Source organism: Nymphaea colorata, chromosome 3, assembly GCF_008831285.2.
Source record: "Nymphaea colorata isolate Beijing-Zhang1983 chromosome 3, ASM883128v2, whole genome shotgun sequence".
NCBI lineage: Eukaryota > Viridiplantae > Streptophyta > Magnoliopsida > Nymphaeales > Nymphaeaceae > Nymphaea > Nymphaea colorata.
In genome coordinates this window covers 13,725,712-13,797,800 of record NC_045140.1, presented here as the reverse complement: position 1 = coordinate 13,797,800, position 72,089 = coordinate 13,725,712, and the positions used below count along the sequence as shown (strand labels likewise).

General features: G+C 38.0%; 1 long non-coding RNA gene and 1 pseudogene across 3 annotated transcripts; one reads left to right on the top strand and one right to left on the bottom strand.

Annotated features, from left to right (window-relative positions):
* The first annotated feature begins 14,190 nt into the window (after positions 1 to 14,190).
* LOC126409880 (uncharacterized) lies at positions 14,191 to 28,162 on the top strand. Of its 3 annotated transcripts, none has more exons than XR_007572763.1 (6): positions 14,191 to 14,892; positions 26,667 to 26,731; positions 26,956 to 27,026; positions 27,748 to 27,782; positions 27,861 to 27,920; positions 28,008 to 28,162. It is a non-coding gene; the product is annotated as an uncharacterized LOC126409880 (long non-coding RNA). The 3 variants fall into 3 exon arrangements; XR_007572762.1 differs by adding an exon at positions 16,310 to 16,362 and having other exon boundaries at positions 26,956 to 27,782; XR_007572761.1 differs by having other exon boundaries at positions 26,956 to 27,782.
* Positions 28,163 to 48,097: 19,935 nt separating this feature from the next.
* Positions 48,098 to 71,041, bottom strand: LOC116250326 (phospholipase D zeta 1-like; annotated as a pseudogene).
* Positions 71,042 to 72,089: the final 1,048 nt, after the last annotated feature.

Sequence of the window (72,089 nt, the reverse complement as noted above, 5' to 3'; positions counted from 1 at the left end):
AAGTTCATACTTACATTCAATGCAAGAGTCAATGTAAGTAGAACCTCAAACTATTCATTTCATTGAGTGTAAATGTTATGCTTTTATGCATCTGCCCCTTCAAACATGACCCTCTTCTTGACTTAGAGTTGCATTTTAGATCCAGATCTGGATCTATGGGTTGGCTTATGGATCAAGAGTTGGGATATGTGACTAGGTCAAGATATGGACTTGAAATTCTGTTTTGGATATAGAGCTGGGGATTTGGATCTAGGGATCTATCTTAGATATAAAGTTGGGATTTGGATTTGGATCTAGACCTATGGTTCTATTTTAGGTCTCTGTATGAATTTTGGGCCGAATCCACATTTGAATTGGGATTCAAAGTCTAAATAAGCTTAAATTGGGGTTGAGCTTGTGTACAAGGCCAAAATTATATGCAAATAATCAATCTTCAAAATGGATGAGAAATTGATCAAAATTAAGGGAAATTGAAGTGTTTGATGAGACCAAAAATTGTTGAAATTTGTCAAAGTGTATTGAGTATACTCTTTTGAAAAAGTTGAGGTGATAACACTAAGGATGCATTCAACTGTCAAAATCCAGCAAATGCTCAAAGCTTACATAATTTAATGCACAAGCAATGAACAACATAACTTTTCCTATCAATATTTTTGAAAGAAGAAACCAACAAATTTACTAAGAGATACATGTACAATATAATCATTGACACCAAAAGCATCCTTGATCTCATCTTGTGGATGTTTTCATTCCCTAGTGCAAAGAAATTTCATGTCTAGTTATGAATACATTTTTTGCAAGTACAAAGGCTCATCTATGACATACAGTCGGAGCACATCCATTGTAGCAACATCTATTTTAACAAGCTCTAGTGATGGTCTACCCTTTAGAAAATATTTATCCAACTTCATTATCGATCGTGTCCCGTTTAAGGATTCCATGCGCATCCTATAAAGGTTTTGAATCGCACAAACAAAAAATTCATATACAACATTCTAAATTAATGGTTATAGACTTTTCATTGCCAAGGGCTGGCTTATAAATCACTACTTTTCATTGCAGAAAGTCTACAGTATGAAAGCTAACATAAAAAAGAATTTTTACTATGATGGATCTCTTAAATGAAACTGTATTAGATACTGTTCATCACACTATTGTACTCTCTCTTTCTCTTGCTGCAACATTGCAATGTTGAACTACATGAACTATTCTATTTATAAGCTCAATAAGCATATTTCTCCTTTTACGATTTATGAGCTGACCACAAAAATGTTATGCAAGCGAAGACAGCGAATGATAATAAAACATCTTGATAGAAAAAAAGCCTTGTTTGTGCAAAAGCAACGGTGTATGGAAAATTTCCCAAAAAATCTAAAAAAGGAAATCAATAATATCCTCATAACACTTAAGATCAGACAAGTATGTGTGGAGGAAAATCAATAAAGTTTTTTTTTTTTTTTCTAACTAAGGCCACAAAAGCCTTGGTTCGTATTTGTAACAAGTGGGTCGACATGGATTTATGGGGATCTACCTAACATACAGTTGGGAGATATCATATATTTTCCAGGTTTAGATGTATGTTTCAGATTAATCTTGTCATTTAGTAAAAGGATGAATAAAAAAAGTGAGCAAATTAGTGCTGGAAAGAGGGGTTTCTCACATCATCAGAACCATTCAAGCAACAATGTGGAGCAATCGATTGTGGTAAGCAAATCAAGCAGTTGAAAAGAAAACACATGAAACAAATCAAAAGAAAAAAATGTGGCACGAGAGAAAGAGGGAACAAGCAAGAGAGAGAGGATCACCTATCAACAACAAAAGGCGGGAGCTTGTGACTATAGATAGCTAGGGTTGCAGACAGAAAAGGGACTAAAAGAATGAAAGAGATGGATTATAAAACTGAAACTCTAGCTTTGTTTCAGAAGAGGGAAAGATGCGTCGGCTAAGGCAGAGATGCAAAGTTTGAGAAGAAAGCTTATTAGGTACCATTACCAAAAGCAGGCGGCCTAAGCATATGGTGAGAAGCAGGCAATTTCTGCTCCCCCAATTTATCATCGATTTTTCCTGATGGACAGACGTAGTGGACACTAGACAACATTAACCAGATATGAAGAGGGAGAGATGTAGACCCACACCTTCATGTTTCACGAAATACTTTTTTTGTTCTTAAGTTCACAGGAAAGGAAGTTTGATGGTGCTAGGAAACAACATTGGGCCCCTTGTAGTGGTGTTGCCTTTGCTAGGGTTGCCACTAGGAAATTTATGGCTTTAGATATTGAAGAAAAAAGCCTTCCACTAACTTTTTGATGCATGGTCAGCCCAATTCTAGAGAGTTCTGTGCACCATCTCGTGTAGGCAACGAGCATACACCAGGGGTGGACCCTACTACATATATGTAAAGTTTCAATATTGAACTTAGTAAATGAAAATGTATATGTCCATATTTAATTGAATGTCCTTAGACGGTAGACCCTATTACCTATATGTAAAATTTCAATAATGACCCTTTTTGCAAAAAAGATACAAGTGCATATTTACTTGAATGTTGTTGCATTGCACGGATGCAGCATATGTACTTAACCCAAAGGAAGACAATTAGGAAGGAAAAAAAAGAGAGAAAGAGGTTGTCGCCGAATGAAGGAAGGAGAGTGGAGGTCGCCAATGAAGAAAGTTTGGCCATGAAGTAGAAATGGTGAGAATTGCAATAAAAGGAAAGGGTAGTGAGTTTACAACAATGTCGTTGGGCTTTTTTTGTTCGTAGACGTTAAATGACAAAGGCAATGACTTTTGCAAGGTATTTTTTCAACGTTTGGACAATCGAAGAAATCAAAGGAGCACTTCTTGAGGATCTGAAGGTGAAGGTGATAGAGCTGAAAAAGGAAGAAAAAAAAATGTTGAAACATGTATGGTGTTATATCAATCTAGACTAAATAACAAGTGCATCCCAGTTCATGTGGTAGATAATGTTATGATGTAACATGTTTGAGATAGTTTGAGTGAGATAACAAATTTGTGGCATAACAAATGTGAGAGACAATGAATTCAGGAGATAAGTTTATGCATCCCAGTTTCTCTCATTATTTCATAACCATTCTTCTCGTTATCAATCGATGGAATGAGAGAAGACACATGTACAAAGTAAGCGATAAGTAAATGAGGACAAAATAATGCAATCAAGTAACAAAAAGAATGATTGCGAAATAATGAGATAACAATGAGTCTACCAAGAAGACCATGAATAGTAACAAGAGAAAGAGATAACAATGCTTCTACAGGGGATAGCGATAACTAAACAACGTGATATAAAGTTTGTTATTAATTGATGGACTTTGTGGTGAGATAATGTTGAATGTTATTTGATGGAAAGAATTTATGCGTGAAATAAATAATTAGTGAGATAATATTAAAATGTTATCTGATCGACAGACTTTATGCAGTGTAGATGACACAATATATGAAATATCTACATCATCGAATGACGACAAACATAAGATTGAGTTCCTCTGTGAGAAAATGAAGAATCTCGAAGAATGTGCTTTTTTTTGGAAGAATAAAGTTTGAGACAAATGATCTCGAACGACATGCTTCTGCTGTGGAAATGAAATTTCTTGCTGTAGAAATAGAGTTCGAGATGGAGGATCTCGAAGAACATGTTCTTGCTGTAAGAATGGAGTTTGAGACAGATGACACAACCTAGCAATATTTTCTAGAGTGATCGTCATCTCGAATTCATCAATCACAAATGTGTTTATCCAAGAATCCACTTTTGTGCCATGGCAAACAAGGTCCCCATTGGAGTTCTATTGTGCTACAAGACAACAACACTAAGAATTGCATTCTCCCCAACCTATGCTTTTGAAAGTCCATCAGAACTTCATACCAATCAATGACTAAACGCCTTTGGTAGCACCCACATTTCTACAATAGAAATGCCACTGTCAAAGACATTATCAAGCACAAAAACTTTAATTACAAATACTTGAATAAACATCATAGATTACTTACATCGACATCACACAATTGCCTCTTTTTCTTCCTAACTATCTCTACTACCTCCAAATTAAAATTAGGTTTCCTTTGTCGCCTAGCACCTCTAATTTTTAGTATAGTTACAGTCTACATACCTAACACTAGTCCTTCCAGTTCATTCAACAATGGATTCTCCAACTCATTATCCTCCTCTCCATCATTCTTTGCCTCCAGAAATTTCTCCCCTTCCGCAACCTCCTCCTTCTCAAATTTTATCTCCCCCTCCACTCTCTGCCTCAACGGCCTAGCCCTACATTTTTGCCACTTCTTCCTTCTCCCTTGCATTCTCTGTCTCTGTGGCTTGTCCCTTCATTTCCACCACCTCTTCTTGCTCAAATTCATTCTCCCCTACATTCTCTATCTCTATGGCCTGTCCATTCGGTTTTGCCACCTCCTCCTGCTCAAACTCCTTCACCCCTTCATTCTCTGTCTTTGCAGCCTGTCCCTCATTTCTGCCACATCCTCCTTCTCAAATTCCTTCTCAACTGCATGCTGTGACACTGCGGCCTATCCATTCATTTCCGCTACCTCCTCCTCCTCATTTTCTTTCATGCCTTTATTCTCTTTCTCCACGACCTGCATTTCAGGTGACATACGATATGTTCCAACAAGAGTTTTATCTTCAAATGCCCCATTCTCTTTCTGTTCTACCAAAACCTCGTACTCACCTATCATTCTATCTCTTTCCAAGTTCTTCAGATTTTGTCTATTGTATAGGACAACTTCACCCCATTTGGGATCACACAATGGACATTCGGTGGTGCTATTCTTTCAAGTAGACATCGTTGATATATAAGAAGCAAAAACAAATATAAGATAGTGAAGTAAGATTGCTATATAGAGCCAAAGATAAACGAATAGATATAAGACATTGAAATAACAACACATGTATATACTACATATGAGAAACAGAAGGATATGAGATAATATTGTCATTTCATTATCTCACTTCATTATGTTTCTCCTCTACAATATGTACAGGAGTTGTTATTTCACTATCTTACCTCCTTATATTTATCTTCTACAATGTATGAACTAATGAATGCGCGAGATCAACCCTCAAAATAATAGATTATATCTGTCACCGATGATGAAAATCGATGTACAACAGTTATCCTTACGCTTGCTTTGACTGACTCTCGTCAGCCCCTGATGATAACTTCTACCGACGAGGACGATAACTACACCCTACGAACGAAAACTCATTCTGAAAGAAGTGAACCTATTAGAAGCTTATGCTTGTTCCAATGGACGTCCTTAAGGTTTCTCTTACCAACGTTCTCGACCTTCGATGAGTACGGCTCCGACAAGGATGATAATTGCTGTCTGTGCAATCGACGACTCCCTCTACTGCTGTGAACATGTGGCTTTATGGAGAAATCGCTCCTCAGCGACTGATAAACTTTCTTTTACCTTTTTCATGTACGGGCTTCTCGCTTCATTCCTGCCATCTACCACAAGACATGCGCTTTTTGAAAATCTATTTTGTCGCATTGAGGGATATTTTGGGTCAACAACACCTTCACGTATAGGCTTCTCGCATTATTCCTGCTATCCATATCAAGGAATTAGTGTCAACTGAGTGCACCAGCCGATTCACCTTTGACCCATGTTGGCGCCAATTGAACTTCCAAGTTAATGTCCGAGACAAGTAACTGATGAGATAGTAAAATACTTATGAGATAATGAGTTAACACTATGAGTAGGACAAAAACCAAAGACGGTATTTACCACTGATATGGGTATATTGGTCAAACGATATGCATATATGGGACTGACAAATTTCACCTTTATCGACTCCACAAATCTTCTTTTCGCAGTTCACCTTTTGTCCATACATAAAGTTTCTTTTTCTATTAACCATGGGCAATTTATGTCATTATTAAGATGACACACGAAAATCCATACATTGCAGAAACCATCACCAAATAGCTTAGTGGCATGCCATCCATGAATGACATACTTCTTTATAGTACAATTATGCTCCATAATTCAGCACTACAACTCATGTAAAAATAGCGCCAAAATTTACCCGTTCACTTCCTGCTGGGGTTTTACTCTGTGATGGGCTCAAGTGCACGATCATGCTGCCATTGCGAACTCTTCGTCGTCTGTGATGGCACCTTTGTTGGGATTTTGACACAGGTTGTGTTGTCAAAAGGGATCGATACATAAAATTCAGATTTGAACTTCAGACTAAGGGAAACCTCAAGTGCATATTTGGACCTTTGCCACCTTTTGTTGCCTGCGGTGAAGTCATTTGAGTCTGCCTAGCCAACATGAATTGAGGTTAGTCACCACTGCTTGGGTCGCCCAACAACATGAATCACATATCTGTTGGTCCTACTAAAAGTCATGTGCTTATGACATAACATTGACAAACAGATGAAGAGCCCTTGTAGCAAAGGTGGCCTTGTAAGGCAAAACAGGTAGCTAGTTGATATTTTTTCCAACAGCACACACAAATGCACATTTATGTGGTTGAAATGCCAAATGAATGCATTACCATCTTATCCCAACCATGAGCAGCCTTGTGCTTCTACTTTAGCTGCATTCATCTGCAACTCTGTCCATCCATGAGTTTCTGTTTTGATTCCATTAATAGATCATGTAAATGTTCCATATCAAAAACATGAATAAATGAGAAACATGTTGTTGATCACTTTCTCGTGAGTCCGTGACAGTGGTGATCAGGTTGGAAGGTGAACTGGGTTGGGCAGGTTTCTGGAAAGAGAGTGACGGTGCAACCTGGGCCCGTTAGTTGTGTGTTGGGTTTGCACTGGAACTCTGGCCCTTAGTGTCAGGTTGTTGTTGCTTAGTGAGCACCAACGTGTGTTTATGGGGGCGAGACCCACCTCTCTCACAGTAATTTGGCCTGTGAACTTTGACCATCCAACTAAGGCTGGGCCAGGCCCATTTTTAAACAGGTCGGGCTGATGGAATATCGGGCCTCGGGGCTTGAGTTTCTGCCCCAGGCCCGGCCCGGCCCGGAAAAGAAGAGGGAGAAGAAAAAGGGGGAAAAGATGAGGAAGAAGAAAAAGGGTGAAATAACCATCATTCAGCGAAGCAAAAGAAAAAACTAAGGAAGAGAAGCAAAAGAAAAAACTAAGGAAGAAGAGGAAAAACGGTGAGTTCTCCCTCTCGTGCTCTCTCCCACCTATCTCTCCTTTTTGCCAGACTCCCTCTCTCTTAATCTCTCTTTCTCTCCCCGCTACAACTTTCGTCTCCCTCCATCCCAATCGCTTCTTCCTGAATCTTCTCTCCTCTCCCTATCGAACGCAGGCCCTTTGCCTCTCTCGGTTTCCCTCTAATTCTTTCCCAACTGCACCTCCTCCTTCCTTTCTTTCTGCAGTACAAGACCGCCACCAACAGGCCGATTGCCACTGTTTTTGGGTCGTTGGCATCGGCGACCCACCAGCCTTCCATTTTGTTCCTGCTACAAAGGGCTCACCATTGAGTGCAGCGTGACCCAAGACTGACTTGGGGGCGCCTCTAGTCTCTATAGCTTTCCCCATTGCTAAAAGGCAGGAATATGCGAAACAGGAATCCTATCCTAACATGAGTTAATTAAAAAAAAAAAAAGTGGAGTCGGGCTTTTCGGGCCCCCGACAGTCACGGTTTGAAGCCCGGGCCGGGCCCGATAATTTAGTATTTTTTGAGAGCTCGGGCTCAAAGTAGGGCTGGGTACCCGGTGGCCGCTGCCCAGGCTTACATCCAACTATCCAGCGTTGGGTCAGATTTTACGTTGAGACCCAACAAGCATTAATAGTGGTAATATGGGGCTCAAGCACTAATCAATCAGGCTCCAGGTGGAGATGGAGGATGACCCGAGTGGACCTGGCCATCCTCCAGCTCTACCAAGGACCTAAACAGTTCCAGGTTCTGGCCATAGGGAGATAACCGACCATCTTAAGTCCAAGTAGCTAGCTAGTTCATCATGTGGTGGACTTTGAGTTTGATTTAGTAATGTCATATTCATTGAATCGTTTAATCCTCTTCTGTCTGTTATCTTCTTTTTGCTTTTTATTGACCAGAAGTCCCATGGGACATGCACGGTTCATTTTTTTCTTTTATTTTTTTATATTTTTACTTTTATTTATTTATATTTTCACTTTTATTATTATTTTTTAAATATTTTGCTGTTTCATAACTGATTCAGCTGGATCGATGAATCGGCATCCTGGCCGATTTCATTCAGTTTCCAAATTTAATCCCGGATGAAAGTTTTTGAGGATTGGAATTTTCACTCGAGGGAACTGTGTCGAGAAGGAAAATACTTGCTTTGTCACAGGGTTAGGCTAAGTCTGTCAAATCCAAACTCACAAACATTACAAGACATGTTTTTCACTATTTCATGTCAAGGGACAACTTTTGGTAAACGCCAAATTCAGACCAGCTACTTCACTAAATTACAAAATAATCACCGGGGATTGACATTGACTTGTAGAATCATAGAAGGTATTACAATTCAAAAGTTGATTTTGTCCACTAAACTATCATATTTTCCTTCAAGAGTGAACATATAAACTCAGATCTCTTTGCCTTTAAAATTTTTTAAGACGTCAATATCCACATGTTAGGATTCTCTTACATGTTGGAATGCTGTAAAATTTCAACCGAGGTTAGCATTGCAAGTTTGTCATGATGGCAAGCTCTTGCAAATGTGTTCTGATCTCCTCCATTGTTTGTGATGTGGTCATTCATTGTTGGAAGAAAGTTTGGGAACTTTTAAAATTAGGTGGAAAACAAGAATTCGGAACTCTTATCTCTCGCATAATTTGGTAAGCAGCTGCATAATGCTAGTAATATAATGGAGGCGCCGGAAAAGAAGAACTTCAGCCTGCAATGTAGACCATTAAACCTTTGGAAAGGAAAAGACTATTCGGCTAGTAATGAAAATGAAAGCATTGGAAAATGCAAGTAACCATAATTGGGGAATCGTTATCCATGTGGCTTTTTCCTGGTTTGTTTCTTCTTCTTCTTGGCTTTTTATTTTTATTTTTTAACCCATGTGCATCACAAGATGAAAATCGCCAATAGGCTTACTCAGATCCCTTTTGACTTCTTTTATAGGCCAAACTAGGGGTGGGTGATCTTTTCGTGTAGGACAAAATTGGTTGAGAATAAAAAGTTTTAACAAAGAAGCTGTTGAACAAATGTAGTTGTCTTTCGCCTTCCCATTTTGACAGTGTTTCGGCAGGTTTTGGATCGCAGTGCAAGGCCCTAGTTTTACAATCTAAAGTATTTTTCAATTACTTGGATTGATGCCAAAAATCCTTAGTTCCTACTAGCAGAGCACTAATTCAACAACTTTAATGTTTTTAGGGGCATCTATATATATATTAACAATACAATATATCAACTTATCAAGTTTCTCTTCATGTACTTACAATGAGATCTAATCCATGGCCTCAATTGGTGTGTTTGGAGTTGAAACCTTCATGCTGATTACAGATGGCTTAGTTAGTTCAAAACTTACACAACTGCTTGGTTGAATGGATTGAAATTGCATGCAGTTCACTTTGCACCAAAAAAACTACGAGGACCACTGTTTAGCATGATACATGGTATATAAAAAAGTTCGAGCAAGGTTTCAGCCATTAAATTGCATGCCTCCAGTTTCTGCTGAGTTGTAACCGCCAATGGAGTTCCTGCAACAGCTGGAATTGGTGCCCCGTTGGTCTTGATTGTCTTTTTTCCAAACAAAACTTTTCTTTCACATTGTTGGTAGGATTCAACACGTTTCAGCAACGTTTTCTTCTTATGCCGTCTGTGCCACGGTTCCCACTTGGTGTGTATAGCAGAGGGTTCAAGCACAGGCACGAGCGCGCACACACGATAGTTCATTATGTTTCTCACTACATAGTTTTCATGGCAGACAAACTTACGGATAGTAATAGAAATTCATAGTTGGGAACACGTGATGCGCATGTAAGGCACTTTCAACCTCATAATGCACAATCTTAGGCTTCTCACGAGGCTGTACAAAGAGCTACATTAACATATCTGTAAAGTTTGATTGGAAAGACAAAACGCAAAACACGACTTCTAATTGGTACCTCTCTCTGCCTCTCTCTTTTGAACAGATGAGAGATGCAATAGATAAATGCATTCATTTCTAGTTTTTTTTTGTTTTTTCAAAGCAAAGTAGTGAAGGAGATTAAACTGTCAATGCTTTAGCAATTCAAGCTCTTTGATGCAACATCAGCATGCTTTTTCTTCTTCTTTTTCTTTGACTTCCATCCACGGGGACTTGACACGTGATTGTATACGACAAAGCCCACTTTTGCTTAGTGGTCGTGTTTACCTCATCCAATTTGTACAAATCCTAACCAAACCTGACCAACCCACTGGGCCCCTGAGGCTTGCAGTGGCGCCGCTCTTGCGGCCGACCTCTTTAGCTGCACGTGAAATTAATACCTGATATCGTCGAATTGGCGCCTAATTTCATTGGGTGCTTGTCAGGGTCCACGGTCGCTTGGCGGAAATCGTTTCTAAAACTTTAATATCGATGCCATTTATATGACTGGTGATATTTGTGCTTGTTATGCAATTGATTAGCATGGAGTCCATCATTTTATAGACAATTGAGTCAGATTCTTAACCGATCTTACTCGGATACTAGAATGGCATACTTGAATTCAAATTCAATTGATAAATGAAACTTGGCTGTTGTTATAGTCATTATTTCTTTTCATGAACGTAACTGCATGGATGAACTTGAAATGTTGATAAATAAAAACTGAAAAAAGATCATGATTTTTTTCATATGAGAATCAGATTTTATGAGTTTATGTTGCAAGACTGTCTGCTTTGAAATCCCTATAAAAGCTGATCTAAATTCTAGTTTTTCACTTTTTAGTCATTCAGAGATGTAAAATGCGTTCATGGAGGTGAATTTTCAAAAGAATGAGTTGAAAATGCTAGCTGACTATTATAGTGGGCCACCTAGGAGCTGATTGAATTAGGCTTTTCTCCGGAATTGCTGTCGACATCTCTTTCTTTAAGAATAGTTGCAGCTATATGTGGGCTAGCCCACGCCAATCAACACCACTACTTGAAAATTTGTATTAAGAAAGTGGACAAAATTTGTATTAAGAAAGTGGTGCCCACGGCAAATTCAAATTAATGCCCCATAGGAACCAAACCCACTAAAATAAGTGCTCATTTAATAATTTTTTTTGGCTTCACCACTGAATGATTAAAATACAGGTCGGCCACGGTGCAGTCACTGAATGATTAAAATACAGGTCGGCCACGGTGCAGCAGCAGCGTGTACCGTAGATGTGATGGAGAAATCTGAGGAAAACAAGAAAGCCACGTTATAGACGTTTGAATATAAAAGAGAAAGAGGAAAGCGAAAACGGTGGGTACGTCGGCACAGTCTCTCTACCGACCACCCACAAAAGCAGCCCTTTTTTTTTTGTTTTCGTCGTGTTCAATTTCAAACCCTCTGCTGTGACTCGGTCAACATCAACATCTCCCCCTCCTTTAAAATTGACCATGGTAATGTTTCAATGCTTTTGCTTGCAGTAACGTGCTTCTACGGATTTGAAGAAGAGGGTAGGAGCAGAGTTGCCCATTGGCGTGGCCTTATCGGGAGGTCGGCCAAGCGCAGTGGCCCAATTGTTTGCATAGGCAGTACAGCAAGAAATCCTATGGATGCATATCCAGCAGATCGGGTTAAGTGCACATTCAAATATGTACTAAAGGAGGTGGAGATTGTTTTTGAAATTTTTTATAAAATAATAGAAGTTTGGATTTTTTTAATGTTTTCACAATCATTGTTTACTCTTTTAAAAGTTTTATATATATATATATATATATATATATATATATATATATATATATATATATATATATATATATATATATATATATATATATATATATATATATATATATAGCCCTTTGCACAAATTTTGACAGATGGCGCACACATAACCAGCATCAGAGGTCCAGAGGTTGGGGTTTCAGCAGTGGTGTAGCCAAGGATTTTGAGCTACGCAAGGCACTCATTAAAAAACTCTCATAGTTTTAGTGGTTGCATTATATATATAAATGATTAAATCATTTAAAGCATCATTGAAAAGAAACAATCATTGTGGAGCTAGTGCTGCCTATATGTGTCTCTTCTGCTAGGTTAAAATAGCAGATGTATAAAGTCTCTCAGATTATATGCGACAAATGGACATGCTGACAACAATGAAGTTTGACCACCAAAGCCGTATGTGAACAATACCATTTTCATCTGACCACCAATCCTTATGAGAACTATACCATGAAACTCAAGCTAATATTGGAAATATTAGCCTTCGTTTTGGACTTTGCATGAAACCTGGTCGATAAACCCTTGTTGTATATACATGTTCATAACATGTTATTTTGAGAAAGTTTAATCCTGTATTTAAAATTCTTAGATTTTTTTAGGGTCTATAAAAAGGATTAATTAAAAGATTAATTGTCATGATTCTAAGTTTCCTTGGAGCATAAACTAGAACTGTTAGCAGTTTGCCCGAATTCAAATGTGGAAGTAAGGCAGGTTATTACAAAATCGGTGTGTTGATAGCCAAATATGCTATTTTTTATATTGGCTCATGACATTTAAGAGGCACATATGATGCCATATCACCGTGATACAATTTACAGTCTTTAAGTTCTATAAATGGGTCAAATTTGCCACAATATTTACATATGGGATCTATCTTTCCGTTTTTTCCTCCTTAGAGTTGATTATATGATCGTGATAATGGTAAAGCAATATCATTGTCGTAAGTTGTTATGTTGTTATTATTGTTAATAACAAGGAACTTTGAGAAGCCCAGATTCCCAGACTCCTTATTAGTTAGCTCTGCACTTCGAAAACAAACGCCATGTGAGAATAACCATCACGGACTCGGCTTGGAAGAACACAATGCAAATGCGTATAATATTTTAATCATGCACAAAGTCCATACCTAGAATGCTAAGGAGCCCACGTTGGAGCAAATAATTATGCAATATGAAGTCTTTGTTCCCATTAATTTTGTCCACATAGAAGCAGCTCGTGGCAAATATTCAATTCATATGCTATTTAACATAACTTCTCTATGAAAAAGAAAATTTCTGAAGTCTTAATTAATAAATTTAGTTCATTATAATGTTTTAACTACGAGAAATTAACTTTGGCAAACAAAGTACTTGCTGTTGTGCCTTTTTTACTTGAATATACAAATATGTAAGCAAATATTCGATTCGTACAATAGTTTAAAACTTTTAGTTCCCTATAATATTTTAACCTTGCACGGACAATTAACTTTGCCAAATAAAGTGCTTGCTGTAATGAATTTTGATTAGAATATACTACAAAGATCGCTTTTGCATGGCATACGATCTCTCTCTTATATATATACCAGCTGAGCAAGGGTAGGGCGGTGGGAGGTCACCGCCAAAAAGAGGAGGCCATGGCCTCCTCTATCTCAACTTGAAAAGAAAAGGGGAGGTCATCGTGTCCCCCAATGCTGCCGCCTCGGCCTCCCCTCACCGGCGGATGTCTGCTCCTCATTGTTTTTGGTCTGATCCTCATTGTTTTTAGAAACATCATACATGCATGGCAATATAATTAAATTTTATGCAAGTTAGGAAGGTCACAGACCTGATTTGCTGAAAATCTTGAGGCTAAGTTGAGCTTAGATTGCTGTCCAAAATAGGGCAGAGCAGAGGTGCCAAATCGAATTTAGTATTGTGGCTGGAATTGGCCCAAACTAGGGGCGGCTGTTGAGTTGAATAGCGCACCTTGGTGGAGTCCAATTTGAAGATGCTTTGAACATGTGGTTGACTAGGCTAAAACACCTAGGATGGGAGAGCAAGTAGGCTGAGTACCTTTGAGTAGAAACACCTAGGCTGGACCGGACTGAGCTGCGATGCCTTGAATGGCGAAGTCGGCTAGAGCAGACGGTGCTTAGACGACTTAGATTTTGAGCTGAGTTGAGGGCACATACCCTAGGCATAGGTCAGCTGGAGTAGGAATTTCCTAGAGAAGCTTGGCTAATGGTGCCTTGGCTGAATTCAAGTTAGCGTCGATCATGCTTGACGTCCAAGGCTTTGGCGTCTTCCTCTTGATGGCTATTGCAGCTAGGAAACCAAGAGTCTCTTGGCTGGAGCAGAAGATTTGGAATGGAATTGAGAGGATGGCGTTTAAGCTTGAGAGAGCTCTTGAGGGAACGCCCAAGGATGCCAAGGGATTGCTCACGGTTTTTTGCTGCTTGCAAGGGGTAGTTTATGTAGGCACCAAGTCATCATGACTTGGTGCTATGACTTGACGCTAGACAGAGTTTTTTGGAAAACCAAGGAATTATGCAGCAATCTCCATGATTTTGGCATGGAAGGGAAGCAAGGGCCGCATGAAAGGGGCATCTTCTTCTTTGCCAATGAGCTCTCTTACTTTGGCTTCTGTGTCTATCTTGTCTAGCTTGAGAATCATGTCTTCCCTGTAGACTTAGACATTGGGCACTTCAATAGGAAATGTTGCTACGGGTATCATGGGATAAGGATATCATTTTTGACAGTTCTCTACATATACTACTGTCACCTGCATTCTTTTGGCCCATTGGACACATTGTTGCCGGGTGGATGGTACTGCGTTGGCTGAATGAATCCATGGTCAATCAAATTACAAGTTAAAAAATGGTTCTATATCCACTATGTGGAATAGAGCCTCAAATAGGGTCTCTGCAATCTCCACTTTTATACATACACACCCATGTAGGGCTGCCAATGTCCATCATATCCTTGGCTTGTGACTATTCTAGCCCCCCGATCCCCAGGGCCTGTGTCGTCTGAAATGGGGAAAATGTTGAAACTTGCCCCACCATCAGCCAATGCGTAAGTGACCATGGAGCCACAAGTTGTGATTGTAATATAGAGGGAATCATTGTGCATATCACCTCTATTGGGGAGGTCTTTATCTGTGAAGTATAATGAGTCATTTTGGTATAACCCGTAGGCGCATTAGTCCCTTCTGTTTAGACTGAATTTTTCAGTATTGATGGGGGTTGGAGACTCTTGCCAGTTTTACAGTGTTTCAAGAGGCTCCGGATCTAATTTTTCTTCCATAGGAGCGGGGAACTAGCGGAGGGTGTTATTTCATCTTTCCTTGCCAGTAGTTTGAAGAAGTTAATTGGAGCTCCTTTTTCACGAGTCACCATGACTTGTTGTTTGGATGAAATGGAAGTGTGTCTAAGACTCTAATCATTGAGTTTGTTTCCTTTCCATGCTTTGAGAAAGGACTGGTGATTATTTTTGGCTGCCCAAGAGTCACATTAATCATTTCTTTGTCCATTGCATCTTGAATTATGTTTTTGAGTACCATGCAATCTTTTATGACATGCATCGGTACTCGATAGAATTTGAAAAATTAGGTGTTGTCCTTTCTCATGATAGGAGGAGGATTGAAACTTTGGGTAATGATAGTGTGCCCCTTTTTAATAGTTCATCCATGATTTCCTCATATGATCGTTTAAAGGCTGTGAATTTTCTATGATAACTCTAGCCTAGGTGTGCTCTTGTTATTGTTGGGTCCAGCTTTGGAGTCCAAGTTTTCTTTCTTCATTGTATTTGCGACAACATTGATTGGAGCATATTGGGCCTTGTTCTTTTTGGCCTCTTTTTTATGTTTTGCCAGGATTAATGCATCAAATGCTCCATTCTCTATTCGGCTCATCCTACCAAGTCAACGAATGACTTTATGAGAGCATTGAAAAATAGAATTCTTAGTGGCTGAGAAGGATTATTGGTAACCCCAGTGTATGAGATTGGGATGTTGGATCCCTCATTTTGTTGCTGCTCGATCTCTATCTCTAGATGAAGTCTCTAACCTTTTCTCCTAGCCTTTGTCTAAGGTTGCAGAGGGCACTAATAGTTGGAGCGGTTTCTACATTCTGAATGAACCACTCAATGAACAAGTTGATTAGTTTTTCAAAATTTTTGAGTTCTGCCGGGTTAACATGTTCCTAGTATCATTGTGCTGCTATGCCTTCTACAGTGAGCATGTTAATTGTTTCTAAATTTGTAATATTCGGCAAAGAACATCACCAAATGAGCTTTAGGATCACCTTGGCCATCAAACTTCATAAATTTCTTTGATAAATTCTTGACGTATTTACCATTCTCGAAGCTTTCATAAAAGTCTTCGCAGGTGAAGTTTCATTTGCATTTTTCCTTAAGTTGGATGGCATTGAGTTTCTTCTCTCTTCTTGGAGTTTGATTTTGATAGATTCTCCTTTCTTCTTTTTCTCTTTAGGGGTTGTCTTGTTGTCTTCCCCACTGCTTGTTTTAGTACTGGCGTTGTTGCAGGTATCACTGTCATTGGATGATGATTCCTTCTTCTTCTTTTTCTTCTTGTTCACCTTTGCTTGCTTTTGTTGAATTTGAGCATGAATTGGCAGAACTTCTTATATTCTTTCTGATTGGATTGAGGGCCCTTGAGGCAGTGCTAGAGCTGGAAGATGAATTCTCAAGTAGGTTAAGAAGATGTGGTTGTCTGACTCCATTTTTATTATTCCCATTCTCTAACTTTGGGTTTTCACCATATATTGGATGCTTACCTAACTGAAAATGAAGAAAATAATGATAGAGATTAGAATTCAAGAAAATGACTTGATAAAAGACATGAAAAGATGTTTCACTGCAATATCAACATGAGACAATGTTGTTTTGCAGACTTGATTGATTATAATGCATTTAGATTAGATTTTGACCATTAACTAAAGGTGACCAAGGGGTGGGTATCTTCCCACCATTTGGCATAATTAGGACCTATGACTGCAAGGTATAAATGTGCAAATTCCCCCGTTGTTGTTAGGCTAAGGCATATGTTCTGAACCACTCTGGAGTCATAGCTCATGCTCTCTGATGGATCCTTTAAATTTGATGTTATGAACATTATTTTGTTGCTGCGAGAATTGACAGAGATAATGCTCTGGATGGCACTCCACTGTGAAGTGAGGTCCCAAGAGTAGGCAACTTCTGTTTGAATTGTGTGTGTATCTTGATTTGATGTCTCATTCGAAGAAATCCCATACAATGGTTTCTTCATCAACTTGTTTCATTTTTTTCCGATAGTGTTCCATAATGAACAATCTCCCCGTCAAGATTCAGAAATGACTAGAATGTGGTCCTGTATGCTTGTAGAACCATGACCTTAGAGCGAAGATGCATCCTTCTATGTGGTCTACATCTCCAATAGAAAAATTGAACAGCCCTTTGTACAGAAAGGTGAGAGTTGCCATGACTATTGATCGATGGCGGGCTTTGATGAGCAACCCTGAGATCCATAGTCTCCTCTTTGTTATGGAAGAAGATTAGTACTATGGTGCATGCCATCACTGAGTTTTTGTACTTATCAGAAGCATTGTCGGATAGGGTGGTTGGATCGACATCGGGAGAGCTCTTTACTGTGATTATCTAGTTGAACGGACTGATATCCGTCTTGTTCTAGAGGTGGCCAACTCCTTTCTAATGTGAGTCTGCATATTACCTCTGAAAATTCAACTTCTTCTTGGTTGACGAGAAACTGACTTTTAATCAGCCCTCTAGGATCACCCTCTAGTACCATCATGTTGGAAAACTCGTATAGGGTGATGGTCATTTCAATGCATAATGCATAATGCAATTTGGATCTCATGTTGACCCACCTTAGAGGTGGAAATGTAGGATGTCCTCCAAGTTTGTTCCTAATATAAAGAAAATCTTTTTGAAGATAATGTCCATGGGCATAGGTTTAGAAAATTTGGTTTTGTAGTTGGGGTTTCAAAATGAATTGGGTGAAGATGCGCTTCAATTATCCAAATTTATTGTTTTAGAATTTTGAGAGAAACTTCTCTTTGAATGAGAAAAATTTGTGATTTTCTTTAGGGTAGGGCATTAGCTGTTGGCTTGGAAATGGAATTGGTTTGGACAAGTTGATTTCAACTTGTTTTTGGGCATACAATATAGGTAAAATCAGGTTTTTTATGACAAACAACATAATGTTTGAGAATTCTAGGAATTGGGTCTAGGGAAATTTTAAGAATTTCTCCAAATTTCTCTAGGATGATATTTTTTAGAAGATTGAGCTAGAGTTGGAAATAGCTTGGTTTTTTGTAAAATTGACTTGAAAATGGTGGGACCTTGGGAAATTCTTTTTTTTTTAATGATTCTCGATGAGAACCAGATTTCTCTAGTGGTTTTGGATTTCGCCAAAACACTTGTTTTGGATCTAGGTGCTTCTTTTGAAACCAACTAGATGACTTTGTTAATAATTGATTTTTAAAATCATTGATATTTCTGAAAATTTCAGAAATGAGATAAGTTTGAAATGAGCCTGTTTTGTTTGATTTATTTCTTTTAAGGTGGATCATACTCATGGATTAAGTATATTCAATCCTTGATGGAATCGTTTTGGAAAAATTGTGAGGTCCAATCCATTCAATAAAACATCCATGCTTCATTCTTCTCTCTCTCTCTCTCTCTCTCTCTCTTTGCATTAATTCATATGATTACATAAATGAAAGGATGAAATTTTTGCCCAAATCATGGTAGTATTCCTCCAATATTGCACGAATGTGATCTTTTTAAATCAGATTTTGAAAACATCACTTTCGGATTTTTGAAAAAAATAGAATTTGGCTCAAAAGGTTTGGATGATCAAGGGAATGCATGAATATATGGATTAACATGTACATTATTTTTGTATTGACCCAGCTGGACATCATTCCAAGCTTTTAAAATAGTGGAAACCTCAGCCCAAACCCATGTTTCATTTGCCACTTTCATTCGTCATTCGTATGAAGAAGCGTCCATAGAATGTCCTTAATTTCCAGCAAGATAATGCTGAGGAAAATATCATAAATTATGGAGATTAAAATGATCAAATTATTCACGTGGTTTTCTATTTTGGAACAGCAAAAGAGAGGTGCCATTTTTTAGTTAGATGGTTTGGTGAATACTTCAAACCATAGTACTAGTTAGGATCTCACCTTGGTGGTGAATCGCCAACATTTGGTAAGTTGAAATCAAGTTGCTAGTTTTAATTGAACAACAGAAATAGAACCCATTGATCTGGGTGTTTAGGATGTTAAAAACCAAGGGTATTCAAACTCGGGTTTTTAAACTTTGATCAGAGGATGCATCGACCATCACCAAGGATGCTGAAAAGCAGGCCATGGTGGAGTCTTTCTGCCGCTGTTAGCAGCCAGCCACTTTATGGCTGCTAAATGAAGTCTGATCCTTGTTGCTTTTAGGAAAAATTATACATGCGTGAAAATATGACTAAAATTTCATGTAAGTGAGAGAGGTTACTAACCTGATTTGCTGAAAATCTTAAGGAGAAGTTGAGCTTGGATTGTGTTCCAAAACAGGGCAGAAAAGGGGTGCCGAATCGGATTTAGTAGTATGGCTGGAATTGATTCGAACAAGGGGCAGCTGGTGAGTTGAATAACCTGCCTTGGTGGAGTCCAATTTGAAGATGCTTTGAGCAGGTGGTTGACTTAGGCTGGAACCCTAGGATGGGAGAGCGAATAGGCTGAGTCACTTTGAGTAGAAACGCCTAGGCTGGACCCGGCTGGTTGTGACACCTTGAATGGGGAAGTCAGCTAGAGCAAGGGGTGCCTAGACACCTTAAATTTTGAGCTGAGTTGAGAACATCTACCTCAAATACAGCTTGGAGGTAGAGGTCAGCTGGAGTAAGAGCTGCCTAGAGAAGGTTGGCTGATGGCACCTTGGCTGAATTGAAGTTGGCGTCTAGCAAACTTGATGTCCATGGCTTTGACGTCTTCATCATGATGGCTGTTGCAGCTAGGGAGCCAAGAGGGGTTCTTAGCGGCTTGCAAAGGGTGGTTTATATAGGCACTATATCATGATGGCTTGGTGCTAGACAGACTTTTTGGAAAGCCAAGGAGTCATGGAACAGTCACCATGATTTTGGCACAGGAAGGAAGCAAGAGCTGCATGCAAAGGGCACCTTCTCGTTTGGATTCCTTCTCTATCATGTCTAGCTTGAGAATCAAGCAAGCATGGAGGGGTTGTCTCTTTATGTCAGCCATGAAATCTGATCTTTGACCAGCTAGTTAGGATTCAAATGACAAAGAAAAGGAAGGTGGAACATCTTTAATGGTTGGTTCCTGTTCACATCCCCAAAAATTTTTGTTTTTGGGGTGCTAAAAAACATGAGATTTTATTTTGAAAATGAAAGAGAAAGGCACTCGCCCATTGGTACGAGGATTGACTGTTCCCGGTGCCTTTACCGGGGGTAATCGATCCCAAGGCTACTGATGCATTTCATTTTGACTTAAACATATTTTTCATTCTATATGCGGTGTAAAAAAATATTAAAAGTTTGATGTTTCAAACTCTACATCCTTGTGACATAAATATGTGTATATATTTATGATCAGATCATTTACTCATTTAAAACTGCATAGATGTCCAAATATGGGCCTATTTTTGTTTCTAAATATGTACTTGAGAAGTTTATGGACAGAGGCAGTCGTGATCAACTATGACTGATCAGTTTTTTCTTCTTCTTTTCAGTACATATAATTAACCATATGCATCCAGATTACGATATAGCCTTTGCACATAACTATATCTATACGTCCATGATTGCCAACCCAAACTAAGTAGAGCACTTATCTAAACAGCAATTACTTGAACCCAAATCAGCAGTCCCCTAGCTTCTTTCTCTAACTCTTCGTGGCTGAGATGATAGGAGAACAAGTCATTATCACTAACTTAACTTCAACCAAGGATGCAATAAGAAAATAGAAGGTATCCCCTTCTCACTTCAATCTTTTTGCGGCAAAAACCTTTTCCACTATGATAGTAGCAAGTATAAGGCTAAAATGTTGTCTACTCAAGCTTAATGAGCTCTTTTTGATAGCCCCGAAACTTCCATCCGAATTTGTTGTTATCCAAAAGAAAAGGAGTGACTCTTTGGCTTCTCCCACCCCCCTTTTATATCTCATTTAATCTTTTCAGTAGTCCTAACATTCTACTCAACCACCCCTCTAATTTTAATTACAAATTTAATACTTAGTTTGATTGGTCACAATACTTCATAAAATAAACAGATAATATATGTATATTTATATATTTGCATGCTTATATTTAATTGTATTTGTTTGAAATTATATGGCTTTATATCCTTTCACCCATAAAGAAAATTTCATCTTAATTTGCATGTCTCATTCAAATAACTAAGGTAACTCTTCTTCACGTCATGTTCCCACTCCCAAGTGCATTCTTTGATTTCATGATGTTGCCAATTTATCTTCACTAACAGAATCTTCTTTGTTCACAGCACACGTTCCTTTCGTTCTATGATTTGAAGTAGCCATTCATCTATTGTCATATTTTCTTGCAAATCTACCTCTTTATAGTCTATTACCTGTGAAGGATCTGAAATATACTTTCATAGCATTGACACATGGAACACTGGATGAGCATGACGGTATTGTGGTGGAAGTGCAATTGTATATGCCACATTTTCAATCCTCTCCAAAATTTTAAATGATGTAATGTACCTTGGACTAAGTTTTTCTTTCTGAAACAGAACACACTTTTGGTTGGTGAAATTTTGATGAACACATTATCTCTATCTTCAAAAGCTAACTCTCTTTGTCGTTGATTGGCATAACTCTTCTAATGACTATGGGCAGACAAAAGCTTCTTTCTGATTGTGTTAACTTGATCGGTATAATGTTGAATGACTAATGGATCTTCATTCTTGTTATCACTAATCTCAGTCCAACTAGTTGATGATTGACATGGTCGACCATAGAGAGCTTCACATGTTTGTCCCATTCACCTTTCCATTCCAGCTCCCAAGCCCTCAACATGTCCTTTAATGTTTGGATGTTTCATTCTGAGTATCTATTGGTTTGGGATGAAATGTTATGCTCAATTTCATCTTTGTCCATAATGCTTCCTATAGCCTTCCCCAAAATCTAAATTTTGAATCGTGGATCCTTATCTGAAATGATTGATTTAAGAATGCCATGAAATCTAACAATTTCTTCAATATATAAGTCAGTCATGCTTTCAAGTGATTGTGAAATCTTGATGGATAGGAAGTGTGCAGATTTAACTAGACTTAGAGGTGAATATGAGCCGAGTCGAACCTGAGTTCAGTTAGCTCGACTAATAAAACCTCGAGCTCGATCTCGGCTCGACTAATGAAACCTCTGTCTCGACTTGGCTCGAGCTCAAGAATAACTCGACAGTGCAGCTCGAACTCGACTCGGCAATTACGTGTTGGGCTCGAGCTCGACTCGATTAAGGCTCATTGGCTTAATTAAGGCTTGACAAACTAATTTGAACATAACGACTTGATTAAGGCTTGACAAACTCGACAAATTCAAACTAATGATAAAAAATGACTTGTTTTAATGTCATTCCCAAATTCCGTCGGCTTTGTCTCATGATAAAAAATGACTTGTTTTACATGATTGATTTACCTACTAGGAACAGTTTGTGGTTAAGAATGGACTAGTGAATGAGGAACTAGAATCATCATCTACCTGTGTCATTGGCAGCTACTGGATACAAAAATTCCAATAACGAATGTTTCTTGGTTGCCAAGCATAACTTGTTTGCAGGATGGGCCAATATATTCAAATGCAAATTGTGATCATTTGATTATATTCAATATATCAAACATGTGCACACACTTGAAAGACTCATGATGGGGATACTTTAGAGTGTGAAAGTAAGCTTGACGATAACTTCAAAGACGGTGTTGTACTTGCATTGTCAACCAATAGTTAATCTTACCAAAGATTTTTACAGAGAGGAACAAGCATTGAAACTAGTCTTAACTTATTGAAGCTTGAAATTTCAAAGATTTTGGTCCAATACAAAAAAAATTATATGCACCTCCTTTGAAAGAAAAAGATAATAGTAAAGAAGAAGCATATAGCAGTATGACCATAAACAAAAACAGCAAGAAGCACATTTTGTCAATTTCAGTGGCTAAAATTTAACAAACATGTCTCTTTCTCAAGGACTTGCAGAAGAATTGAAAGTACCACTGTACCAAAACATGGTAATAACAAAATAAAACAGTTTACTAGGCCTCACCATATCAAGATCTGGCTCCAGAATTTTTTTTATCAATGCAATTGCTTCAGAGGAAAACCATGAAAGACAAGAAATCTCTGCTGCATTGATATGTAGAAGAGCCAAAAAAGAAAACTATTAGCTTCTAACTTAAAACCCTTAATGGTATGATATAACAGATTCTTCCCAACTTAAAAACACAAGATCCATATTGCCATGAAACTTCTGATGGGACATGGCCATTTATCAGAATTGTTGCAAATAAAAGGACTCTGAAATATATGATACTAGTATTGGCATCAACTTAAGATTTATAGATTTATGAAGTCATAGCCTTACACCAGTGGGCCCAACAAAAAAAAAAAGAAAAGCAGAAAAAGAGAAAAAAAAACTTTGCATTAAGTGTGCAAAAAAAAAAAAAGAAAACACATTCAATTATGGGAAACTCCATAGTCCATTCCATGAAACATGATAATAGAAAACAATAAGGACCAAGAACAGTGCAAAGAATTCGTCCACATGTAAAACATTGCCAAAACATAGGAATTAAAGTTGAACATAGCAAGCCTTCCAACACATTTTATTTGAAGAAAGAACAACAAAGCACTTGAAGTCAGTGATACATGACCAAAAATACAGGGAGACATATTCAGGCATAAGAAGAGCAGAATCCATTATAGAAGAACGAGCTTCATAACAAACAAGGACATTTTTATCTACCTTTACTGAAAGTAACTCCTAATGACATTGAACGCTAAATTGCTTACCTAGTCAAGAAGGGAAAACGAAAGACTCCCTTAAAAAATGCTTAAAACCAATTGTAAACCTAAAAAAATAGAATGGATGATCATGCTAAGAAGATCAATGTCAAAGAAGAAAAAAAAAGGCTCAGTTCAGTACCATATAAACATGAACAGCTTGTGTCTTTATCTGAGCATCATTCTCTGCAGACATGGTAATCAATGCAATAAAGACTGGGATTTCAGGTTACAAATCAACAAACAGAATACTTCCAAAAGCACATACAAAAAATCATTCCAACTAAAAAATATGGAACCAACCAATGTTTTTAATAGAAAACATTGAACCCGGCAAGTGCAAATGTCAAAGATTGAAACCAAAGCATAGCAAACTAAATAAAAATGTTGAGGAAAAAAAGGTGTGATCTAAAACATTAACACCGAACCGCCAACATTAAGTACTCAAAAAGTATGTCAATAAAAGCTGATCATGTTACGTCATCCAAACCTACTAGAAACAAAAAACTTACAGTTCACGAAGACCCCATTGAAAAAACAGAATGAAACTTATTCTTTTCAAAAAGAAGCTAAAAAAAGGGGAAACAAAATACAAGAAAGCCTAAACTGTAGTTTGGGCAACAAATTTTAAGTCAAGAACTCTGAATCACCTACTCCCCACCAAATGGAGAAATGGTTTCTATGCTCATAGCTTGCCAATTGTAGCTTACCCTTAGTTGACGATGTCAAGACTTAGGCATCTGGTAGGCTTGGATTTCCATCCAACCCCCACCCTGTACCTCCACCTTGGACACCCTCCCACAACCTACACACTGATTTCTTCTCCCCTCCATCCTCCTGCTACTAGGCCTGGCTGTCGGGCCGGGTCACCGGTGGGTACCCGGTACCCAGCCCAAAACGGGCCCAAGTTCAGGTAGCAATTTGCTATCGTCGGGCTTTCGTCCATTGCGCCCGGCCCGGCCCAACATTAAAACGGGTCGGGTCCCGGTTATAAGTTGGGGTTGGGGCCCATTGGGGCCCAATAGTGCTTAGGTCGAAATAACTCGACCAAATTAACTTGGAAAACCTTGAGCTATTTCCCTTTTCATTTGAAAGGGAGAGAGCTGCGTTGTTGTGCCAGTGCGATCCAGTTATCCACCGACCACTATCGCCGCCGTTAGCCATCGTCGTCGACATCTCCACCATCACCGTCACCGTCACTGTCATTGTACTTCTGGTCTGTCATAGTCGACACTCATTTTTCCCTTTCCAGTGTTTTTTAGATGTTGTTTCTTTCATGAGTGTGATTACTTCTTAATGCTAATGTTGTGAAATGGTTATGTTCATTTCTTGGATTTAAGTCTCTTGTTGCTTTCTTAGTGCATGATGCAAAGTTGGTTGTTATTAAGATTGCCGATCTGTTACTTTTGGGTTTGGATGCTTACTTCTGCGACTTTGCTCATTCTCAGTCTGTTTTCCCTTTTTATTCTCCCGATAAGTTCTACTTGTGCTCCCCAAATTTGTTCCTTTTTGTAATTTCTTTCCATTGAGGGCACAAGTACATCTTCTTCCCTTGCTGTTACAAGAAACAGGAGGAAAGTGATATCTATTAGTTTTTTTTCTTCTCATATGGCATTTTGTGTAGTGAACGTGTTCATTTGACATGATATATGATTCTGTTGAACCTGAGAAAATATACATGGATGTTCATTTGACGTGATATTTGACCTTTTCAGCTAGAATGAAGATTCGCATAAATGGTGTCTTATTTATATATATATATATATATATATATATATATATATATATATATATATATATATATATATATATATATATATATAATGGTGTGAACGAAACAGCCTTAGACCTCTTAATCCAATATGCCATAAAACAGAAATGCAGAATGCTGCTACTGACAAGAGAATGGCGAAGATGTTCACTGCATCTTCCGAGTTAGAGTGACCTGACAAGAGTCTTGTAGGGAGCTAGTAGATGGTTGGGCAATATCAAGCAGCATCCAGTTACGATTAGCATAATAGTGTTGGGATCCACTCCATGGTTTCCGGTCCATGGGATACCAGAATGCAACTGCAAAGTTTGATGTCTGACCCATTGTGAATTGTGTGTCCTGCAGTCCTCATTGCAATATGACATGATAAGCACATAACATCTTACTCTTGTTGGTTGGTTCACACACACGCACACACTTGATGCATAGAACTTGCATGTTGAAGATGGTCCATCATTCTTAGGGGCCTTGAGAATTCAAAATAATACGTGCCTTTTTTACCGTTTGTTGAGTACGGGTTGTCTTCCTCCACAAAACCTAGCTATATGCATGATGCACATCTTGAGACCAGTATATAAACTCAATGTTTGGACATTCTTTGCAATATAAACTCAGTATATTTGGGGTGATGTTGCTAATGAAGTTAGCAAATATCGTTTGGTAAAAAATTTCAAGGGTCCCTAAAGTATATCCCCCATTATCATTTTCCTGTGCTTGGACAAAAACTGTTGCTCCATATCACCAGTAGATTAATGTTCATAGAAATGTAAATGGAGTTTGCTACTTTTGGAGATTAAAGAAAAGGTATATAACTGTTTTCCCATCCCAAAGTTTCAGAATGACTAGGCCGGACGCCCAGGCCTAATTAGAACTGTTGGCATGGGGAATGGAAAGAAATGTTGGAATCCGAAAACTAACCATTTTGATGCAATATCTAGCTGTAGTAGATAAATCATGACAAATTCATTTTATCTTCTCTTGGTGAATAGTCAAAGGCCTTATTCCTTTTTTTTTATTTTTTATTTTTTTTGCAGTGCCTGAGTTGCAAGGAGAGCCTAAAGAAATCTCCAAAGAAAAGGCTCGTTTAGCAACAAACGAGGTCTGCATTTTTTGTCCTTTAAAGCTGCACGAGTTAGTTTCCTTCTTCTAAGATGAACTAGATGTTGAAATCTAGGTTGAGACTCAAGAGCTCAATATTATAACTAAACTGGCCATTTTGATGCAATATTTAGCTGCAGTAGATAAATCATAACAAATTCATTTTATCTTCTCTTGGTGAATAGACAAACATCTTATTCCTTTTTTTTATGTTTTGTTTTGCAGATCCTAGTTATGCATGTTTGCCTTCTGAGGATGAATGGTCTCATGCATCTGATTTATGTCAGTTCTTAAAGGTATTTTATGATGCAACAAATCTATTCCATACCTCTAAGCAGGTAACATCTAATCTTGTTTTTGAAGATGTTTTATCAATCTACCATCATTTGCGTAGGCATCATGGAACATCAAATGAACATATGAGGGTATTGATTTGCAAAATACAAGAAAAATTTGACAAATACTTCAATAGCTACAATATTCTCTTTGCAATGGCAGTTGTTTTCTATCCTAGGTTCAAGTTGTCATACTTGAAGTATTTGCTTGATGATTTGGATAAATCATATGCCATGATAAAATATGAAGTTGTAGAGAACGTCCTTCATGAATTGTATGTTGAATACAAAAACATGTAGGATGATAGTGACACAAGTAATATGCAAAGGGACAATGCATACACTAGTACCATAATTGCAACAGAAGAGTATAGAAGTGTGGCTAGAAGTGGGTTCAGAGCATGCTTCAGCTTTGTCTCTCCTGTAGTGGCTCACATAGATCTAGACAAATATTTGATTGATCCAATGGAAGAAATTGCACATAATAATGCAGACTTCAACATATTATCTTGGTGGAAGACAAATGAAAGTAAATATAAAATTGTACCAAAGATGGCTTGAGATGTATTAGTGATTCATGTATCTAAAGTTGCTTCAGAATCTTCATTCAGTATAATACGAATAATTCTTAATGATTATCAATGTTCAACTACTCTGAAAATGTGAAATCATTTGCACATAGAGTTGGATCCGTGATGCACACAACTTGGGTGAAAGGTAAGATGTTCATAGTCCATTTTCTAATTTATTTTATATATTAACATAGTAGTGTGCTTAAATTAACATATGTTACAGTTTTCATGATGCAGAGAACCATTCTAATGAGGAAAGTTAATCTGATGCATGATTATCGTGGTAATTTTTTTAATTAATGTTTATTATTCCATGCAAACAAGCACTTGTTAATTTTTATTGACATTTCTTTTTCGTGTTAAATTATAGATGGACATTTCAAGGTTGCTGATGGACTTTGAAGACATTTAGTTTGAACATGCCACATTCAAGTTAACTTTATTTCTAAATGATGCTTTTGTTAATTCAAATGATGGTGGTGGTGGTGGTTGTATTAGTTTGAACATGCCACACTCAAGTTAATTTTATTTCTAAATGATGCTTTTGTTAATCCAAATGATGGTGGTGGTGGTGGTATTAGTGTGTACATGCCACGTTCAAGTTAATTTTATTTCTAAATGATGCTTTTGTTAATTCAAATGATGGTGGTGGTGGTTGTATTAGTATGAACATGCCACATTCAATTGTTGGCTGTCTTGTTAACGACAGAAGGCTGTCTTGTGTGATAGTGAGACAAGCACTTGAAGTAATAGTTTCAATTGTTGGCTGTTTTGTTATTTTTCCTTTGTTGCTGCTTGTTGCTGCTCCCTTTCTTCGCTTGAAGAAGTTATAGTTTGGTATGGTTCCATCTTTCTGAGAGTGGAATGGGCTTTGAACACTGCCTTTTTTTTGGTAGACGTGGGTTCATTTAACAGGCTGAATGTATATTTTTTCAACAGGCCATGTCGTTTCACTTTTAATACAAACATTACAAGTTCTTGATGTATATCTTTTTCCTTTCAGTAGCATTTGTACTTTCGTGTAATTCTTGAGCAGAAATATCTATGTAGCACGAGAAAGATTAAAAACCAAATGGGCCTGGCCCGACCCGCCACGGCTCGACAGTTAACAAAACGGGTCGGGTCGGGCCTCAGACATGGTTGACCCAGCCCGGTACCCGGTCCGGCCAGTTAATAATCGGGCCAGGTAGCGGGCCAACCATATTCAAATCCGGGCCTTAAATGGGCCGGGCCGGCCCGGCCCGATGCCCAGGCCTACCCACCACATACCGACTGAAAAGAAATAAACAAAAAGAAAGCAAGAGAGAAAGAGAGAGAGAACTACATAATGCATGCAGGAGAACCTTGAAGGCTGAAGTGGGGCTGCCAGTTGTGATAGGAACCTTGAAGGCTGAAGCAGAGGAACTTAGGAGTTAGGGTTGCATTTTGGGGCAAAAAATTTCGAAAAGAGAGAGAGAGAGAACAAAAGGAAAGTGAAAAGTGAAAAGTGAAGTTTCCCGCTTGAGACAAACGAGTCAGAAAAAATTGAGTTGGGAAACTGTTTTTTCAATTAAAAAAAATGAATTGGTGACATTTTTTAGCCGAGTCGAGCTTTAGCAGTTCGAGCTCACTGAACTTGAACCCGACTCGATTATTTGAACGAGTCGACTCATGAACTTGAGCTTGACTCATTCAACAAATGATGCGGCTCGAACTCATTTAGGAGCCGAGCTTTAACGAGTTGAGCTCGATTAGCTCGACTCGTTGTTCACCCCTGATTGGATGGTCCACCACTATCCACATAGCTGTAAATCAGACCCAAACAAGGCAAATACTTCAAGAATATCACTCTTAAATTTCCCACCAACTCAACAAGACAATACACAAGAGGATAAAGAAACATGTATTGATCTTCAACAATAATACAAGATGTGGCTTAAAAAGCCATGAGCTAAAAAGAGGGAAATACACACTATTTATAGAGGAGAGAACAAAAGGGAGAAGAGGGCTAGCCGTTGGGACTAGTCCCCTTTAGGGGATAAAGAGAAAGAAAGGGGGTAAAAAGGGGAAAGTAAAAATACATAAAAAAGAAAAAATTACACAAATATCCTAATATCCAAATATAATATATATATATATATACACATTTAGAATGCATACATTCTAACACCCTTCCTCAAACTTACGGTGTGATGACCGAAAGTTTGCCGAGGAGAAATTGAAACCTGGCAGCAGCAAGAGCTTTGGTGAAGAAATCTCCAAGTTGATACTCAGATAAAACATAGAAGAGATCAATGTTTTTCTAAAGGAATTCTTCACGAACATAATGACAATCCATCTCTATATGTTTTGTTCTTTTGTGAAATGTGTGATTGCTAGCAATATAGATTGCACTTTTGTTGTCACAACAAATCTTGACAGGATTCGTGATATGAATTCCCATGTCATTCAACAAATTTTTGAGTCACACTATCTCCATTGTTGTAGTTGTCATTGCACGAAACTCAGCTTTTGTTGATGATAATGACACTTTATTTTGTTTCTTGTATCACTAGAAAATTAAGGAATCATCTAAAAACATATAAAAACCAGTGGTGTTATGCTTATTATTGAGATCTCTACCCCAATCAGCATATGTATAAGCAAGTAATTCTAATACAGAATAGGAAGACAGAAATAGTCTTTTGTTGATTGTGTTTTTCACATAACGCACAATCCGCATTGTCGCTCCCATGTGCACTGAGGTGGGTCTTTGTTGAAATTGACTTATAACATGTACAACATGAGCAATGTTAGGTCTGGTGATGGAGAGATAAGAGAGAGCACCAACTATTTGCCGAAAAGGAGTGTGATTATCTAATATCTCTCCATCATCAATTTTCATTTTTACTCCCAGTGCTTCTGGAGTATCCACAACTTTGTCATATGAGATACTTGTTTTGTCAATTAATTCACTAGCAAACTTCATTTGAGAAAGGAGATAACTCTGTTTGTGATAAGCAACTTCAATTCCAAGAAAATATGTTAGTCTTCCCACATCAGTCATTCATTTGAAAGCATTTCTTAAGAAATTGTTTTACCTCTATGATCCATTCATCATCATTCCTAGTAATAACCATATCATCAACGTACAATAATAAAACAATTATGCCTACGGAGGTGGTCTTTACAAACATGGTAGTATCAGAGTAGCAAAATTGAAAACCTTGATTAAACATGACACTACTAAACTTGTCAAACCAGCCCTTGGGGGCTTGTTTTAAACCATAAAGAACTTTCCTAAGATGTATGACTTTGTTTTGAGGTTGATCAAAACCAGGAGGAGCACTCATGAAAACTTCTTCCTGTAGGTGACCATTTAAGAATGCATTTTTAACATCCATTTGAAAAATAGTCCAATGTTTAACAGAAGCAATGGCAATAAGAGTTCTAACAGAAGTCATGAGAGCAACAGGAGCAAAGGTTTATTCATAATCAATCCCACATTCTTAAGCATATCCATTGGCAACAAGTTTGGCCTTATATCTTTCTAAAGTTCCATCACTTCTAGTTTTGATTTTATAGATTCATCTACAACCAATAGTCTTTTTCTTTGTTGGTAGAGACACAATATCCTAAGTCTCATTGCTATGAAGAGCTTTAAGCTCAAGATTCATGGCTTCAATCCAATTGGGATCTTCCTTAGCTTCAAGGTAAGAAGATGGCTCATAAAAAAAATGACGTGCCATAAGACAAGCTCGAAATTTTAGAGAAAAAGACTCATAAGAGATAAATCTTTGAGAAGGCCTAACGTGCCTTTAGGATCTCCTAGGAAGAGATTGATTAGTTTCTTGATTTTGGTGATCTCTTCTCCTATAAACTAAAATCTCTTTTGGAGGATTGATATGAGTAGGATTATCATTGTTCACTTTTTCAACTTGCACTTCTTCAACTTTATCGGATCCATCATCATTAATATCATTAGTCCAAAGAAAAGCGTAATCTTCTAGTTTCTTGGGTTCATTTTTAAAACCATCTTTATTTTTTAAAAAGATCACATTTCTAGAAACATACACTTTATCTCTTTCAATATCTAACATCTATAACCTTTTTGAAAAACGGAATACCCAATGAAAACACAACAAATAGATTTTGAAGAAAGCTTATCATCTTTGTCACTTAACACAACATTTACAACCAAAGACTTTAAGTCTATTGTAATTAGGTTTAATATGGTGAAGTTTTTCAAATGGAGAAATATGTTTCAAAAGTTTGGTAGGCATTCTATTAATTAAATAGGTTGAAGTCAAAACAGCCTCAGCCCAAAAATTTTTAGGAACATTTTTAGATAAAAGAAGAGCTCTAGTTGTTTCAATAATGTGCCTATGTTTACGTTCGGCCACTCCGTTTTGTTGTAGAGTGTTAGGACAAGATCTTTGATGAACAATGCCTTTTTCTTTTAGAAATTGTTGAAATTCATTTGACATAAATTCTCCTCCTGAATCACTTCTAAAGACTTTAACTTTTTACCCAAATTAGGTATAGATCATGTTGTAAAAATCCTTAAAGTTTTTAAATACCTTCAATTTGTATTTGAGAAAGTAAACTCAAGTATGCTTAGAATAATCATCAATAAAGATCACATAATACAATAATACTCTTTTTGACATAATAGGAGCGGGTCCTCACACATCCGAATGCACCAACTCAAAAGATTTTTGAGCAATAAAATTTCTATTATCAAAAGGTAAGGCTTTCATTTTGTCTTAATACAATCGTTACAATAAAAGTTCTTTGACAAAATATCTCCATAAGGGAAGATGAGACATTTTTTCTAGATTGGGATGTCCAAGCCTTTGATGCCAAGTTTGAGTGCCATATTCTTTGGAGATATTGCAAGATGGTCTTGAAATGTCCAAAAACTCTATGTAGTAGAGATCATTTGTTCTAAAATCTTTCCCAATCGTCTTCTTGGATAGACGGTCTTGTATCAAACATTTGTATTGTGAGAAAATTACATCAAAACCAAGGTCGTCTATTTGAGAAACGGATAATAAATTTAAGCTTAATTTAGGAATATATCTTACTTGAGGTACTTTAAAAGTTTTGGATCAAAATGTTTGGTTAAGATTTCCAATAAAATCAATTTCAAGAGAAGCACCATCTGCCATTTTCACAAAAGAATAAGAATCATTTTGTTGCAATTGGTGAAGAGAGATCCACAAGGAGTCATACGAAAAGATGCACCCGAATAAATAATCCAAGAATACTTACTTGAAGAAATAGATGTCATGATAGCGCCCAGTGTTGAAGGTGTGCCTCCTCCCTTTAGTAATTGAAGAGCACTTATGAGTTTATCAAGTTGAAATGAGCTTGCTTCTTTCCTTTCTTCTTGAATTGGAGCCGCAACGTTGCTTCTTTTGTCAAAAATTCTAAGTTTTGGACATTTAGGCTTGGTATGTCCTTCTTCTTGACAATGATAGCAAATGATTTTTCTTCTTGCTCCTTCATTTGTACGATTGAAGTGAGGAGGTTTATAAGGTCTCAAATGGGCCCCCGGCCTAGATGTGGCAAGAACACTATTGACTTTTTCTCTATGAAGACAAAGTCAATTTTCTTCCGTTTGAAGCTTTGCAGTAGCCTCATTCATAGATGGAGTTTTAGAACGATGGGGTAGAGCGGTTTTAACACCATCAAATTCGGGTCTAAGACCTATGATAAACTTATAAAACTTGTCATGTTGAATTTGCTTTTCTCTAAAAAAAAAGATCTTGTGTCCAATACAATTCAAAGATATTTAATTCATCATACAAATGATCCATTTCAGCCACATAATCTTTAATGGATCTATCTCCTTCTTGGAGATTGTGAATTTTGAATTGAATATTATGCATATAAGCAACATCTCTCATGGTATGAGTGTTCTTTAGATACTCCCAAGCTTCTAGGGCAGAATTTAATTTAAAAATTTACCCACTACAGCATTGTCAACACAAGTCAAGATCCAAGTAATAATTTTGATGACCAACACTCCATTCTTCACATTTCTTGTTGTATTCAGCCACTACTTTCTCTTTTTCTGTTCCGTCCAATTCCATAGCCCTTCCATCAACACCTTTAGTAAGGACTAATTGTGGTTCAAGTTTTGTCCCATCAACTAGTCCCCAAAGGCTTTTACTACGAATAAAATGTTCCATAGTTCTAGCCCATTGTATATAGTTTGTTTATGAGAGTTCGGAAAATGGAAAAGAATAAACTTTGTCATCCATGAGCACAATAAACAAGGTAGATCCACTTACAAGTTATGAACAAGCTAGCTGCCACGTGAAAAGAAGTCCACGGCAAGGATAAAATCTCAGCAATAATAGAAACTAGTCACCCTTCCAACAGCCACGAGTTCACCATCAAGGGAGCTAAATTCCATAAAAAAATCACCAAAAAGTGGCCAGAAAAACACCCTTATTCTTGTGTAAAACTGCAGCAAGTAATCTCTAGAACACTTAGAGTGCTTCACAGCTCCAACGAAAGAGTAAAATCTGAACCTTCAATCTTGAACGGTAGCAAGACAAAGAGCAAAAAACGAGGCCTTGATACAATGTAAATCAGGCCCAAAGAAACAAATACTTCAAGAGAACCAGCCTTGAAGCTTCCACCAACAAGTCAAACTCACAAGACCTCAAACAAGAGGTGAAGAAGAACTTATATTAATCACAATAAGACATACAAGAAAAGGCTAAAAAGTCATACTTAAACAAGGGTCTCAAGTGCGCTATTTATACCAGAAATAAAGAAGAAAGGAGGAAGAGGAAGTGGCTGTTGGAGCTCCCAACGGCTAGTTCTAGCCGTTGGGAACTCCCAACAGCTATTTCCTTTGTTAAATAAAAAAGGAAAAAAGTTCAGAAAAAGGCATGAAAAATAAAGGAAAAATAAATAAAAATAAATACAAGAAGTCCTATGTATACATACTTGTTTTGATATATACAAATCATACATCAAACTGCTAGGAGTTTAAGATATATGATAGTAGATATCAAAACATGTATGTATACTTACATTATAAATTCTAACACTCACTGCCCTGCCTCAAGGCGTTTTTTCTAAAAAACACTTTTGAGTTGTGTTTTTCTGGGTGAGGTGTACACTTCTTACAACATTGGTCTCTATCACCGCCTGCCTCCAAACCGACAATGGATCAACATCTTTTTGGCCATTAGTATCCCTAGCTCCGGCTATTCCACCGGTTGGAGAAATGGTGGCCGGATTCCTTGCCTCTAGTCTACCCACAATTGTAGATTCCAATTGATGGGAGGAAGATGAAGCGGCTGGTTCCCGACCTCCTCCAGACAAATGAAGAAGGGTAATTATGTTCTCATTGAAAGCATATGAATAGAAAAGCACATGAGTCAAATACCCAGAAACTCATATGGTCATACCGAAAGGAAGGGTCGATGCAGCCCCAAAAGATATAGCCACTTTGGAAGTTGATCAAGAGTTTTTCTTAAAACTTTTGGAGTGTTTCTGCTAATTTTGAATTGAGAAATAAATTTTCCTTTTATTCATCTCTCTTTCTTGGTTTAATCTTCCACAGTGGCCACTTTCTTTTTCAGCTAGACACAATCAGGCATAATATGTCCCTGTTCCTTGCAAAAATGACAAATGATACTTCTTCTACCTCTTATATTTTGATTTTTTAAAAATTGTGGAGGTCTATATGTTATCACATGTTTGTTGGCGCTTTGTACAACAAGAAAACATGATCTTTGTCTTGCTGCAAGTGGTTCATCTGCTGATAACATTGAAACTTTATGAATAATGATGCTCTCACTTGTTCAAACTTGTCGTCTAGGCAGGAAAAACATGGAGTTCTTTCTCTCTATTTTTTCCCCTCATTTCAATGGCCCCAGCCTCCACCTTCCCATAAGATTCTAAGAATGCTAGTTCATTCATCCCATGGGAGAATAAAAGACCTTGTGTAATCCTTATCACTCCTTCGCCCTGTTTAGTTAACCTTATTTTCTTCTGAAGATAGTTGTCTTGTTCATTCTTGTTGCACAAATTGACTTCTAAGAAATACCCAAGCCTTTGTCATTTCACAAGATGAGATGGAACTTCCCAACCATGGTATTCATAAATCCTGTTATTCTGCGACAATTATTTGCGTCTTGTTTGTTTCAGAGCCATGCTATCATTTTTGTTGTCCGTGAACTGTTGTGAGTTTAGTTGAGAGTCTTGAGACTTTAATGTTGTACTGCTCACATGTCACTGAAGCCTGTTGCTATGAAGATGCTTCTCTAGAGGACCGGCCCATGTCATGTAATTGGAATTATTGGTTCTTTTCCGGCCTGTTTTCAATAACACAAAAAGAAGAATTTAATGGGGACTATGCAATTTTTGATGCTCAAAATTAGAAGGTCAAACTGAAGATTATGATGCAGACATTTCAATGTCTAATGGAGGCATCTGGAGTTTATGTCTTGCAATGGAATAACAAGACCTCTCCAAGTAGTTGACCAATATACAGATGCCAGTAATTTGTCTAGGTTAAATTCATTAAAAAAAAGATACTAAGTCATCTATCACCTAAAGTGATCTGTGTTGCTAGCGTTATGGGCATATATAGTGTTGCATCATAATCACTTGACTGCAACTGCGTTTTCTGAACTAGTCTACAGTGCCATTTGCATATACACACAGGGATATGCATTCGCCAGAAGTGACTGAAACATGTATGTATGTATAATACACACACATATGTATATGTACTATATGTAGGTATGCATGTATCATGTATCATGTATCATGTACTTATGTGTCTTGTCAGCACGAAGAAAAGTGTGAAGACCAAAAATTTTCCATTCTGCCCAATGTGGTATAATATTACATGTATAATAGATGTATATTATATGTTGTATATGCATATTCTATAATATATTAGTTGTATATATATTATAGTATTATATACATACATTGACATGTATCATACATATTATACGTTTACCATAATACATAATATAATATATTGTATGTTATACATATCCATTATTGTTCTAGTAATATATAATTAATAGACATTACTATAATTATATACATTATGCATTATAGTACGTGTATAAAATACGTTATACGTAATTACTCGTAATGTATATATCATGTTATATGTTTATTATCTTTTATACAATATAACATCTAATATGTACATAATATATATTGTGCAATATGACATATAATATATATATATAATATGTATAATATATTTATATAATATATGTATATAACATAATATAACAGAAGGGAGGAGAAGTTGAGTATTGGGCTGAAGATGAAAAGATTTGGGTTTAAGCGCAAGATGAATGGCTAAGGTGGCTTTATCTTCAACGTGGGCGATCTTTGGTGGTTGGTGGAGCAGTTAGAGGCGATTGTGGATGGATAGAATAAGAAAGAAGAAAAAAGGGGACACCAGCCTTCGTTCGAGAGGCTTCCATTTGAGTTCATCATTCTCTCTTCTGTCTTCGATTCATGTAAGTGTCTCTCTCTCTCTCTCTCTCTCTCTCTCTCTCTTTCTCTCTCTCTCTCTCTCTCTGTGTGTGTGTGTGTGTGTGTGTGCTTCTTGATAACGAACCCAACGTATCAGTGAGAACTGTGCCTCCCAATTAGTTGACAATCGTATTGATCTTTCGTAGTGACCCTAAACAGAATGAAGATTCTATTCTTCTCGGAAAAAAAATTTGCTTGGGTTGCGTTCTTCTCAACTCATTCAGCATAAGTAGCTCCACAACTAAAGCGCATTGCTTTGCATGATATAACAAGGTACATCTCTCTCACCTTTGTTTTTATGGCCAGGTATATGTGCAATCTTTCAAGGTATTCTGCAGTTTTTCAACTAGATGTTCAAATGTGAAATGCATTTTCTACAATATTTAAGCTATTGATTGTCAACGGCAGCTATAATTGGAAATTGCGAATGTGAAGGTTGAACTATATGTCATCTTTTACGAAATGGTGCATATCTTGTCATTGCATATGACCTTGTTTTGCCCACATTGAAATTTTGAACCACAGGTTCTATCTTCTACCAATCGTATGATCTTACAATAATTAAAATGTAAGCTTTTTGCTTATTCATATAAATAACTGTTGTAAGTTTTTTGTCAGTAAACTAATGAAAAATAGTTAAATATATTCAAATTACACGGAAATAGTTTTCTACAAATAGTTAGGTATTGTTGCTTTCTTTATATGTTGAAAACATTCTGAAATTATCATGCCATTTTTCATGTTTTTGCTAGATGTTGGGATGCTAGGACCGTGGTGCTCTTGTTTGCAGCTGTTTCATGTGAAAACAAGTGATATTTATTGAATTGAATACCATGCAGTTATCACATTTAGAATATTGTTCCATGTTGTTGCCTTGTGCCCTTGTTCATAAGGCCATCTATGTATGCTGATTGTTGACTTTACTGTTTTATGTTGCTGCTTTAGCCTCCTGTAATTTCCTATTATTGTGCTTTCACAATTATTGTCACTCTTGTATGCAATCTCTATTTATGCTTCGTCTGCTACTTTTGAAAACTTGATACATGTTATAGTCCTTTACAACGTCCAGAGAGATTGTTCCTCATGTCATTTGCTTGTGTAATCCAAGTTTAAATGTGTTAATGACTGCAAATTGAAGGCTTGGTATTGCATTAGGAAACGACTAATGACAGAAATATTTTCATCTGTTACTTTATACTGGATAACTTATCCTATTCCTAAATCCTCATTCCATTGTCAAAGCATGTATAGTTATGTACATGTCTTTTGTACCTCTTCATAATTTGAGCATTTCACTACGTAAATGCTTCTAGCTCCTTGTTATGTCAACTTCTTACTTGACTAATCACATAACAATTAAGCTAAGTGGATCATGTTTGTATATTACATTTTTTGTGTATATAATAGAAGACGTTTTTAGTTTGTCTCACTGTATTTAACCATTTTTTGCAGCATCTGCCCCTCATCTTGACATGGTTGAGAGTGTAGATGATCAAAAAGGTACTCTTAATGCTTTTTTACTAGTTCTAAACTTGGAAGTTGATGTTGGTTCTAAACACAGCACCATAAATTGTCAATTTTTCATTGTGGATTAGCTCATGGGAGCTGTTTATCATCACATGCATGATGCATGTAGGTTTAGGTGGTGCTAAGAACTTCACTTTGCTTCTGCTTATGCTGCGTGTGGATGTTGGTGTATACAGTGGACCTTTTCTGTCACACCCTAACTTTTTGACCCTCAAACAAATTTTTTTTTCTAAACATAAAGCAGTGAGGTGCGACTACACAACAATTCAAAAAGGAGAGAGCTATATCATTCGAAAAAATGGAGCAACTTTCATTTATATAACAATTTTAATTCATAAAAAATCACATTTATATGTATGACAAAAATGCACCAACCCATATAATTGATGTCTAACAAAAAAAAGACATTAATATAACCAAAAACAGGTCGCGCTTGTCGATGAGGTCAATATCATCAAGGATAAAGCCACCAAGGCCTCTCACGGTAAGGCAATTATCTCTCTCTCCTCTCTCTCTCTGTTGTATGTGTTTCAGCGCTGGATTCGGTAGCTGTTGATCTGGGGTCCTTTTCTAGTCATATCTTCCTAGGATTTCAGATCAAAATTTCTGGTGTTGCAGGGAAGAGAATCTGGATTGCTTTTGAGTTTTTCTCGATCAGGTTGTTGTTACCATTGTATGTCTGCCTATGCATGTCGATGAATCTTGGATAGCGATCCTTCATAGTGATAGCATTTAAGGCGCATAAGTCCACACAAAATCGCCAGTTACCATCCTTCTTGTGAACGAGGAGAGCGGGAGACGCAAAGGGGCTGCATCTGGGCTGAATAGTGCCCTGCTCTAACATCTCTTGCACCAGTCGAGTTAGGGCCTCACATTGGGTCGGTTTATACCTGTATGGTCTCCTCTTTACAGCTTCTGCTCCCGATTGAAGCTATATGTGGTGGTCATAGGCGCGGGATGGAGGCAACCCATGTGGAAGTGGAACGTCGAACACATCTGAAAATTCCTCTAGCAGGGCAAGTAATCGCGCGCCCGTGCTATTGGGAGCCGGCCTCTCTTCTGCAACTATGTTGGCTAGGAGTAGCACATAGGACGTGGTTGCCCCATGTAGCATTTTGGAGGTGGCGGTCTCCCTCACCGGTTGTCTTGGAGTAGCCGACAAGGTTAGGCGCGTCCCACCTGGTTGTGTAAAGTGCATTTTCATGTTGATGAAGTCCCACACAACCTCACCCAATCCTTTCAACCAATGAATGCCCAAGACAAGGTCTGGCCCTGCCATGGCTAGTGTATACAACTGTACTGAAAAACCATGGCCATGGATCTCCAACTTCTCGTCGGTGCACCACCCTTTACACTTTAGTATACTCCCACGACCACATCGAACGTAGGTTGGTAATCTATTTTTCACCCAAGGGCTCTAGCCGACTTCTCACAAATGAAACTGTGCGTGGAGCCGGTATCCACTAGTACACTGACCATCCGACCTCGGAGTTGACCTTCAATGCGCATCAATTGCGATACCTCATGTTCCTGATAGGGCATGGAGGGATATTTCGAGCGAATGAGTAAGTCCTTCATCGAGCTTCCCCCACTCGTATAAGTTCTCTCTAGGGTTGTCATCTTCTTCCTTGACTAGGTACATGTGGAGTTGCCTAAAGGTGTGGCCGGGAGTCCATGGTTGATCGCATTGGAAACAAATACCTTGACGGCGTTTTTCATGTATTTGTTCTGGGGTGAGGCGGTGAATAATGGGGCGGCTTCGTTGGTTGACCGCTATTCACCCTGAGACGGCATTTTTCTAACCGCCGTCATGAGAGATGTGGCAATGTGCACAGGTAAATGATATAGTTCTTCAGAAGCCAAGCCAATCTCAATCTTCTTCTCTCTCACCAAGTCCTACAAAACACAATGATCAGTAGAAAAAATAAGTTTGCAATTTAACTCTTTCATAATCCTGCTGATAGACAAGAGATTAAAGGGAAGATGTAGAACATGAATAGCATTGTGAACAAGGAATTTGTTTAAAAATGAGAGACTCCCTTTCCTAGCCACAGAGATAGAAAAACCATTGGCAAGAGAAACATGTTCCTGCCTGAGCAAAGCTTATATTCGTGAAAAAACTTAGGATTGTCGGTCATGTGGTGGGTGGCACCACTATCAACATTCCATTTTCCCATACAAGAATTACCTTTTACTACCTGAAATAGCAAGGGCATGGTTAACGTTTACATCATCTGATGCCTCGATTTGACTGATATCAATCTGACTTAAATATGCACGAAGCTCACGAATCTGTTCAGCTGAGATAGGAGTTTTCCCACCATTAGGGTTATTAGCATCGGAAACAGACTTCTTCCCACTAGAAGACCTCCCTCGACTATTCTTCTTTTCAGGATGTAGGACCCAACAAAACTCCATGGTATGACCAGTTTTCTTGCAATGAGTACAATTTCGAGGAGGTCGGACAGCTCCCATAGGGGCACGACTGACAAGAGCAGACCTTTCATTATATGAGGTATGATGCCCCTTTCTTCCAATTATAATGAGACGCCTTTGCTCTTCAGCTTCAACACGGGAGTAGACATCTTCAATACTAAACAGTTCTTCTGAATTAAGAATTTGACTCATTATACCATCAAAGTCATCATTCAGTCTGGCTAAGAATAAAAATACCCTATTCTCCCATTCTTTGGCAACATGACGTACCCGGTCTTGGGGCAATTCCAAGTATTATCAGAATAATAGTTAAGTTCCTCCCACTTGGATTTCAAAGCTGCATAAAAGTCTGCCACAGAGAAATTCCCTTGTCATAGAGCATAAACACCTTTCATCAGTTGATACACTCAAACAATCTTCTTCTTCTGGCCATACATCTGTTCTAAAATAACTCACATATCTCTCGCAATCCTCTTATGAAGGATGAGGGTTTGCATATAGAAGGATATAGAATTGACAAGCCTAGTTTTAACTTGGTTGTCCTAAAGAAACCAAGTGTCCCAGGCAACACTAGTCTCAACAGGTTCAATCTTCCACCCATTTACATAGGCAATTCAGCTCCTACCAGCAATCCCCATAGTGATAGCAGTGGACCATTGAAGGTAATTTTCCTTGGTGAGGCAAATGATAGTAACTTGAACAGGGATATTGTCAGTTCTAGAGGCCTCGACATCAGCTTGGTCTGTATTGACAGTAGAAGAAGTTGATCATGCCATAATCAAGGTTCAATAAAGCAACAAGAAGACGAATGCACACGACAAAACAAGAGCAGTTGTGCAGGGGTGGCAGCAACAAAGTAAAGGCACTTCAGGCGATGGCAACAACAAAAGACAATGAACTATCGTCGGTGAGTCGAACCACGATAGACGTTCAGAAGCAGACAGCCACAGTCTCGATCAACATAAATCCCAAAAGCTCATCGGCTCTGATACCATGTTGAAACGAAAAAAGGATAGAACAGTGATGTAACGTGGAAAAAACCCTCAACTTGAGAGAAAAAAGCATGGGTAAGGAGGTTTGGTGCCGACTAGCAGCCAGACTCTCTCTCTCTATTAGATTTTCATTCACACACAAAATTAGGGATTACAAGGGCATAAGTAGAGCCCAACAGAAACACAACCTGGACCGGGTCTGGACCCGGACACAAGACCCATCCAAAAGCACTTCAACAAATTCTAAGAAAATGAAAATATAAAATATAAAAGTGAAATTACAAAATTATGAGTTTTCTACTTTTTTTTTTTACAAAATCATTGATAGGATTCAAAATAGTTCCTACAATGTTAATGGAAACCTAAAAAGTTTAAGATGATAAGTTTTCTACTAAGTTTTTTTTACAAAACCATCAAACTTGGAAACTGTTATTAAAATGTAAAAATAAATCCCAAAAGAGTTTAAAATATACTGAAAATGATTTTCTTTTGAAAAACCTCAGAGAAATCTCATGATGATATTACAGTATTTCATTTTAGCAATCTTTTCAAGTAATGATTCTCTAGTTTTGGGCTTGGATCGTTTTGCATCTCTCTCTCTCTCTCATATTGTTTTTTGGATTAATAACTTTTCTTTTTTTTTTCTATGGTGGTTGTCTGAATATTGGTTTCATGAACTGCAAATGGAAGGGTTCTGACCATAAGAGATCTCTTGTCTTGGATTGATTTAGTCAATGTAGCTGAGCAAGATCTTGGATCCATCTATGCTTTCATTCATGGTGCATTCCTTGTGTTGCTTGATGGGCTCACCTTGGTATTCCCATGAAACTATGTTCAAACAAATTGTTTACTTTTCTTAGTGCTTTAGGCAATTTAGGGTTCATTCATGTTCCTTATATCTGCTTAGTTGCTGGGAATAATATTGTTGAAGCATGTAAAAATGGTCTTGGGACCGGGTCTGGGTCCAGACCCGATCCAGCTTGTAGCCCTTGTTGGGCCTTACTTAAAGACTTGTAACCCTAATTTTGGGTGTTAATGAAGTTCTAAGAGAGAGAGAGTTTGGCGGCTTGTGGGCACCAGACCTCCTCACCCGTGGTTTTTTTCCTCTCGTTGAGGGTGTTCCACGTTACGTCCGTGTTTGATCTTTATTTCTCGTGTTTCAACTGTTTCTACATGGTATTAGAGCCCGTGACTAGTTTGTGAACTTGTTTGCCGGACGTGAAGTTTCGGCCCTGACCTTTCCATCGCTCGACGCCCTTGGTCTGCCGTCTCCGCTACCACCTCTGCCATTGCCACTGTTGCCATAGTTGCCATTCTCTTGCCGTTTGCCCCTCTTTGCCACCGCGAGTTCCGGTGAAGGCCCGACACCTACTGCTCCATCGCCTACCATCGCTAGTCATTCGACGGTCATCGCTAGTTGTGCTTGAGGTTCCCGATGGGTGTGGAGTTCTCTATTGGCATCGCCCGACGCTTCCCTTGGCCTTGCCGTGGAGTTCCAGTGTCCGTGAGATTCTGATTGTCGTCACATGTTCCGCCCAGTGCTGCTGCCTTCGTCTGCCGTCGGGTGTGCTATTGCTGGACTGTTCTTTTGGGTTGTGCTAGTGGACGCCACCACTGCCTTGCTTGCTGCAGCTCTTGCACAACTGCTCTCCTTGTTGTTCCCTATTACCGTTGGTAGTCCAGGACTGTTCGCTACCACTGTGAAGTTCCGGTGGTGGTCATCTTATCATCGTGGAGCTTCAGCGCTCAGGCATTCAATTGTGTCGTGGTTCAGTGTTGCCTTCATCACCTCTGTGCTGCGATTGCCGCTGCTGTTGTCACTTTGTGTTGGTTGTTTCTGCTCTCTGTGTGGTTGTCCCCTATACAGCTTCCATTTGTTGCCCTTATTGCTACCTTTGTGAGCTTTTGTGATGACGGATTCTCGTATGAGAGAGTGGATTATTGATAGTCCACCACATGACTGGCGATCCTAAGGTCTTTCATGGATATAAGCTGTTGACAAGAAAAGAACACGTGTCTCTTTTCGATGGTTCCTCTATTTCTGTTGTTGGGAAAGGGAGTCTCTCACTTTTGAACAAGTTCTTAGTCCACAATGCTCTTCATGTTCCTCATCTTCCCTTGAACCTTCTGTTGGTTAGCAAGATCACAAAAGAGTTGAATTGTGAACTTATTTTTTTTTGTTGATCGTTGTGTTCTGCAGAACTTGGTGACAGGGGAAGAGGATTGGGATTGGTTTGTTTTCGGAAGGGCTATATCGTTTACCTATGTATGCCGCTACTACTCATGACAGCCGCCATCAAAATAACAAAGAGTGAAGAGGACTCCCTTCAATCGATTCTGTGTTGGCATGAGCGCCTTGGACACCTTCCTTTTGGAATTCTAAGACAGTTATTTCTTGATCTGTGTTCTAGGTTAGATATGACTATGGTGTCTTGTGATGTCTGTCACCTAGCCAAACATATTAGGGCTTCATACCCTGTGTCTATCCATCGTTCTAATGAGGTGTTTGCCATGATTCATTCTGATGTGTGGGGGCCTTCAGGAATTCCTTCATGTCATGGTTTTCAGTATTTTATCACCTTTATAGATGATTGTTCTCGAAACACCATTGTTTACTTACTAAAAGACTGTAGTGAAGTTTCTACTGTCATATAAACTTTCATTACTTATGTAGAAACTCAATATGGAGCATTTGTTAAGACATTTTGGTCTGACAATGCTTGTGAATATACGTGCTAGTCTGTTGATAACTTCTTTCTAAAAAAAAGGAATTGTTCATGAGACTTCATGTAGTTATACTCCTCCTCAAAATGCAGTTGCTGAACGAAAGAATCGCCATTTATTGAATATGACTCGGGCTCTTTTTTTCAACGTCATGTTCCAAAAAAGTATTGGGGGGATGCTGTGTTGACCAATGTGTATCTTATCCGGTAACCTTTCTCTCTTCCACCCAGAGTTTTTGGTTGTGTCTGCTTTATTCACAATCATAGTCCTCATATCAAAAAGTTAGATCCAAGGTCTATTAAGGGCATATTTCTAGGTTATTCTTCCACTCAAAAAGGATACAAGTGTCGGGATGCTTCCACTGGTCATGCCTATGTTACCAAAGATGTCACTTTCCTTAAACATGCTTCCTATTTTGGTGAGAATTCTCTTCAGGGGGAGAAGTTTATGTCAAGGGAAGAGTATTCTCCGAGTCAAGATATTCAGTTCATAGATTTCCTGGACTATAGGCGGGAGGAGAGTCAAGCAGTTGATGAAAGGGCTTCTATTGGGACTAAGGAGGAACGTGCTCACCTTTCTAGGAAAGTTTACTCTAGGCGAAGAGTCTATACAGATGAGGTGACAGGTACAGATGAAGTGATAGGTGGTGAGAATTCTACTCCCAATCCAGTTAGTCCTTCTCTGGATGATCCAAGTCGTGCTCGGGAGAAACAAGTTGAAGAAGACATTTAGATTGTTGCTGCAAGTGAAGAGCTTCCCATCGCCCTGCGAAAAGGGTGTCAGGTCATGTACTGAACATCCTATTAGTATCTTTGTTTCATATTCTAGACTGAGCAAAGACTACAAATGTTTTGTATCCTCTCTTTCTTTGGTTGTGATTCCTAGGAATGTTGCTGAGGCTTAGAGTGATCCCAAGTGGGCTGATGTGATACAAGAAGAAATAGAAGCCCTAAGAAGAAACATGACATGGGAAGTTGTAAAGATCCCTAAGGCAGCTCACTTGGTTGGATCCAAGTGAGTCTACACCATCAAATACAAACCGAAGTGTTGAAAGATACAAAGCTCGTCTTGTGGCCAAGGGGTTTAGTCAGAAATATGGGATTGATTACTTAGAGACCTTTGCTCCGGTTGCGAAAATGAAGACAGTTAGAGTTGTTATTTCCCTAGTTGTGATGAAGGAATGGAGGACGTACCAACTGGATGTTAAAAATGCATTTCTCAATGGCGATCTCGAAGAGAAAGTGTATATGTGTATGCCTCCAGGATATAAAGAACCAGAAAAATACTGTAAACTGAAAAAGGCTTTATATGGCCTCAAGCAATCGCCTAGAGCATGGTTCGATCGACTCAGACGAGTAATGCAACATTATGGCTACAATCAAGGAAATAGAAACCACACTCTGTTTGTGAAGAGGAAAGAAGGGAAAGTCACTCTGTTACTTGTTTATGTGGATAGCATGACTGTTACAGGTGATGATGAGGATGAGATCACAAAGCCAAAAGTGTTACTGGCTGCCGAATTTGATCTCAAGGATCTTGGTAAACTGAGGTACTTTCTTGGTAATGAGATTGCTAGGTCCAGTACCGGCATTGTGTTAAATCAACGAAAATACACACTAGATCTATTGGAGGAGACTGGTACGCTGGGTTGTAGACCAGCTCCTACTCCTCTTGATGTTGTGCACAAGTTGAGCCTTAGAGATGGGGAGCTGCTTTGTGAAGAAGCCAAAGGAAGATATCAACGCCTTGTTGGGAAGTTGATTTATCTTACCCTCACTAGACCAGATATCACTTTTGTTGTGAATGTATTGAATCAATTCATGCATGCCCCCTACTGATGCACACTTGAAGGCTGTGGACAGAATATTATGCTATTTGAAGAGAAATCCTGGCAAGGGGCTCTTATATGTGAAACAAGAGCCTATTGAGATCGAAGGGTATTTTGATGCTGACTGGGCAGGTTGTGCTGATACTAGAAGGTCTACCTCAGAGTACTGTGTCTACTTGAGAGGAAACCTTGTTATCTGGAGAAGCAAGAGGCAAGATGTGTGCTCTTGATCTAGTGTAGAGGCTGAGTATAGAGTTATTGCTATGGGAGTGTCAGAGTTACTATGGCTGAAAATATTGCTAACTGATATCATGGTAGAGATTGGAGGACCAATGAAAATGTACTGTGATAACAAGTCTGCAATCAACCTAGCCAATAACCCTATCCTACATGACAGAACAAAGCATGTTGAGATTGATCACCACTTTATCCGTCAGAAGATTAATGCTAAAGAGTTAATCTTACCTTACAAGAAGTCTGAAGACCAAACCACTGATGTTCTGACTGAAGTTCTATCCTTCTTTTGAGAGAAATGTATCCAAGTTGAGCATGTTTGATATGTATGCCCAACTTGAGGGGGAGTGTTGAAGCATGTAAAGATGGTCTTCGGACCGGGTCTGGGTCCAGACCCGATCCAGCTTGTAGCCTTTGTTGGGCCTTACTTAAAGACTTGTAACCCTAATTTTGGGTGTTAATGAAGTTCTAAGAGAGAGAGAGTCTGGCAGCTAGTGGGCACCAGACCTCCTCACCTGTGGTTTTTTTCCTCTCGTTCAGGGTTTTCCAAGTTGAGCATGTTTAATTCTCGTGTTTCTACTGTTTCTACATGGTATCAGAGCCCGTGACTAGTTTGTGAACTTGTTTGCCGGTCGTGAAGTTTCGGCCCTGACCTTTCCCTCGCTCGACGCCCTTCATCGACCAGATCCATGTCACAACAAGTGAGACAAAGTTGTCTGGCTTTTCTTGTGAACGAGCTTGAGGTTGTTCTCGTGCCTTGAACATTATGTTTTATGTTCTAGATTATGCTTGTCTTGTATGAATTATGCCAAAAAATTTCTCATATCAGGTTTATACCTCCAGTCCTCTGGACACCGAAGTTGCTGAAATTGGAAGCTATGGATGGGGTAACAATGGTGTTGCAGAAAATGTGACAGTCAGGAATGAGGCTAAATCACCTCATATGTTTGGAATTGATCCTTTCTACATTGCATCTGAAAATTCTTTTAGGTTTATATTTTCTATTTCATGCTACTTGTAACCACTGGCTATAAAGAGTGGATCTTGGGTTCTATTGGATGAGCTCAATTTGGCTCCTCAGTCTGTGCTTGAGGCAGTATCTAACCTCAGCTATTTTTCCTTTTCCTCATTTGTATGTTTTTGGTTGTCCAATGGTAACTTATTGAGCCAATTTCTTTTCAGGGTTTAAATTCAATATTAGATCACCGGGCTGAAGTTTATATTCCAGAACTATAGGCTTAGTCTCAAATATAATAATTGTAATCACATTTAATCTCGGAATGGAAGTTATAGGCTTAAAAAATGGAGATAATGGCAAAGAGCTCCACCAGTAAAACATGTAAGGCAAAAGCAAGGCTTCTTGATGTGCCAGCGGCAGCAAAAGGGTTCTTAATGTTTCAACCATTAGCCATAAGGCAGGACATCCGACTTTCATTGGCTCCACAATCTGAACCATGGGTCTTTCCTTGCAAAATCAGATGTGTTGTTATGTGCATACCTCGGAATCTCTGCAGCCTAGCAAACTTCTGTCATTTATATTAGCAGATCCAACCAGCATAGCACGATCATCAATAATCATCAGCTTGCTATGGACATAGACCTGACCATGGAAATTTCATTGCAACATCAGCTAATCATGGTGGTATGATGCATAAGATATTGACAAAAATAAATCAAGTGAAAAAAGATGGGCCATTGTAACTCTTGAAAATTGTCCCAAAGATGCACAATTGAACTTAACCAAAAAAGGGTGAGACGAGATGCAACGTCGAGAGGCTTCAACTTTCACCTGACTAGTGGCAAGAGGGCCATGATCGCCTAACCTTCCATAAGATCTAAGGCCATAAAATGAAATATAATTATCAGTTTTAGGACCAATGATATCATGTAAGTTTTTCAGTATAGAGCTTTGTCCTCTGTAGATGGTGCGATACTGCCAGTGCATTAGAGCTCTCACAGTTGCAGCACCTCCATCATTTATCCCTCCCTATAGCATCTGCAGACATGAAAAAAACCAAGTTTATGGATTCAAAATGAGCAGAACCATCAATTATGATACTTCCAGGTAAGAGAGGTACAACCACAATTACTCTAAAACTTTTCCTTTCATTGTATGCATGCAAAACTTGGCGGTATAGTGCTTCTAGCACATGGTTTTGGATTATATCATCTCTGGAGATACCTGATATGAAAAACTGATTTTAAAACATGAAGGGAATATGAAAATGAGCATCTTCTTAAAAAACATGAGACAGTACATGTTTAACAATAATATATGAAGGCATCATAAGTAAAACATCCTCAATGTCCAATAAATCATGATAATGTGGTGATAAAAGCAGCACAATGTTTGACCTTTATAGAATAAGGTATTAATCTGATTAGTGCACAAATCATTCACTACCTGAAATACCACACTATCACCAGAAGCCTCCTAAACTCCAAGCATGTGTACAAAGACCTAACACCAACAAATTAGAGTTCCACCTAAATAGACCATTCACATATCCAGAGGAACTTTTTGCTATTGGCACTTCATAATTTCATTCATCCAGCCACATCTTAGCTTTAATGAAAAACATGAAGAGTACAAAACACAACTCCCGTCAATGACTCAATTTAGTCAACTTTCTTATGCCTCATCAACTATTTTTTCAAATAAGGTTATTAATTTGTCCTTCTAGAAACATTAATGAAACCAATAATTCAATTGTATTTGGGGAGTAAAATCCTTTTCATGATGTGCTGCAAGCATTAGTCATTCACGATTAATCAATATGATTATTGATTAACCACTTCTCAACTGGATATTTAAAAGACATAATAAAGAACTCCAGAAGTCTAATGGGCTACTAGCAATTGTTGGCCGTAAACCACCAGTCACATATTCTTTTGGAAGCTTGTTAGGTCAATTTAGCTACGATCCATAAGAAATTTCATCTTCCCTATTGGCTATATCAAAAGGTCACTTATTAACAGAAGCAGGTTGAAGTGAGCTGATTGAATCCAACAACAAACTTAATTGTGCCAATTTCAAAGGGTTCTAGGGATCGAGGATCAATCAAGTTATCAACAATTTGGTTGTGGTTGACATTCACATTAATAACATAGTCTAAAAAACTTTGGGCACTACGAAAAATGTCATTTCATATTAAAATTATTACAACATAAGTCTTCAAAAAGAATTGCTCTTGCAAATGATCCTAATAATACTTTCCACACAAAAATTGCCATACCAACGACAAGTTTACTTGACTTTGGTCATTAAGCTGACAGATGATACATAACTTGCAAAGCTACTACAACGTTAAACTGTACTCATCATAGAACATTGCTAGAGGAAAGACAAGAAACAGTTCTAGTGCCAAGGAGGGATTGCATATATGTCAATAGTTTCTTTCCTAATCAGGTATTGATAAGACAGTTACCTCAATGTATATGAAGTGTTCAGATTTCTCAATAATTGTGCAATATGCATTGTGAATGCTTTCCTCGGTTTGACTTGTTCCTACAGACCATTGCCCAACACTCCTGACAACCTAGCACCAGAAAAAGTTAAGGTAAATGTGCCATTCTTATGCCTTAATTTCTGCAGCTTGAATTTTTCCAGTGCCCACTGGCATAGACTACTTGTAATCTTGGACAAAGATTATCAGAATAAGTGAATGAACTCATCCAAGTTGTACATATATACAAGAATATCAGCGATCACTAATGATCTATTCAATAAAAAGATCCAGACATTGCTGTGAGAGGGAGTGTTAGACTCAAGAGGCTTGTCAATGGGTCAGGTTTTGGTCCAACATGAAAAATGACCCTACGGTGTCAGGTCCAGAAGTACTAAGGTTAAGTATTATGGAGGCAAATTCACTTATCCAAATTTAGGGCCAATGATAGGGTTTTAGGTAATTGAGTAGAATATACAGGATCCCATTTACAAGGTTCTAGGTGCAATACAGAAATTTATGCAAGGGACATGAATCTCACCCAAAGTGCAATTAAGATCCAGAAGTTTTACATGTAAAATACATAAAATTTACTGAAACTAGTTTTTTATTCTATCCAAGTCCACATCCAGATCAGGCCTCCCTTAGGCAAGCCAGATTACCAGGATCAAGTACCACTGCCTAATGTCAGAACCAGATCCAGAACCAAACAACTCTAGCTCAAGTTTGAAGTGATGATGGCTCCACAAATAGGAGGCATAGTTGGTCAACAAATTTAGACTTGGAGAAGACACCTTATAAAGGTTTATATATAACACTCATGGTGCCATATTATTTCAGCCCTCAAGAAGGGATATGCATGCTAAATGTGTCTTGATATAAAAGAAAACTTTAAGATTGAATGTTGATTAGCAAAAGACTCAGCAAGATCCTTGTTTCAATCCAAAACAAAAATTTGCGCTTTGCAATTCCAATAGCATCAGTTGAAAGAATTATGGAGTAAAAATGTGCACCATACTTGGGAATTTTAAAAAACAACAAAATTCATATAACAGATAGGTGAAGGCAAAATTAACCTGACAGCGACAGGAGCAGCAGGGACCAACTTGTGTAGCTTCATTTGTGGGAGTGTCAAATGTGAGCCTCTCCTAGGTATCCCACCACTCATCATTTTGCTGTTTAGATGTGTCTATAAACGGCTTTCCTTGAATATGTTTGGTACCATTATCATTAACAAACCCTTCCATCTGCATATCTGGACCATGATCAACCTTCGACTTCCTATAAGAAAAGGCATCGCTCCAGCTGGATACCATTCTCTGGTCAATGACATCAGGACTTATTCTTAGTTCATTCCTTTTGTGCCTCCAATAGCAAGGTCCTTTCCATCAGCCTCCTTAGGTAACAGCAGTGGGACATCTTGCAATGATGTCCTGGAGGAAGCAGAATATTGCTGTTTAAGTCTACAATTTCTCATCCTGCTTGGGCTTAAGATCTATGACATTATCTTTACCCATGTAATGTGGAATAACCATGCGATGTTGTGGAATGAGTAGAGGGATTGCTTGTTCATTTGGGGCTTTGTTTCTTTGTGTGGACAAAACAAGATCCCACATAAGAAATGTAACCATTTTCTACAATAGCCAATTAATAAAGTGGAAGAAACCAAACTTTGGCATAGTTCCAGCACTGGACAAAATGTTTTGCAACATCACGACAAGGGGTCCCCATAGAGCACAATGGATATCATGCCATGGCATTTGAGCATATTTTTCATGGTCCAATTCATCCTTCGTTATATCTTCCCAAGAGTTTGGCTCGGACTCTCTGTAATTCATCGGAAACAACTAAAAACACATCTAGAAGGACAGAACATTGCTAATTGAAATATATAAGTGAGAGTTATTTCAAAAAGTGAGATGTGTTTACTGGGGATTGTAATAGACTTTTCCAGGCCATATCAGAGCAAGGAAATCATTAACTTCATGTTTAGGGATGTCATAATGACCAAAACACAAGTCTAAACCCCCTAAATAGCAAATTTGATAGTCCACAATGACAATCTTTTCATGATGAGACCTGTAAGACATGAAAGATAATCTAAGTGTGCTATACAGAAGTCAATTGCAAAAACCAAGTGGAAGTAATAGAATCACATAGCTGGAGGAAAGAGAGAGCATTAAAAGATACAGTTAGTACCAGAGATAAATGCCAGTTGACAAATTATCAGGATTGTAATAGTCTTTGCTAGGCCATATGAGAGCAGGGAAATCATTAACTTCCTGTTTAGGGTTGTCATAACGACCAAAACGCAAGTCTAAACCCCCTAAATAGCAAATTTGACAGTCCACAATGACAATCTTTTCATGATGAGACCTGTAAGACATGAAAGGTAATCTAAGTGTGCTATACGAAGTCAATTGCAAAAACCCAGTGGAAGTAATAAAATCACATAGTTGAAAAAGGAAAGAAAGAGCATTAAAAGATACAGTTAGTACCAGAGATAAATGCCTGTTGAGAAATTATCAGGATAATGCAGAACTTTCACATTCTCATGAATACTAAGAAGTCGCTGCTTACTATATACAGTGTTGATCTTCAATGCAAGTGGAACTTCCTTGTATAGAAGTATATAGATCTGTATAATAAAAATAAATTCAGCATGTTTTTGCCCCATGCTCTATGCAGTTAGATTTAAATAAGATGCAATATTTTGCATAAAGTACTGGGATCTCTATACTCCATTTCATACAAATGACTTGGCATACCTTTTCATGATTATCCAGATAGTGGATTAATATTGCTGAATTTCCAGAAACCAAAGAAACATACGATTTAGTTTCCAGCAGATAAGTAGAATCTACAGTTTATGATGGAGAAAAGGTGATCTTTAGCAAATGATAAGACAAAATCATTAAGCCAATTCTCCTGATAAACTAAGGAGCATTACTAAAGCAAACTGGACTTCTGTGTCCATGTTTCTATCATAGAATCAAAAGGAACTGGGTTTAGATATCTGAACCCCCTGCTTAGCTTTTTCTTCCAGCAAAACATCAAGTCGAGAGGAGTCATGAACACTAAAAGGGTGGCGTAAGTACAGTTCTGGGCATAGCCACCAACCAGTTATGAAAATCTGCACATACCTTTCAGGCTAATCAGCAATAAATAAGTTCACATCTGGAAAGACTAAACCAAATCTCATACAATTTACATACCTCTGATTTTGTACCTTCTATTGATGATGCAAGTACTTCAAATGCTGCTTTCCCATCAATAAACCATTTAGCTTGACTACCATCTTCATTCAAACCCCTTAAAGGAGAAAAAGCACAAAATCTGTGAGGATAACACCACCCTTCAGGCAGACGTACAGCAGCATCATTTACTGAAACGACCCAGTCATGGACTTTGGCCTTATTACAGGTCATCAACTTTAAGGTCCTGCTCCTGCAAGACAACTTTTGAGAAATTGAAACATCAGCAAAATATTCTTGTACTAGACAAATGTTCTCTTTCCAGAAACAATTTGACCTATTATTTTAGAGTAAGAGTATCAATGAAAACAATAAGTGTTCTCCATCCCTGAAAACCCTCTAAACAGTAACCCCTGTTGTTGCAGGAAGATAACTATTTGAAAGGGCTTGAAGGAGCCCAATGGTGTCTTCAGGATACTGCAAAAATTTTTTGTACATTGAGATGTTAAAACTATGGTTTCTTTTTAGAAATAATTGCCAAAACAAAACATATTAAAACTCCAAGATCCGTATGAACATTTAGATGGGTTTCCTGGTAGAGGCGTTGTAGCACAAAGTAAACAAACTTGTAGTGCAAGGTTAAGCAGGCAATGTTTCCAGCTAAACATATCAGCACCCTCTCGGTGATTAGGAAGAAAGGTTTTTCAACCTAAAGCCTATGATATTTCACATATCAATTACAGTTGTTCACAGATATATTTGGGATGCATTTAACATAGCATTTTCAATTTGTTTCTAAATTCATGATATGTATTTGTATTTTTCATACTTCCACTTATCTTTCTCTAAATGTTCAGAAACCACAAACTTTAGCCTGTCACCTTGTCAAGTAGCATTGGGGAGAAACTTGTAGGTAAAGGCAGGTGAAAGAGTCATAAATATTAAGATGTTAATACAACTTAGACCACTCTATTGGGATTTCCCCACCTGGATAGTCCTGCATCGATACGGGTCCATATCCATTTCGGACCCTTAAGTATAAATACTCGTGTCTTGTGATGGTGTGAGACACATTCAGTTTTTACCGTCTGGGTAATCGGTCCCCTTAGCCATACGTGAATTGTCTGTCCCCATCACTGGGCTGCTATGGCTGAGGAGAGAAACTCATTGCCGCTGCCGCCGCTACCTCCTCAGGGGAACGACTCTATGGGGACTGTAGCCGTTCTACCAACAGCCACCGACATTCAGTCAGCGGTCCCCTCTACAGGTTCTACTTCCACCCTATGAAACACACGTTTCTATGAATGGTTTTTTCAATTTCTGCATTTTCGTTTGTGCGCTATCTTGATTCGTCGCAAAGCTCCAACAATGGATTATGGGCCCACACCATGCTTTCGCTGAGCGTTTCCCTTTGCATACTATTTTTTCACGCAAAGGAATAGGCCAGAAACATGGAAGAAGAAGGCACCTGCATGCATGTTCCTTCCTCTGTTGCAGAATGGGAAATGGAAGTGTTGGGTTTCTTTTGCAGCCGCAGAGAAAGGAACATGCACAGAAGATGGACGTGCGTCTTGCCGGTGCCCACCCACTGCTTTGGGACAGAATCCGTCGCCCTTCGTTGTCATGGAAGCCTCTGTGCCTCTGTTGCAGCGAGAGACAGAAAAGGGCGAACATAAGGGAAAAAGCAGAAACCGGGAATAAGGGGTGTGTCGGCCGGCCGTTGGGCGACGGCCGACCTCCGGCCCTCCTGGCGTGACCCGCCGGCGACCATCCACGCCGTTGGGTGGCCTGCCGGCGGTGTTTCCGTTGATGTAACCACCGCCAGATTTGAAGAAAGGGGAAAACGAGAAACGGGAAGGGGAAGGCCATTTCCGGCCGGTCTTCGATGGGGGACGGTCGGCCATCGCGGCGGGCGATGGCCGGCCGCCCTGTCGGCACCCGCCGGTGGCCACCCACAGAGTTGGGTGACCTGCCAGTGGCACACCACTGCCCGCCTACCGTTCGGCAGGCGAGCGGTGGAGACGACGCTCGAAACCGCTCGCGCGATCGAGCAGGTGGGTCGGACCCAGGTCGGGTCATGATGACCCGACCCGGATCCATAATGATTTTTTAAAAAAAAAAAAACGTTCCCGCCCGTTCTTACGCCCGGCGCCCGGCCGTGTTTTGACTTTTGGATCAGGTCGGGTCCTGTTGGACCCGACCCGTATCCATATTGTCTGAATTTTAAAACAGAACCGATTCGGTCCAATTCAAAATCGATTCGGATCATTTTCGAACAGATTCAGAGCATTTCAGACCGGTTCATCCAGTTTTCGAACCGGTTCGGGCATTTTGGGGTCGATTCGGATCTTTTGTAGACCGGTTCAGTTGTTTTTCAAACCGGTTCATTCAGTTTCAGAACCGATTCGGGCCTTTTCAAACTGATTCAGGGTTGTTTGAGACCGGTTCTTTCCCTTTTCGAACCAGTTCATCTAGTTTTCCACCGATTCAGTCCATTTAGGACTGATACGGGACCAGTTCTAAGCTAGAGGAAGCTGGTATATGTGGTTTTATGCCCATTTAAGGTGTTTAATGAATTAGTTCGATCATTGTAGATCGATACGGGACCGATTCATTACGTTTTATGGAACTTTAATGAACAATTTAGATAGCATTAAGTTGATTATGCAGAAATGATCTGTGTGTTTCATTTTATATGTGATTTTATAACATATTCTTGTATAATATGTTTTATTTAGGATTTTGCTAAAGTTATTTTGTTGCATGATCATAAAGTTTGTATGATAACGCTAATGTAAAGAGCCTATGATTAGTTAAATCATGTTATACATCACCAAAGTGACTACGCATGATTTAAAGGCACATTAGTGTTCATGTTGTACTTACTCTCATTTGAAATAACATAATTACCCAAAGGTAGTAGTGTGTTATGTTCAAGAGACTAAGTTGAGTAAAATAGGAAAATAGATTCTTACATAGTTTTGTCATTTTACACCCAAAGGTGTTATGCTTGACTATAGTTTGAATTTACATTTCCTAGTTTTACTAGATAAAGTTAAGACGGAATACATGTGCGTATTGGGTATATTACCAAAGTAGTATCCTAATGACCCCTAGTATTTGTCTTGGAAATAATAGACATAAAGAGTCTTTTATTAAGTTTACTGTTTCATATGGTTTGTCTCATATAATGCATGACAACTTATTGATATTTTTTGTCATCTGCAGTGTCTGGTTCTATTTATTTTAATGGCTCAAATTCTATCCCTTTACTTGATGATTCGAATTATGCTGAATGGAAAGAAAATGTTGTGTTTACATTGGGGTATATGGATCTGGATATGGCTTTGAGGCGACCTGACCCACCTCCTCTTTCACCACAAAGTACACATAATGAAACAGTGTACTTTGACAAGTGGGAGCGTTCTAACCGACTAAGCTTGTTGCTTTTGCAATCAAGGGTCGCTAAGAACATACGTGGTGCAATCCCACCTTGTAGAACGGTGAGAGAGTTCTTGGATGCAGTTGAGGCTCAGTTTGTCAGCTCTCATAAAGCCAGAGCCAGTACCCTAATGTCAAAGTTAATATCTATGAAATATCAAGGAGGGGGTAACATTCACCAGCATATGTTAGAAATGAGGAACATTACTTCTCAATTGAATGACATGAAGTTGACTATTTCTAAATCTTTCTTGGTATTCTTTACTTTGACCTCTTTACCAACTGAATACACTCCTTTTAAGATTAGTTACAACACACCTAATACTGAATGGACATTCAATGAATTGATGTCTAAGTGTGTTGAAGAGGAGGAAAGAATGAAGGGTGAGAAGTTGCAAAGGGCACATATGGTTTCTCACTCTGGGGTTGGTAAAGTTGGCATAAAGAAAAGTTTAATGAAAAGGAGTGCCAAGAAAAAGTCAACAGGTCAAACTGCGCATACTAACTTAGACCCTATAAAGTGTTTCTTTTGCAAGAAAAATGAGCATAAGAAGTCAGACTGCATCAAGTACAAGAATTGGTTAGAGAAGAAAGGTAACATGTCATTTGTTTTACTTAAAAGTAATATGTTACATGTTCCTATTAATAGCTGGTGTATTGACTCTGGTGCTACTGTGCATATTGCCAATTCTTTACAGGACTTTCTGAGCCAAAGGGAACCAACACTACATGAGATGAGCATTTTCTCAGAAAACAAAATGCGCTCACATGTGAAGGCTGTAAGAGAATGCCAGATTAGGCTTGATACTGGCTTTGTTTTGGATCTTCATGATGTTTTCTTTGTTCCATCATATACTAGAAACTTAATTTCTGTATCAAGATTGGACAAATTTGATTTCTGCTTAAAGTTTGAGAATTCAAAGATGTTCATTTATAAAGATCTTGTTGAAATTGGTTCTGCTATTTTGTGTGATAGTTTATACAAGTTGAATGTGAAGATCCAATCTTTTGAATCATTGGTTTCTAGTCGTTGTATAAGTGACAATAAGCGTAGTACCATAAAAGATGATTCGTACATGCTATGGCACTGTCGTTTGGGTCATATCTCTGAAAAGAGAATAAGGAGACTCTTAAATGAAGGGATTTTACGATCTCTTGATTTTACAGATAAAGACATATGTGTAGATTGCATAAAAGCAAAGCAAACTAACATATATAAAGAATGTGCCGAGCGATGTACTGAAAGATTATGAATTGTTCACACAGATGTTTGTGGGCATTTCTCTCCTTGTTACACAGGCAAAAAGTATTTTGTCACCTTTATAGATGACTATTCTCGGTATTTGTATCTCTACTTAATCTTTGAAAAATCCGATGTGTGTCAAGTTTTCAAGGACTATAAGAAAGAAGTAGAGAAACAAACCGGTGAAGTTATCAAGATAGTCAGATCAGATAGAAATGGTGAATATTATGGTAGGTTTACTGAGATGGGACAAAGGGAGGGACCATTAGCACGATTTCTAAAGGAAGAAGGCATTGTGCCTCAATACACTATGTCTGTCAGCGCCTACAAAAATGGTGTTGCTGAAAGAAGAAATCGTACGCTTAAAGAAATGGTTCGAGCTATGTTAAATTATTCAACTCTCCCTCTAACCTTGTGGGGTGAAGCTCTCAGGACAGCAATGCATATACAGAATAGGGTTCCTACTAAAGTCGTTCCCACAACTCCTTACGAATTGTGGATAGGTAGGAAATCTTCTCTCTCCTATGTCCTGCTGAATCTAAGTTGTACAACCCTTACATAAAAGCCTTTGATCCTAGAACAACCAGTGGTTTCTTTATTGGTTATCCAGAAAGATCGAAAGGCTATAGGTTTTATTGTCCATCTCATACACCATATATTGTGGAAACAGATAAGGCCAAGTTCCTAGAAGATGGATCATTTGGATTAGATGCATTACAAAACTTCACTTTTGAGGAAATACAGGATACTGAAAGTAGACCTGATAAAGAGAATATAAATGTGCATGATTATGTTGTCTCCCAGGATGACATGAATGCAAATCATACAGGTAATGCATCAAATCCAGATGAATTAAATGTAGATCATATTGATGAACACGAACAGGATGTAGACATACAAATTGAAAATGATCAATTACATGTTCGTAGATCTACAAAAGCCAGGAGATCTGCCATATCATCATACTATGTGATATACCTACAAGAGCCTAGTGATTTCATAGATGTTGATGATGACCCTTTCATATTTATTGAAGCCATTGAAAGCAAACAATACAAGTACTGGATTAATGCCATGAAAGAAGAGCTTGACTCTATGGCTAAAAACCAGACATGGAGCCTTATGTTGTTGCTTGAAAGAGTTAAACTCGTAGGGTGTAAACGGGTCTATAAGACCAAGAGGGACTCTAAAGACAACATAAGGAGATACAAGGCAAGATTGGTTGCAAAACGATTCACACAAATGGAGGGCATTGACTATAATGAGATATATTCACCTGTCTCTGCTAAGGAGTCAATGAGGATTGTCCTTGCACTTGTAGCTCATTTTGACTTAGAGATACATCAGATGGATGTGAAAACGGTTTTCTTAAATGGTGATTTGAATGAAGAGGTATATATGGATCAACCTCAAAGGTTTTCTGAGAGTGGTAAAGATCATTTGGTTTGCAAGCTTAATAAAGTGATTTATGGACTTAAACAGGCCTCACGTCAATGGTACATTAAGTTTTCCGAAGTCATTACGACTTTTGGGTTTACATAAAACATCATTGATTGATGTGTGTATCTTAAGACATGTGGGAGTAAGTTTATAATTTTGACTTTATATGTGGATGACATTTTACTTGCTTCAAATTATCTTCAATTGCTAACAGAGACCAAACAATTTCTCGCATCTCATTTTGAGATGAAGGACATGGGTGAGGCTTCATTTGTTCTCGGCATTGAGATTCGTCGAGACAGATCTAAATGTAATTTAAGTCTCTCCCAATCAGCATACATCAATAAAGTACTTAAGAGGTATGGGATGGAGAATTGTTCTCCTATTTCGGCACCCATAGCTAAAGGTGATAAATTGAGCCTAAATGATTGTCCAAAGGACGAATTTGAAAAGGTACAAATGATCAACATTCCATATGCATCAGCGGTTGGCAGCTTGCAGTATGGGCAGATTTGCACTAGGCCTGACATTTTCTTTGCTGTTGGCATGCCTGGTAGATTTCAATCTAATCCAGGCATGGCACATTGGAAGGCCGTAAAGAGAGTCATGTGATACTTTCAATGAACAAAAGATTACATGTTGACATATCGCAAGATGGACCATTTAGAAGTGATTGGCTATTCTGACGCCGATCTTGGAGGATGTACCGATAGTAGAAAGTCTACTACTGGTTTTGTTTTCCTTCTATCAAGAGGTGCCATCTCATGGGGGAGCAAAAAGCAGACTATGACTGCTGCTCATTTATGAATGTGATCACATACAGTTTGTTGATTCTTATTAAGTTTGTTGTCTATTTGTTTTGTATTCTCATTTGTTTATTGAGAAGTTTTGTAAGACAACAAAGGTGGGACCTTGGAATGGATTTTAAGGCAAATCCATTCATCTTGTTTACCCTTGATATCGACTTGGACTAGTGGGAGATTGTTGGGATTTCTCCATCTGGATAGTCCTCGTCGATATGGGTCCATATCTATTTCGAACCCTTAAGTATAAATACTTGTGTCTTGTGATGGTGTGAGACACATTCAGTTTTTACTGTCTGGGTAATCGGTCCCCTTAGCCATACGTTAATTGCATGTCCCCATCACTGGGCTGCTATGGCTGAGGAGAGAAACTCATTGTCGCTGCCGCCGCTACCTCTATAGGGGAACGACTCTATGGGGACTGTAGCTGTTCTACCAACAGCCGCCGACATTCAGTCGGCGGTCGCCTCTACAGGTTCTACTTCCGCCCTATGAAACACACATTTCTATGAATGGTTTTTTCAATTTCTACATTTTCGTTTGTGCGCTATCTTGATTCGTCGCAAAGCTCCAACACACTCTTCTCTCCACAAACACTCACAAATTCAAGTCGGTTTTCTGAATAAGTAGCATAAATTGCAAGGATACTCACAGTGAACCCACAATGCAGAGGATTTTTCTCCTTTGTATCTTTTGCAAGACAAACCCTAGTCCCACCATTGCCATCAGAAGGTGGAAGTACATCAAAAGCAACTATATCCAAAAGTTTATCCTCAAAAGGATCTTCCAGAAAAGCCAGAAAACATGGTTTTAGAACTGCCCAAACCTATAAAACCAAGTCATCAGTTAGAGCAAATGTAACACAAAAGGTTAGGTAGCTTCAAATGCACAAGTTTATATCACAATCAAAAACACGTATAAATATACATCCATGTGTGTAACAGAAGCAGCAAAACAAACCTAAACAAGTAAAGTAAATAATAAATTAGCATTATGATCTCGAATTGAATGTAGGAGATGAAATTATGCATGAAAACTTTTCAATCCATCCACCAACTACAGAAAGGCTTCATATGCAGATCCTACAAGACAAGATTTACTAAAACCAACTGATTTCCTATGATTTATTCAGCAGGCAAACCAAGTGTACAAGACTGAGTCCATGACTCGCCTCAGTTCCAATATGAGCTTATTGACTGCCATCAGCAACTAGGTTGCTGACATCATCAACCAACAGGTTATTTGAGGCTTGGCTAGATAGATAAATTTCCTAGGAATGCCCAGCTATTGATGAATGATGATGTTTAAAGGATAAGATGACGACTAGGTCTCACACACTCACACAGAGAGGCAAATGAATTTCCATAAAACAGATAAGTTTGTACCTTCGATGCTGACTTTTGGGAATCATGTGTGCACTTATTGAAGATTTGTGTACCTCTAGTGAAAGTCCTCAGATTAGTTGATAGTGAAGATAGGCCTTCTATTGGATATTTATACTAGTCTATGGATAGAGCCAAGGAGGCCGTTAGAGAATAATATGAAGGGGAAAAAAAAGTTGTACATGCCAATATGGAAGATTATAGATGAAAGGTGGTCTGGACAACTTCATCATCCACTTCATGTAGCAGCCTACTACCTAAATCCTGCTATTAGATATCTTCTCACTTTTAAAAAGGACAGAGATGTCGAGTATGGCATGTTGGATTGTGTTGAGGTATTAGTAAGTGATTATAAAGAACAAGACGCTATCCATATGTCGATCAACAAATATGATACGGCTTTTGGTAGCATGGGGAGAGACACAGCAATTCGATGCATGTCAACTATGCGTCCAGGTATTAGAAAAAGAGACTTTATACTTTTTGGTTTATTTTATTTGTTGTTTAGCTTCTACCTTCTCGTATATTTATTCTATCTAATTTTTACTTTCCATCTGTTATTAGATTTGTGGCGGGAAAGGTTTGGGCCTGATTGCTCAGAATTAAGGAAGCTTGCAATTAGAATCCTCGGCCAAACATGTAGTGCAACTGGATGTGAAAGAAATTGGAGTGTATTTAGGTTGGAACATAAAAGGTTGAATGACCTTGTTTATGTTCGTTATAATATGAAGTTGAGACAAAGGTAAACATTTGTTATGCAAAATAGCAAATTCTAATATATATTTTAATTTCTAACATTTTGTCTTTTCTTGACTGCCTACAGGTCTACTCTACATTGAATTGACCCATTTGCTTGCGAAGACGAAAAAGCCTGATGCATGGATTCTGACTGAATACGTGCTTGCTGCAATAAGCCGCCTCTCCGTTATGTTTTTTTCCTCCATGCTACTTTGTTCGCGAGTTTCTCTTGTTAGGCAATTAGAAACAACATCTACGAGGAAGCATCACACTCAATATGATCCTATCAACATTGACCATATTGGTATATTAGATTCTTGGGTTGAAGAAGAACAATCTGTAATACTTGATGACCTTGAGGACGATCTTGATTTTTTGAACCTTGAAGGAGTAGCAGAGATTATTGAAGGAGAGGCTGGAGAGCAATGGAATGTTGGTGACATTCCATTTCCAACAGAGGGGATAGAAGCACTTAATGAACAAAATGAAGATGATCATGAAGATGATGATGGAAATGACGATTGACGAGGATTGTTGTTGTCAAAACTTGAATTGAATGAATCATGATTGATAACTATATGTTTTCACTTTTGAACTTATGAATTGTGATGTAATCGAATTCTGTTCAGCTGCTTATTATGTTATTTTGAATGTCTGATTTCTTATTTTGGAATGTGTTGTTCATAGTTCATAGTTCATACTTCATAGTTCATACTTCATACTTCATAATCATATACATGAATGATGAATGTTCCTTTAAATACATTTTTCCTAATTTGTTTTTATTTTTACTTGTTTTTCGGATTTTTTTGGAATTTTTATAATTTTTTGGAATTTTTTATTATTTTTTAATATTTTTTAAAAATTAAAAAATTAATTTTACGATACGTTACAATACGTTTACGATACGTTACGATACGGCGTATAGGTTGGCCTGACCGATACGTGATACGCTACGCCAGTGATAACAATGCTTCAAAGCATGTAGCCACATCAATGGCATCATCGAAATCTATTGGACGACTACCCATCACCTTCATCCTCAACCCATCTTCATGTCCTTTCACAAATTTGTATACTTCTATCCGTGTCTGTAGTGTAAGTATGTGGACAATATTTCTCCAAGTATCAGAATTTGACCACATATTTATGTAAGCTCATGCTCCCTTGCTCCAATTCCAAGAATCTTTCCATACACCTTTGTCGTGTGAAAGCTAGAATGTAGGCATTTTTAAATGTGCCCTTGAAATCCCTCAATGTTTTCTCTCATTCTATGAACTTCACTTTGCACTGTGTCTGCCACCACTCCTCTTCATAACCTTTATAGTGAAGGTTCCAAATTGAACCTTCTTATCATCGAGCACATTTAGAGTAGTGAAGATTTTCTCAATCTCCTTCAACCACTCCTCAGGATCATCTGCAATACCCTTTCCATTGAACTTTGGTGGATATAGATTCAAAAATTCTTTGTGTTATGCCATTGGCTTCATGGTTCTTGATTTTGTCAGTCACTACACTTCTTCTGCCAGAAGAAGTACTTTGTACAAGATCATGCATCAGCCCTGAGATGTCACTAGAGTGTGCATGGTGAACTCTTGCTGCTGCTAGATGTCTCCCAATAGTGCTCCGAAACCAAAAAGGCCGTTGTCTGCAATTTGATCTCCAACATTGTGAGGGCTATGACCTCTACCCCTCGTGTTTCAACCTCGAGTGCATGCCATCTAAACTACACATTCAAGGGGAACATCATGAACATATTTTCTTTATGTTCATATCCAAACATAATTCTATGTTGCCTCAAATCTTTAGGTTTTTGCTCAAACTTAATATACAAACACCCTTGTACCCTAGGCTCGTCACTTTTCTTGTTTTTCTTTTCACGTCTAGCACTAGGCATTGGACACATATTCTAGGCATTGGCTCTGATATCAAAGTTGTCATGACCCAAGTTTTGACACCAATCTTTTTTTTAAATGAAGACAAATAATGAAAATGAACATTTAAGTCTTAAAAGCCAAATCAAATCTTAAGCAATGACCAAAACAAAACAAATGCAAACAATGAAGGACATCTCAAAAATCTATCTAGATCCCAAATCAAAATACATCGACTCAAATGACAACAACTACAAAAATATTTGAGGCTTGACTCAATGCCTAGATTGCTAATTCTACTTCATCGTAAAACTGAGGGAGTCCAATCCTAAAGTCATCAGTCAATCAAGATCTATTTGTAGAAATAGAAGGAAAATTGGTCATATTTCTCAAAGTTTGGAAATATCCAACCTAAGGTGAAGCATGGTTCGACACGATAGATATACGGTTGTATCAAACCAAAAGCTAGTAGACAGCTCAAAACTACCCCCCTATGAGCTGAAATCTTGTAACACAAATCCTTGTGTATTGCAAAGATACACTGATAATCTAACAACTACCAATCATGGTCATAGTGACGAGTATCAGCAGAAATCCCTGTGGTCACAAACACAGCAAAACAGAACCAATCTTCACTAGGTAGTCCAAAAGACTGAGGGTAACTAGTAGTGAAGACTCTTAAGATATCTGAGATCACTGTTGTTGCATCATGGTCCAACCACCCAGCCTTAGCCCAAGTGGTAGACCGGCCCCTCTAGGCACTCGTTTTGAGGGACCAGGAGACGCCTCTTTCTCCATCACAAACAGATTCAAAATTATGGGCCCTTGTGCCACCCAATACCTTGTGGGCAGTCTGGTGTAGATGAATAAATGGGCAGCTACAATGAGCTCATGCCACCCCATAACCTCCCGGGACACAGCCAACTATCAAACTCCGCTTGCACTATCATGCGTTATAGCATAAAACATATTTGGTGTTTTTTATTTATCAACAAAAGATTTGTCATATCAAAACATATTCAAGTAGTTTCTCTTGGATTCCATCTTGATTACAATTCTCAAAACCAGTAAGTTCAACTACCCAAGAACACATTACCATGCAGAATTTTGAACACTCTAATCATATTGGATTACTTAAGCATTGATGGTCAGCATATCTCTGGGGAGAAAATTTTTTCAATTCCATTTCATTTATACTGCAAAATACTAGATTACAATAATTAGTCCCTACTTACTATCTTGTTATGACCCGCATATTTCAGCAGTTTTCTCTTGTTTGATCAGTGATGAATCACAATTGATCCATGGAGACTTGTTTTCGTACCCAAACTAAGTTCTTATTATATATATCATACTTTCTAGGAAACATGTAGACATAACCAGCTTCACACAACCTGATGTGGTACATAACTTTCACTTTCGATATAAAAATTTCATGAACAGCATTCTCGATATTCAAATGTGTTATATATATATATATATATATATATATATATATATATATATATATATATATATATATATATATGAGAAGCATTATCACTACTCCAGTGTGTTCATACGATTGACATGTATACAGATATGTATGAACAACAGTATCTCAATTCTAACGTGTATAGAAGGTTGCCAAGTATATATGTGTAGGAACAACATTATCTCAATTCTAATGTGCACGAATAGCTACGATGGATATACATGTATGAACAACATTATCATTGCTCTAATATGTACTTGTAGTTGTCATATATGTATGCAAAAATAGCATATCTCTGATATATTCAAATGGTTGTCATATATATTTATGTAAGTACAGTATTATCTCATTTTTGATACATCTATATGGTGGTCATATATATTATGTAAGAACAGTATTATCTCATCTCTGATACATCTATATGATTGAAATATAGATATAGATATAGGTATAATATATATATATATATATATATATATATATATATGTGTGTGTGTGTGTGTGTGTGTGTGTGTGTGTGTGTGTATATATATATATATATATATATATATATATATATATATATATATATATATATATATATATGAACAACATTATCACAGCTCTGATACGTCCATATGCTTGTCACACATATTCATGTAAGAACAGTATTATCTCATCTCTGATATATCTATATGGTTGACATGTATATAAATATGCACAAACAACATTATCTTAGTTATATTTACCTTAAAGTTAGTAGGCATTCCTAATAAAATTATGCGCTACATCAGTTTTAGCATGACATTGATGCAAATAACATCATTCTCTACTTAACAACATATAGGTACTTAACTTTGCACATTGTTGAATGCATATATATATATATATATATATATATATATATATGCTCACATAAGTATACATTTAGATATCATTGTATACATGTGAATGCAACGGCTTACATGAACTACGTGTCGCATTTAGATCTAAATATTCTTATATCTGAAAAATATAAGGTCTGCTCACTCAATTTTCCTATGGATCTGTGTACTTCAAGTGCAATCTACCAACACTCTCGTTTACAATAGTTGCTGCACTAGCTCTCTCTCTATAACTTAACAGCAGTTAATAGTATACTGATAATTTATGTTTACAACATTTTATGGTCTTTCAGTCGTAGTTTTTAAAATTGGACTTCATGTTAGGAGTCATTTAGCAGTGGGAACAATATGTTACCGCTCCCATTGCCAACTAACCTTAGAGGATGTTTGGCAACAATAAAAGTATACTTATTGCTGTTTCATGTTGGCCTAAAAATTGGGACAAATGTGTGATTGTTTTATATATCTATCCCAATTTTTTGGAGTAAATACATGAAAGAGTAACATGTTGCTACTATTTTCAAATGGCCCTTTAGGGTTTCAATGACTCTTTCTAAGATATTTCATTCTACACATAGCAGTCACAACCTTTATTGCTACTGTTTTCAAATGGCCTAATTTAGGATTTTATGGAAGGAAAATATACATTTGGATTTGTCAAATGCATAAATCAAATACCAAATTAAAATTCAATATTTCAAACCAAAGTTTGGTTCAATTGAAATCCATCTTCAATCAAGTTATGGACAAAAATACCCTTTATAAACCAAATTTGATAAAATTTTCAAATTTTAATTGAATTGTCATAATCCAATAACATTTAGATCTTAACAATTAGGTTTTAACCTAACAAACTCAATTTCAATCAAAAATAAATAAATAGAACAAAATAAGGCAAAACCCTGCCAAGGGCATTTTCATCCAAAATTTTGGTCAAAGATGGGCAGCTAGTTCTGAACCAAGGTACACCATGCCAAGCCCAGCCCACCTAGCTCGTGTAAATGAGCTAGGTGTTGTCAACTAGGATCATTAAACCTTATTTAATCCATTTTACAAGTCCCAAAAGTCTTAAGTGAGCTTTCAAGGTGAGTTAAGAAAGTGGTTGAACCCTTCTTCTCCTCTGTATAAAGCCTCCCTTGGCAACCAAGAGGGGCGAACAAATCCGTTGAATCTGCAATACAAATGAGGAAAAAGTCATTTTTATGAGTTCTTCTAGACCTGCAGTAGTACTAAGAACACTTACCCACGTATGTTTTACTGAGTGGAGAAGTTTTGGAGCTCACAATGAGAACAATCATGCACTTATGTTCATTGAACTATATAAGCTTGTAGTTCAGCTCAAGCTTATTTATTTAAGGCATAAGTGGAAAGTTTTTAGCCTCAAGAATATTTCTCCATTCTTACATCAACTTGATTCCCAAACTCCCAGGAACAGCATAACATGATAAAGATGATCAGTCGTACGGCTCATACATGTGCCATATGAACATATGGAACAGAAAAGAGCCATTTTTTGTTCTAGAAGCAGTATAATACAAGAAGGCAACTTGTGGAGGACCAGAAACTTGGAGCTAGTTAAAGAGAGTTTATAAAAAGTGCTCTAATTAGATCAAAGATTTATAGCAAGGATGAAAGTACCGTCAAATCACAATTATTAGCACCAGGAGGAAAAAGAAGAACCCCTAAATCTGTACCTTTTGCCATTTATTATTGTAACAATCAAACAGAGGGCATAAACAACATCATCCTTCTGAATCTTAGGCAGATGTTTCACCATAATATAATCCTCCTTTAGCTTGGGCCCATACTCAAGAAGAAAAGACAATTTGGAGGCCTAAAATTCATAAATTCTATGGTTACTTTTTGCATAAGACGGAGAATAGAAGATGCAAGCCGGTCAAGTTTATCAAAGCATATGGGTTAAAAAATCACATCTAAAAGTCAACATGAACTACAAAGGATTTATATGCAGAAGGCATTCAATTCAAAGTCAATCAAAATGGGTAAAACAGGTTCCATATGGATTTGGAAACTAAATTAACATATGGTTAAGTAAAACCCTCATGTCTGCATTCCAAGGCATTAGAGCCAACTCTGTGAATCAATAATAGTTCATTATATCTAGTAATATTAAATAATCATTAGCTGAGCTGCTGAGCAAATGCTGAACTGGCTTTGTCCAGAATGAAACTTAACCAGCAAAGTGTACTGATAGAACTAGTCTGACACATGTTTCATGGGTTAAGTTATTTGTGTGCTCCTGGTGGAAAAGGGGCACTTTATGATTCAGCAGAAACACTCCAGAAGTCTACGCTTGGTGGCTTACATTATCACAACAGGCAGTGTTTCAATGGATCAATATAGACATGCATGTATGCAAACAGACACACAGACAAAAAAATAGTGGCCCCTGCCCAAATGGCATCCACTCTCCCACCTCCCAACATGCATGTTCTTGAGTTGTGTGTGTGTGCACAAGAGAGAAAGAGGGAGAGAGAGAGTTAATGGGGGAGAAGTCCTTATAAGCTTGCTTTGGAGATGGAAACAAATGTGGCATAACGCTATTTGATGATTAGTGTTGATAGACTTCAGGAACAAAGTAATGAATCATTAAAAGCATTGCTAGGCATACAAGAAATGAAGTGACAACTGCCATCCAATGTTTTCACATTATCTTATAATAGTTTAAGGCTTTTAGTCAGCCCACACACTTTGTCTCCCGACTGCTGCAGCACATATGCAATACAATCCTGAGAGGATTTCTCATCCTTGCCACTAGAGGGAGGGATTCACAAATACATAAACAATACAGTATGCCTGCTCGATGTTACAATATCTTGGTTTGTTAACCTCTATGAATATGGTTTTCCTCATTCCCATAACACATTTGCCAGGTTGAGGCAAAGACCTATAATTTAATAAAAGTATTTTATAGTTAAATCCTTAGAAAAAATGTGTTCATTAGAATAATAGAATTGTTACAGAACTTGTTTTCTGCAGAGTAAATATTCCCATGAATAGGCTATTTCACAAATGAGTCAAAGAACTTTCAGCAACTACAGTCGACAATGCTTGAAGATATCACACAACATTTACTCCAAAAGAGTTTTAAGGAATTAGATCCTAGAATGACAATAGTAATATTGGGAATGTCTTCTTCCTTAATCCGTAATTGATAGTATCCTGATCTCGGGTTAACTTTAGAAAATAACTTTTCCATTTTTCATTTGATTGAATAAATCTTCAATTCTTGGCAATGGGTATTGTTCTTGATTGTGACATTATTCAACGTTCGATAATCAATGAATAATCACATTGAACCATCTTTCTTTTTCACAAATAGAACTGCTGCTCCCCTAGGCAAAACACTTGGTGATATAAATCCCTTACTTGCTATGTCTTGAATCTATTTCTTTAGCTCTTTTAATTTTGTCAGTGACATATGGTATGGAGCTTTAGATATAGGAGTTGTTATAGGTATCAATTCAATCACAAACTCCACACCTCTCTTCGGTGGTTACCCTGGCAAGTCATCAAAAACACATCTACATAATTATTCACTATTACTCCCTCAATAGGTACTAATTTTACTTATGTTGCTTTCATATTTACCAAATATGTTATGCACCCGCCTTCATGTATTTTATTTCTTTGATTGATAAGATGATCATCCTTCCTTCACTCTGAAGTTTCTTCACTCCAAATTTGACATTTTGATCCTTTTGCATACAGATCTTCAATTTATTTTTCGTGCAGTCAATGTTCACATAGTGGTGGATAACCAATCCATGCCTCAAATCACATGATACCCCTCCATGTTCATCACCACTAACTTAGCTGGTAGCAAGTATCCCTATATTTTGACGTATTCTACATATGTTATGTAGGTATCTTTGTTTCCTACTAGTGTACGAACTAGCAATTCATATGGCATGTTCTTTTCTTCTACTTCTAATAATTCAACAAATCTCTTTGAAATAAAAAAATGTGTTGCTCCAGAGTCAAAAAGAACATTCACCCAATGAGAATTTACAAAAACTATATCTTTAATGAAATCATTGAATTTCAGATCCTCTATAGTGGTAGCACAGACTCGTCCTGGTACCTTCTTCTCTAGAGGTTGGCTGCCCCTTCCTCAATTTTTGCTCTGCCACTTTCTTCTTTGGATATTTTCGAATGAAGTGTCCCTTTGTACCTCAATATAAACACACTCATGTATCTCAGTAGCATGGTTCACCAAGGTGTTGAAGATGACACTTGGGACACTCATCATCCCTCCTACATGGTGACGATCTTTGCTTTTTGAACTTCTCCTCAAGCTTCACTCTATCACTATGGATCCTCTTGATCTGGTTCTCCTTTTGCCTTAGTTTGAAGACTTCATGCTTCTTGCCTATTCCATGATTGTTGTCTGAATCCTCTTCAAAGCAATGTTATCTGTATCGTATGATACGAACGCGTATCGTACGATACGTGTCGTCCGTATCAACATAAATGATACGATACGAGTTATACGCACGATACGCGTGAGTATCGCACGCGTATCGCCCGCATCGCACGATACGGGCACCGTATCGTATGATACGGGGTTAAAATGAAAAGGGGGCACGACAGCCCCTTTTTGCGTCTTCTTTTTAAAACCTATGCTCCTCTCTCTCTCTTCTATTGTTTCTAAACACTACAAGAGACGTGGGAGGGAGAGATTTTCTCCATTTGCATCAAGATTTGCCGGTGAAGAAGCTTTATTTCTTGTTGTGGGGAGTCTCGGGACGGTGGGAAGCTTGGATAAAGAGGGTTTTTTGGTTTCAGACACCAAGAAGGTAAGAAATAACTCATTTTTGTCGTTGAATCATTCATTTCTCTTATTTCCTGCATTTATTTGTATGTTTTTACTTATTTTGTAAAGATATAATGTCGGATCCAGCATGGCAGTGGTGTACAAGGGTGAATCCTAAAGATAGGTTAAGAGTTAAGTGTAATTATTGTAAGCAAATCATATCAGGAGGGATCTCTCGCTTTAAAAACCATATAGCTAGTACACACAGTGATGTGGCTGCTTGCAATGGCTCCCAAGAGAACCCATTGCCAGCGTATGTAAAGCACCAGTGTATGGAGCTTTTTAATGCAGTGAAAGCAAATAGGATTGAAAAAGAAATGCAAGATGCAGAGGAAGGATATGGGGACCCACATGCACAGGAAGAAAGTGAAGGTGAAGACATTGAGCTTGAAGAAGAACATGTTGGTGTCAATTTGGGAACAGCTAAAGGGAAAGACATTATGCATACAGGTGGTTCTTCAACTGCAACCAAAAAAAGAAGAGG